The sequence below is a fragment of the Pinus tabuliformis genome, chromosome X, assembly GCF_031772625.1.
Source record: "Pinus tabuliformis cultivar Carrire ecotype Pingquan chromosome X, CPIR1, whole genome shotgun sequence".
In the NCBI taxonomy this organism is placed as follows: Eukaryota; Viridiplantae; Streptophyta; class Pinopsida; order Pinales; family Pinaceae; genus Pinus; species Pinus tabuliformis.
In genome coordinates this window covers 1,192,116,139-1,192,188,227 of record NC_142308.1, presented here as the reverse complement: position 1 = coordinate 1,192,188,227, position 72,089 = coordinate 1,192,116,139, and the positions used below count along the sequence as shown (strand labels likewise).

The following is a 72,089-nucleotide window of genomic DNA, read 5'->3' as shown; positions in this document are numbered from 1 at the left end:
CGTAAAGGCGTCTGATTACGAAACCGTGAACCAGATCGCGGGCCCAACGGTTCGATCCCGTGATCTCCAGAATCCGAAGGACGAAACACTGCGCAGGTCAACAGAAACGGGAACGAAAAAATTTAAAGAAAAGGAAGAAACAGAATTGATGCCTACGAAATAGACAGATTAAAATGTGTGTATGGCTTTGCACAGACAAGGGAGTGGGTCTGTGCAGGGGGATAGGGCCGCATTTAAACAGAGAAATTTGGGCAGCAGTGAGAGCAGCGAGCAGCGAACAGTGAGCAGTATGAGCAGTGAACAGTGAGCAGAGCAATTTGGGCAGTAGTAAGAGCAGCGAGCAGCAAACAGTGAGCAGTGTGAAAGCAGGGAGTTTTTACGCAGCGGAAGTATTGAGCTGCAAGCAAGCAACAACAAATGCATTCAAACATGACAAAGGAACTAGAAATTTCAGAACATGTGGAGACAAATGATTTAGGACAAGTGAAAATTGCATCATCCGCCAAAGCTGGGAAGTGGGTTTGGGTCAATGCCAAACAATATCGGGGCATTTTAAAACGAAGAATAGCTCGTCTAAAATGGGAGCAAACAAGGAAGAAACTCCCTCGCAAAAAGCACCCAAACAAGTCTCCTCCACAAGCACGTGGCAACAAAAAGCCCAAGGGAAAAACAATTGATGATTTTGTCTTATATAGTCCCACATCCACACCTCTCACCTGGTCATCTGATCTTTATGTGAAAGAATTGTTAAATGCAAAACAAAGGTTGGAGGTTTTAGAAGCTAAAGGGCAGGAAAGAGATAATAAAATTCATATAATAACGGCTGAGAACAAGGCGTTAGCAGAAAGCAATAAAATTTTAGAAGAACAAGTGGCATTGCTACAGGAAGCTCTCCTGATAGGGAAGACAGAATGGCAACGCATGAAGGCAGATGTGCAAAATGTAAAGAAATCTGTAGTGGAAAGTACAGAGGTGGTGAATGTGAAATCATCCCAGGATAAAGGGAAAATGATTGTCCAAATAAACAACCATGAAGAGAACGCAAGAGAAGAAATGAAAGAAGATTCCACCAAAGTTTCCAAAACTTGGGCTCAAGTTATTAGTAATTCTGCTAATAAGGTTGACAACATGCAAGATAGTGAAGGCAAGGAAAGACAAAATAGGGCAGCAAACATAATTATTAAAGGGGTGAAAGACTATGGAAAAAATGAATGTACTATTGACCTTGCAAGAGACTTCTTGAAAGACAAGTTGCTATGGCAAGGACAAATATACCAAGCATGGAGGGTGGGTAAGTTTAACAGGGAGAGAGCCAGGCCCATAAAAGTCATTATGCCTAGCTCACGTGATAAATATATTATTCTAAGCAAGAAGCATCTCTTGAGGGGTTCTCGTTTTTTCCTAGAAGAGGATTTAACTGTAAAACAACAGGAGGAAAGAAGAGAGGAAATTTTAAAGGTTAGGGCAACAAGAGATGAAGGAAAGAGAGCATGGATTTATAAAGGCAAAGCTGTGATAGCGCAATTTGGACCTCCTTCCAAAACAGAGAAGCAAGATGGTAATAAAGAAGAGGCAACAAACTCTTCAACAGGAAATCAGAAAGCAAGGCCAGTACGGGAAAACAGGGACAAAGACTCAAATGTGAGTCTTGCACATCAAAATAAATAGCAATCAAGTCATACCCAGGTTTCCTTGAGATTAGTTTGTTGAAACTGCAGAGGTTACCCATGGAGACGAGGACCTGGGTTAGGGCCTATTGCGGAAAATAGAGACATAATTTGCCTCATAGAAACACATGAGCATGAAGGGTGCAAGACACCTTTGTTTGAAGGATACTGGAAGATGGCAGTGTGGAACAAGGCAGTAGGGAATGGAAAAGGGCACGGGGGTATCATGGTTTTAGTAAGGGAGAAAGAAGGTCGTCTCATTCAGTTAGAAAAAGAAGACTCAAATAAGCAATTCATTTGGTTCAGAATATCAGAAAATGGAAACCACATCAGAATTGCAGCATGCTATTTTGCGCCACAGGTCTCAAAAATCTACAAAGGTAGAGGGCTTGACCACAAAGATCCATTTGCAGCTTTAAAAGCGGATATTGCAACATATTCTCAGCTAGGTGAAGTCCTTATAGTGGGTGATTTCAATGCTAGAACTGCAAGTGAGCAAGCTAGCATTCTTTGTTGTAAAGATGATTGTGACCCTATTTGGCTTACAGAAGAAAGCAATCATCAGTGGGAAAGAATTTCAGAGGACAAGGGCTGCAATCTCTTTGGTGAACAATTGCTTACTCTATGTGGGACCTTTGATTTAGTCATTTGTAATGGCTTGACTAGATGGGCAAAGTCCGGTAATTTCACTTGCAATACTTACAATGGAGCAAGTGTGGTAGATTATGTAATTTGCTCGCATGGTTTGTGTGAGAAAATGGACGAAGTTCTGGTTGGAGATCAGCTGTGGGATTTGAAATCAGATCACAAGCCAATTTATTTATGTTTCTCTTGGATTGGAAAGAAACAATTAGAGTAAAAAATTCAGCATGTCCAACAAAATCTCCCACAGGGCAGAATTATTTTGACCCCAGAAAATTGTAATACCTTCAAAATGACGTTAGAGAGGCTCTTTGAGAAGGAGAAAATTACAATTCACAGCCTTCATAGTCATGAATTAACACATTTAATTCAATGCGCACTTGCAAAGTGCAAAAGAACAAAAATTAAGAAGTCTGAAACAAATTGCTTTCCGGTTAATGCTTGGTTTGACGAGGAATGCAAAAAGGCAAGGAGAATCTGGAAAGAGTCAAACAAGGACAACATAAAGCTCAAATCTTACAAGCATTTATTAAGCAAGAAAAAGGCTGATTTCATGGTTTCAAGGAGGGAAGAACTAATCTTCCTTGGGAAAAATAATCCCAAATTATTTTGGAAGGAGCTCCAACCGAAAAAGATACAAATTGGAAATAATATTACAGCTTCTAAATGGTTTGACTATGCAAGACAACTCTATGAGCAGGTTCCCAAGGTTGACCCTCCCCCCTTGGTCAACACGGATACTAAACTCTTCACAGTACAAGAGGTAGAGATGGGTATCAAGAAGTTGGGTGTTGGAAAAGCAAAAGACTTAGCTGAACTCCAAGCAGAATATCTAAAGTGGGGCTCAAAGATCCTTGCACCTCACATTACAAAAATCTTCAACAACATCATACAACAAGGGCTCCCCACATATTGGACAACTAGTCTGGCAATACCTCTTTTCAAGAGCGGTGACATCAATAATCCCTCCAATTATAGGACCATCATGATAAACCCTTTGTTTGCAAAGCTATTTGGAAGCATGCTAGAAAACAAAATTAGCAAGTGGGCAGAAGAAAGAAATAAGCGTGCTAAAGGGAAAGCAGGTTTTAGACCTAAGCATTCAACAGTTGATCATTGCATAACTTTAAGGCACATCATTGAAAAAGTTTGGGAGAATAAGGAAGAAGTCTTTTGTTGCTTTTTTGATTTCAGAAAAGCGTTTGACTCGGTTCCTAGGGATAAACTTTGGCAAAGAATGGAGGAACTTGGGGTTCCTAAACATTTGAGAGCAGCTGTGCATAGGCTGTATGAAGAGGTGAAAGTCAAAATTAGAACTTCGGCAGGCATTTCTGAAAGTTTTAGAAGCGATATCGGGGTCAAGCAAGGTTGTCCACTGTCTCCTACCCTTTTTTGTTTATATATCGACAAGCTTGAGGAGTGGTTAAATTCGCAAGGAGGTGATGGTATCTATTTGTGCAAGTTTGTTATAAGGCTTCTTTTGTATGCAGATGACCTTATTCTGATTGCTAAATCGGCGCTTGGTTTGCAAGAGCACTTACTATCCCTTGAGCATTTTTGTAGAAGTGTGGGGATGCAAGTCAATATCAGCAAAACGAAAGTAGTGGTCTTCTCTAAGAAAAGAAAACATAACCAACATAAGTTCTACTTTGAAGGCAACATTCTGGAAGAAGTTGCGGAATACAAATACCTCAGAGTTGACTTCAACAAAAATCTAAGTTGGAATGGTTGTAGAAAGAAAAGAACTTTGGGGGGTTGGAAAGCATTTTATGCTTTTCAAAATAGGTGTAGAGAGGCAGATTTATGGGACTGGAAGACCACTCAAACTCTTTTTGGGCTTCTAGTGATTCCAGTGATTCTATATGGTTGTGAACTGTGGACTAGCAGTACTTCCGACATGCAGTGGAGACAAATTGAGAAAATTCAGAAGCGTTTGATTACAAACAAATTTAAGATTTAAAAGTGCAGTGCCTTATGATATCTTGTTAAGTGAAACAGGGGCTGCTCCTATTGAAGCAATTGCTATGGTGCGAGACATAAGTTATTTAAAAAAAATTGAGCAAATGGAAGAGGGTAGATGGCCTAAGGTTGTCTTTAATGATAGATTGTGCAAGAGCAAAAAAACTTGGATGCAACAAAATAACAAATGGTTTAGTAAATGGGATATTTGCTTGAACGCGTGCCCCATAAACAGCAAAGAGATAAAAGCTTTTGTTATGGAAAAGTTCCACAAACGTACTTGGGAGAAGGAGCTAGGAAGAAAGAAAAATTACTATATTGAAGTGTTTAATCCCACTCATAATCATCAACCAAAAGCATACATAGAGGCCAATATCTCTTGGAGAGCCAAAATTCTTATTGCTCAGTTAAGGACTAATTCTCATCAACTCCATTGTGAAACAGGGCACTGGAAAAGGCCAAAGGAAGTGTGGGAGGAAAGGGTATGCATTTTTTGTTCTTCCGGAAAAGTGGAAAGAGAAAAACATTTCATTTTAGAATGTGAGGCCTTCAAAGACAACAGGGAAAGTTATGCAGATACACTGGCAGCTAGCTCTTGGGATAATCTATTTAACGAGGGTTTGTCGAGAAGACGGGAGCATTTATTGTGAACCTTCACAAAAAAAGGGCCGAATACATCAAGCAGATGAAAAAGCAATCTGTCCCATAGGCTATCTTTAGCCTCGTGGACATTAAAATAATTTCTTTCTTATTTCTTTCTTTCTATGTTGAAGATAAGGAACTTGAATAGAATAAGACCCTTGGCCCAGTCGACTGCCATCTTGGAATCGCCCAACACCTGCAGTCGTTTGATATTCAGGGAACGGGCAAAAAAGAGAAGGGCGCAAAGAGCGGAGAGCTCCGCTCTGGTGTTGGTGTTGTGGCCCGGGGCAAACTAGATCTCATAACGATGGGAATCAGACAAATAAAGAACCGCGCTTGTCCCCTAAGAAAGGGTTGCCCTGGCTCGCTCCATCGAAGAACCCCCAAGGATAACTTATATATTATGTGGGCATGATTAGAATTCTAAGTTTCAACGGCATGGGGCCCCTTTTATACTCCTGCGCCCAAGTCAAAATCATAGCCACGGATATCTCTACAGGAATAAGCTTTTCATGGAAGATTGTCGCATTCCTTGTCCCCATATACCGTAGTAAATGAAAAGACAAGGAATGGTTGCATATGGAAGGACTATTTGATCTGACCACGAAGCTTTCAGATTCTGCTGAGGGCTTCCCCAATCTTGGCCAAAATGTAAACTATTCACAACTTCCTTCCAAGTTGCTCCTGCATAAAGACAATGGATAAACAAATGAGAGTTGTCTTTCTCTGCAACTTTAGACGGGGCATCTACTTGCGCCATGCCATCCTCTTTTCTTTAATTTTCCCAAGTCAGCGATTTGTTATGTAAAGCGAGCCAAAGAACTAGTTTAGCTTTCAAAGGACTTGTTTAAAATTCCTTTTGGGATATAAGATATCAAGGCCCTATTATACAGGAATACTCTGAATAATTGACTTCAAAAGGACTAGTCGGCCTCCCCTCGACATAAACTGATTTACCCATAAATCTACTCTCTTAAAGCCAATCCTTAAAGTCGTAAATAAATCTACTCTCTTAAAGCCAATCCTTAAAGTCGTAAGCATTTGGCTTGAACGAAAAACCCAGGTACTTCATGCCTTCTTCTATCGGCTGGCTTATGCAAGAAGATGATCGGAAAAAGCATTATAGTAAAAAACTGACCTTTTCTGCATTTATTTGCATACCTGTGGTAGTGTTATAGAGATACAAAATGTCCTTGTAGCCTTGAAAATTTTGCAATGTTCCTTCTCCCAGCAAGAGGACATCATCAACAAACATGGGACGAGAGATAGCCTCCTTTATCAGATACTTTTACTCCTTTAATCTTGCCCTCTTGGACAGCTTTGGCTACCAACCAACGCAGGGCCTCTGCAACCAACACGAAAAGAAAAGGTGACAGGGCAGCCTTGTCTTAGACCTCGGGGGAAGAAGGGAGACGGGGAACCATTTATAAGGACTGAAAAAGAAAAAGAGGTTGACTGGATGCAGCCCATTATCCAATTTACTGAATCTATTGAGTGATTGCCACCCAATATGAATTGGGAAAAGTCTGAGGAAAGTCCAATTTACCCTGTCATAGGCTTTGGATAGATAGGTCCAATTTGCTTTGGATAGATAGGTCCAATTTCAGGGCAAAGGTTTTGGCCCTTGCCCTAACCATAGAGTGCAAGGCTTCTTGAGCTAGGGAGACCGCGTCATGGATTTGACGGTTAAACAGAAACCCAAGTTGTTCTTCTGAAATTATGGATTTGACGATGGGATTGAGTCTGTGGGCTAGAACCTTGGAGATCAACTTTTGAGTCTGTGGGCTAGAACCTTGGAGATCAACTTGTATATCACATTACAACAGGAAATGAGCCTGAAATCTTCAAAAACCTCAGGCTTCTGCTTCTTGGGAATAAGAGCCAGAAAGGTGGCATTTAAGGAACCCAAGACTTTACCTGGCCTTTTTGCCTCTGCTACCACCTTTAACAGGTCCTCCTTTAGTAGGTCGTAGAAGCCCACGAAGAATTCTTCCGAAAAACCATCCAGGCCTACGCTTTTATCTTTTTGAAAGGAAAAGAGAATCGACCTTATTTCCTCCTCCGTCAGTTCTGCCAAAAGGGAGTCATGCATTTCCTCTGTTACCAACCTCGGGAAAAGCGTCAGAACCTCCCACATCTCCGAGATTGGGGACCCTATCGGAGCCGCAAACAACGAGCAGAAAAAGGAAGTGGTTGCCTGAGCTTTCTCTTTGAAGGATTTGACAAAAACTCCCTCCTAGTTCTTAATCTGAGGATTGTAGTTCACGTTTTTGCGGCGAGAGGCAAAATGACGAAAAAACTTGTTGTTGTTGTCCCCTTCCTTCACCCAAATGGCCCTGCTTTTCATCCTCCAGAGTTGTTCCTCATTTTCCATAATGTCCTAACGCTTTTTTTCCAGGATTTCCCTGGTCTCTGCACTGAAAATTCCAGGATTTCCCTGGTCTCTGCACTGAAAATACCTTGAGAGTTTTCCTCGTACAACTTTTTAATGTCCTCTTCTACCTCCCTTAGCGAGATCCTTTCCTTAACTTGTCGGGCTTTCGACCAGCGCTTAGATACTTCCTTGATTTTGGCCAGCTTCGAGGCAAATTGCTGCATGCAGGAAACTAAAGAGGGATCCCTTAAGGGGCGCCAAGTGGAGGTTATTAAGGCCCTGTACTCCTCAGATTTTAGCCACGCGAGGTTGAACCTAAAGGGAGCAGTTGGCTTGTCCTCCTTATCCATCACTTCGAGCACTACAGAGACATGATCTGATCAGCCCCCTTTTTCCACCCAGGATCTGATTGTTCTTTGCCCTCTGACTAAAGCCTTAGCTGCCAGAAAATGGTCCAACCTTTTTGCCACTTCATCTTCTCCCCCTTCTTATTACGCCATGTTGGCGTTAATTTCCTCGGCTGAACATCCACCAATCTATGGCGCTCAAACTTTGAGGAGAATAACTCTGCTAGCTGATCTACCGCAGCCTGTGATCCCCACACTTCTCTGACCGAAAGAGAAAGATTTAAGTCTCCACCTAGGATTATATTATCTGCTTCCATCCAACCAGAGTCAAAAAGGTTTTGCCAAAAGGTCTTTCTATTCTAAAAGGGACCGTAAACATTTATAACTGTGTAGACAGCTCCATCCTTCCTGTGCTCCAGGACCTTCTTGATGGCTGAAGGCTCGAACTCTGGCTAATGCTATGTAGAGAGGACTCCACGCTAATATTTTTTAAGTCTTGATGGCTGAAGCGTTGAACTTTGTGGCTAATATTTCCTAATCTAAACTTAGGGAATATGGTTAAATAATCATAATTATATAATCAGAACTAATTAATTCAATGTTAGAATTCTTTATAAATTTACATGGATCAATCCAGAGATGATATGAGTCATCGATTAAGATTTAATCTTGCTTGTTGGAATCCCAACAAAAAGACATAAGAAGGAATCGATGTGGTGATGGAGAATGCAATAGAGACACTTGAGTAGTTCGATTTCCTTTGCAAATCGATTTCCAGAGTAGCAGTAGTCAGTGGTCAGAGAGAGCCAGAGATCGAAGCGATGAGTGAGGGGCAGAGATAGTGAGGTTGGAGGAAGTTTTCTAGATCCAGTGAGTGCATTTGCAAAGAGGCAGAAGCACCACAGAGAAACTAACGCAAGCACTGCGCAGTAGCTTCTAGAGGCAATGTGATTTGCAAATTCAGGAAGTCGTTTCAGTGTTCCGATGGTAGAAGAATTTTGCAGAGGTTGGGGAAGTGTTTCCAGAGTCAGAGGCAAGCATAAGACGCAGATCGATTTGAGATCCAAGTTGTGCGGATTAGATCTTGCACAGTGCCCATGTAAAGGGTGACGCAATGCAATTCTTAGAGGGTTTCAGAGGAAAGTCTTTAGCGCTGGATTTGCTTGTGCGGTGAGGATAATTCCTCACTAAATTTTTGCTAGTATTTTTCTCTATAGGATTGCCAGATTTCAGCATCTAGTTGTACTGAGAATTTCTCACTGCTGCATAATAATAAAAACCCTTAGCATAAACAATTAGAAGAAACAATATCAATCGTTGCCATAGGATTCTAGTGTAGGAATTTTCACATGGTATCATAGCGCAGTTGATCCGCTGGAGATCTCATAAACGAAGTAAAGGAATTCCACTGCTTAGCAAGGGCAACAGGCTTAAATTCCCAGGAGCAGCGCAGTCTATTGCCAGGCAGGCCAAGTTGCTTGAGGAAGTTCGATTTTTCTTAGCAGAGTGACAGAAAAATCGATTTTCCAAATTGAGTGATTCCAGATGCAAAGGGAATCGTTCAAGCTTTTCGTTGCGTAGATTTCTAGCTGGACGCAGAGGGTTTCTCAGCAAATTGCTAGAGTGAAGCCAACATCGGGTGGAAGAGAGAAAAGCACACGCAGAGGGAAAATTTCTCTCAGGGGATCTAGAGTTTTAGAGATCTAACTTTTCCAGTTACAGATTGGCAGTAGTTGTAAGCAGATCTTCTCACTCCAGAAGGGAGTGTGAGTAGTAGATCCAACAACCAAGCAGCGGGAAATAGGGTGATTTTCGGGTTTATTTTTCTCCAGTTTTGAATTTCATATATTTTGCAGCTTTACAGGGATGATCAGATGAGATTGCCAGAGGAGACCGTGTGAGTTAGTCATAATGCAGAGCTGGGTAGAAAATCGACTTCCAGTGATCGAAGACATGTGTTGAAGGAAGTATGAGTTGCCTAGTATGAGTTGCAAAGTGAATAAAGGTCCTAGTAAGGGACAAGGATCAAAATGAGGTAGTGGGGCACCAAACCCAGGCAGAGGAGGAGTATGAGGCTCCAAGTGTGCTAGATGAGCAGGGTCCTTGAGGAGTCCACCTCATGGATCAGTACCTAGCTACAGAGGCCCACAATATTCAATAACAAGATGGATCAGTGGCAGTAGATGCATTTAGATGCCATAGTGAGTTGCAAAGGCTAGTAACAGTCATATGCTAGAGAGCGCAATGAAGAGTCAGCGATAACGCAGATTCTTTAGTGATAGTGCAGAGGCTAGTAGCAGTCAAAGACTTGGGAGACAGATGCATCATACTATTCATAGATGATTTGGTATTTTGGATGTTTTTCAGTTGCAAATGTTGCAATTGCAGCGTCAATAGAGTTGCAGTGTTGGTAGTAGTACAGCAGGGTCAGCTACAACACAAATGCAACGTATACCAGTGTTGCATAGAATTTGGTGGGCAACAACAACCAGACATCAATAGCGTGATAGGAGATAATGTAGAGACAGGGTGTTATGGCAGGGTTTGTAGCACTAGAACGCATTCCTCACTAAGAGGGAGTGTTAATTTTTGTAGCACCAGATGTGTTCTAGCCACAAAATTTGGTGGAGAGACTAAAATACATGGGATTTCCAAAACCCAGAAATGGTTTCTGGAAATTTCACCTAGAAATGACTTAATTAGATTATTAACCAATTTTTTTAATATTTCCTAAGTCTAAACTTAGGGAATATGGTTAATTAATCAGAATTAATTAAGTCAATGTGAGAATTCTCTAGAAACTCACACGAATCAATCGAGAGATGATCTGGGTCATTAATTAAGATTTAATCTTGGTCGTTGGAGTCCCAACAGAAAGACATAAGAAGGGATCGATGTGGTGATGGAGAATGCACCAGAGACACTTACGCAGTTCAATTTCTTTGGCAGATTGATTTCCAGAGTAGCAGTCGTCAGTGGTCGAAGAGAGCCAGAGATCGAAGCAGTGAGTGAGAGGAAGGGACAATGAGGCTGGAGGAAGTTTTCCAGATTTAGCGAGTGCATTTGTAGAGAGGCAGAAGAACCACAGAGAAGTTGACGCCTGTACTGCACAGTAGCTTCTAGAGGTAGTTCGATTTGCAGAATAATTTTTCAAAGGCCAGGAGAAGCATTTCCAGAGTTAGAAGCAAGCAAAAGAGGTAGATCAATTTGAGATCCAGGTTGTACATATTAGACCTTGCGTAGTGCCCACATAGAGGGTGATTCAAGGCAATTCGTAGAAGGTTACAGAGGTCAGTGTTCAAAGCCAGATTCCCCTGTTGGGTGAGGAAATCTCCTCACTAGATTTTTTCCAGTTTTTTTCTCTGTACGATTGCCAGATTTCAGCATCCAGTTGTACTCATAATTTCTCACTGGTGCATAATAAAAAAAACCCTCAACTACTGCACCAGTTTTTCTAAGTTTGGTTTTTTCAAGGACTTCTGTCCAAAAATAATTGTGTTACTTTTATGTGTGTGTGCTAACATTTCTCAGCTTCCAACGTTTTATTTTTCCTCAAAATTTTATTTGTGAATGTTATAGTGTGTTTATTTTGATATTTGTCATAACAGATAAATTGATAATTAATTTATAATTAAAATAAATAATACCAATTGTTGTAATAGGGTTCCAGTGTAAGAATTTTCACAACATCCACCCTAGAAGCTACAAAACCTTCGTAGTTGGTCAGCTTCTTCAACGTGCTAATTGGATGTTGTTCTTCACCACCTTTCGCCTCTGCCTTACCATTCTTCCAAGTGTGAAGGTCCCTCTACAGGAGTCGCACAAGTTTCCTCAATTGCTTTCTCACCTAGACCTTCTTCGTCCTCCTTTTCTATGTGACTTCTTGATTGGCCAGTGAGCACTCCTGAGCTAGATGGCCCACTTCTATGCATGTGAAACAATGGAAGGGAAACTTCCAATAATCTAGCTTTTCGAACCATTTACTCTCGTTCATCTCTATCGTGACTTCTTCAAACAATCCTTCTCTTAAATATAACTCCACCAGTGTTTTTGCACATCGTCTGTCCACTTTCTTATCCCAATTTTCCTCCAAGCCAATGAATCGGCCTAGCTTGTTTCATTAGGCTTCGAAGAAAGAGTGGTTCCATAAAAATATTGGAAGGCCTGGTAAAAGAACCCGCACTTGATGCAGATTGAGCGACTCTCTCCTAGCATCAAAATCAATTCTCCAACGCTTCAGGACTAAACCCGTTTTCCCCAGCGCCAATTAGAAGCCAACGGTTTGTCTCTATCCACATCCTGCCTCACTTCGAGGAACAACCAACCCCTCGATAAGATGTGAAAGCTAGGAATGTAGCCTAACACTGGTTCCTAGTTCTCCATGATCGACTTCTGCAACTCTGCTTCACTCACACGTCTATCGCTAAACCTTCCTATCAGACCAGTCTGGAGGAGCTCTGGTAACTCAGATAACTGAATACCTGTCCCGACGACTAACTCTACTTTGTCCTTGTTGTGGATATACTTCCTCGCCGAATCCTTAGAATTTCGAGCCTCTTCCCTTGGGAGAGGGGGGTGTTCCTGTAATGATGGACAATCCTTTGCTTCTGTAGAATGGATGGCAGAGAGTTCTGCGTTGTCCGACTGGGCATCATTACTTGGAGGGGGAGGAAGATTGTGATCATTCCCCAAACAAATCTACGTCATGCGAAAAAGCTCTCCTTTTGTACTCCATCGAGTAATTTACAACATCGTCCTCCATTCTAGCCACCTCCAGAGAATAGCATATATCTAGTTATGATTTCTTAAACAAATCATAACTTTTGTCCTTAATTATTTACAAAACAATGCCACGCCCAATAGTTGTGCGCACAAGTCAAAACAGTCCAACCGAGCCTAACCTTAATGTTGGCACACCACAAAGAAACCCCAAGACAACCTCGCCCAAATAAAAGCCAAGTCTTGGCCCCTTGTTGCAGAAGTTTTGCCCTCAACCCTTCTCTCCAAGCGAACTCTATATATATATATATATATATATATATATATATATATAATTTTCCAAATAAATTGTATATATTATATTTGCTTTTTATTATGCCAAATATATACTTGTGTGAGAACTTAAATTTATATAAAAATATACGTTTTTCTTATCTAATCACCATAAAAGTTTAAATCATAAATAAATAATATTTATCAATGATAGTTTCAATAGGTAAGATACTAGTTTTATTTCAAATTTTATACATTTATATGGTGAAATTGTTTTCCTCTCAACATTCCATAATCAAGTATTGATTAACTATATCTATTTATATAAAAGAAATCAAAAGACATTAATCATTAATGGATGTTGGATATAATTAACAAGAAAAATAAATAAATAAATAAATAAATAAGAACACATCAATCATTGATGATTTAGCAATAAATTAAAGACATCAATCATTGATTATTTCAACAGCATATTGTGATAAGGTTTTTTTTCTAATGTTTATTTTAGTAAAAAAAAAAAAGTTATATGTATACCATCCATCCCACATATATATATATATATATATAACTTATAAAATTTTAAAAATAAATATACATATTTTTAATCTAAAAGACTATTAAACAAAATTTAAATCATAAATAAATAATCTGGTGATAATTTAAATTGAAAGATAATACTCTCATCACCGATTTGTTTGTGAAACAAGAAATCAAAATATATACAAATATATAAAAGAAATCAAAACACATAAATCATTGATGGTTTAGTAATGAATTAAAAGATACTAGTCATTGATCATTCCACTACATGCTTTGCTAAGGTTTAAATACAAGTTAATCTTATATGCAATAAACCTTTTTTTAGTGACAAATTTTTAATAAGAATGCAATAGAATTTTTGGTTATGCTAATATTTTGCCCAAATTTTAAACCAACCCATATTGAATTGTCAACTAAAGTTTTAGTCCTTGATCATTCAATTACATGCTATGTTAATGTTTAAATACAAGTTAATCTCATAGGCAATAAATCTTTTTCTAGTGACAATTTTGTAATAAAAATGCAATAGAATTTTTAGTTATGTTAATATTTTGCCCAAATTCTAAACCAACATATTAGAGTTTTGGATTAATGGGAACTTCGACTTCTTATTTCACTGGATTAGGTCAATGGAAGATATGGTTGCTACAAAATTAAATGTAAGTGACCCAAACTATCACCAAGTAGGTTGGGACCACGAACCATGTATGGTTTCATCTTGCCTAGTGAATGTCAGGTAATGTGGATGGTGGTTTAGTTAAATCTTATTATGTAATGATTTGGTTTAGTTGAAGAACTGTACCCTCAAAAAAATAAATGACAACCACTTATCCAAAGCATTGAGTGGTCAAGATTTGTTAAACACTATTTATTTATTTTGTAATAGCTTGATCCAAAGAGTGAATTAAAACAATTTTGTTCTCAAGAAGAAAGATAAAGTATAATTATCCATTTTTTTAGTTGTAACTTTTATTAATATAAATTATTTGATAAAATGTTTATTTCTTTATTGTTTTTTACTTTAATTTAACTCTATTTAAACTAAGCCTCAAAATTAATTACTACGAGATCAGAGGAAGGTTTCATTCATGTTCAGAGACTCTCAGACCCTCGCAGACTTTTTCAGGTATCCCGATCAGAGATGTTTGGCCCTATATATGCAGGAGGCTCTTAGGTTCCGAGCACATATTCTTCAGCCTCCCATCAGACCAGACCCCACACAAAGGATCACGACATTTTTCAGGGTACTACCTTCAGACAAGGGCACAAAGAGAACAATTGATACCGTTTCATATCCAAACTGTAGACCAATGAGGATCCGTGGGACCTCACTCCGCCACACGAGACCCCAACAGCTAAATCATCTCAGATCCGTCCCTGGGAGACAGACTAGGTCCTTCAGACCTCAGCAGTGCACAAACTCCCCCAGACAACGAGTTAGTGGACAATGTGTACCTCCCATTGACCATTCATCAGGCCAACAAACTTTGTGGAAACTTTTTCAGTGCTCTTGAGTTAGTCTCGGATGTTAGGAGAGATGGGTATGATCCTCTTCATCAGGGCATTCCATACATTGTATCTCTTATGTTCATGCATTGTACCTTCTATATTCATGCATTGTATTTTTTATAGGAGACCGTTTAGTTCTCCTGCATTTTATAGACATCATCATACTCAACAATGCCTTTGACCTACTTTGCAGTCATTAATTGGACATAAATACAATTATCTTATTTTATTTTTTATAACACTTATATAATAACAACATTTGCTTATTGGCCACACATTGAGGCTGGGATAATTTCTGCATACAGGGAGCTGCCAGATCCCCTGCCTCCTAGAGAGCGTCAACCACATCCACCTCCGTGCATTGATAAAAACTCACCCTGGGCTTTCTTTGACGGGGCCGCAAACCAACATGGATGCGGTGGAGGATTCATTTTGCATATCAATGAACAACATCTCTATAAAGTCAAGATGGGTTTGGGTGTTGGAACAAATAATTATGCTGAGCTCATTACCTTGCGCCACCTACTGCATTTCACTTTGGGACACCAGTGCACCAATATAAACATTTTCAGGGACTCAAAGATTATTGTCAATTGGTTCAATGGCATTTTTGATTGTCACATTCACACACTCAGCAACATTTTAAACGAGGTAAATATTTTCAAGGCAGAATTTAACAATCTCTCTTGCTCTCATATCTACAGGGAGCATAACAGCAATGCTGACAAATTATCCAAGGAGGCCGCGTTAATGCCCAGAGGTGAATGGGTGATTACCGAGCAGCGAGGGACAAATGAATATCAGTATTACCATCGGCCATATATAGATCCAATCTATCAGAGGGACCCTGGTCATTGACCAAGCTATTTTTGGTTTTGTAAAATCTGAACAATATACAAATTTTTGATAATCACTAAACTAAGTAAAGGGCCCTGCGTGGCTCATGTACAGGCATAAATCAAGCATACTACAGTTGATATTTTCCACAGCTGAATATAGCAGATTGCCCTGCGAGGTGTATCTGGTAACAGTTTCCATAGCATTTTCTTATGATCATAGTCCATAGTGACATACAGCGTATGCGATAGCATCTACAATATGTAATTTTTCCTACTTAATGAAAAGTTACGAATTTTTCCAGGGGAAAAAAACAACATTTCCTTTGTAATCATACTATTCCACTAAATAATAAATTAAAACAATATAAAAAAATAATGTTTACAAAACATGAAATGCTTTGAAAAAAAAAATTACTAACAAAATTCTTTATGAAATGACCAGCTTTAATTGAAAAGACCAGCTTAATGGCAATAAAGTATTCCGGAAGAGGTTACATTGCTTTTTTAAATCGGCTTTTCGTCCAGGAGAAACTAACAACCCATGAAAACAATATTGTCAGCCAAAGAATCAAGTGAAATGCAACCCATATAGTTGATAACACCATGCTATCTGATTTGTAATGGACAAAAATTTTCCGAAAGTCCAGACATTCATACTGTAATGCATCCAATGTTACATCAGGAAACAGAGATTGAGCTGCTAACTTATGTAAGAAATATTTTATCGTCAGACATAACTAAATAGAGAGTTTTACCGCTCCTTAGCCATGGCAACAAGGAGGTCAACACTTAAAACATAGACTATAGGATGGCAGAGAGCCTTTTGGAGTTTCTGTATGCTGCATATTTTCATTCAAAATTCTGAAAGCTCACACATATTCTTGCTCGAGTTGAAGCACTTCCATTCAGATACAATAGCTTTTTCAGAAAGGTATCTGCTTCCTTCTTTACAGAAGAAGTTGTCCCAACAGCCGATTGCCTTTTGGATAAACATGGTAATTCCACTTCCATTATTTCAAGAGCAGAAGCGCTCTTAAGCAACTTATCCAATATGGTTATTTCCCCTTTATCAAATTGGTATATACGTACTTTCACTTTCCGAAGGTTACCCAGTAGAGAGATCTCACAGGGTAGTATTGGATCTCTTACTAACACCTGCATTTACATCCCATGTACAAGTTAAATTTGGTCTTCCCGTTAATAACTATCACATTATCAATATACAGGATTATGGTCAGGATATTATATCCATTATACAATAGCAACACATTAATCCATCACAATACAATAACTCATGGATACATATATTATACGATGGCAACATCGCAATACAATAATTTATGGACATAGGTTATAGGATGGAAATTCAGTCATCCAATCCAACACAATAATTTACTTTTGTTTATTCCTGTTTTTCTTTTGTTTAGATTTGAGTTCTAGCTATTTTTGTGAAAGAATTTGTTAAATCTAGTGAAATTGGTAAAAAAAAAAATGAAAATTTGGCAGAATTATGAGTAAATTTTGATGAGGGATCTCAAGAAAGATGAGGCCTATGCTGGAATGTTGTGTGGATGTTCTAGCTATTTTTGTGAAAGAATTTGTTAAATCTAGTGAAATTGGTAAAAAAAAAATGAAAATTTGGCAGAATTATGAGTAAATTTTGATGAGGGATCTCAAGAAAGATGAGGCCTATGCTGGAATGTTGTGTGGATTTGGTTTCTCGTTGTACTCACAAGATCATTTTGTGCTCTGTTACCATGGTAAATAGTAATTAGGCAAGTTGTTTTTGATACTTTTCAGATTCTTTGTTGTGATGATATAAACGCTGCTCCTGGGATAAATGCTATACTCCCTTTTCCAATTTATCCTCCTGATTTGAAAGGCAATACCCAACTCTTGAATCTGCTTACCCTAATTTTACACTTAGACAAGGCTCTTACCCTAATGAGTAATTAGAGAATAATATTTGTTCCTACCGAATGGGGAATAATGGTTGAAATAGGAGGGCCGAATCTGAGTCCAGCCTTACTAATTTGTCTGGCACTCAAATAGCTAAACTGAAGTAGGTGAAATAAGAGGGCCGAATCTGAGGCCAGCCTTACTAATCTGTCTGGCCATTCAAATAGCTAGATACGAAGTAGTGATAACATAGATCGGGAAGAACTTTACCTTGAGCTATGTTAAATGCCCTCTTCTCCTTTCTCTGTTCTGGTAAGGAATAGAGTGATGTCCTAATCGAAATTTTCTTCTTTACTGTTTCATTTTCCCACTCGGTTTTGGTTCTTCCTCACCCTCATATTTTGGGAAGCAATCCTTCCAGGATAGAAATTTTCTGATATCAATGGAACTTTCTGTTAAGTTCCAGAATAATGATGGAAGGTAGTTATCAATAGATATTAGTTTCTAGATTAAACCATTTTCAAATTTGTCAAAAATGATGATCAATATGGAACATGAAAGTTTAGTTTAAAAGAATTTATATTTCAAAAAATTTTAACAGGGATGAAAAAAGATTTTGAATCTAATTGTTGCATCAGTTCTATGTAACTGTGACTTTGTGTCAAGACTGCTTCTCGTTTAAATTAAACAAGCTATTTTATATTTTGAAGGTTTTGTCTAGAGTTTTATTTTGTACTAAAGTTTAAAGGGTTTGGTGACTGTTATTTTGTACACACCACAAGGGTTCCAGTCCTGTATAAATAGGGTTGGCTTCATGTAATTGGGGCCAATTACAAGTCATCCGGTATATTTGGCCTGAACATTATGCAACATGCAGAATTTTGCCTAGAATCATAAATTGGAATGTATTTGGCCAGAACATTATGCAACATGCAGAATTTTGCCTAGAATTATAAATTGGAGTGTTTTAAACTGGAATGTCTCGGCCATGATTGTGTGAACCGGCCTGAACATTATGCAACATGCAGAATCTTGCCTAGAATCATAAATTGGAATGTTTCACGATCCAGAATTCCATCTATGTTTAAACCATGCAAGAGAACCCACGAGAATATTTGAGAGAACAGTGCATGAAAATGGCGAGAAGGATCAGTTCAAATTAGGTTTCTGTGCTCTACATTTATTAGTTACTATTGCTGTTTTCGTAATCAGTCCATGCAATCTTTTTCGGAGAGTTCTTGTAAATTAACTATATTTGGACAGTGAAAGGATCGTAAATTTAACGATAGCCTAACTAATACACAATAGCCTTTTTCCCTGGTCAATTTATATATACAGAGCTACCCGGAGCCCGCCTTTCCTCCTTGAAATTTCTACCTCAACACCTTGCCTAACCAAAAAGATATCGACAATATTCAGCAGGCATTATTTTTAATTATTATTTTTTAATTTGATGATAACGTGCCAGCATCTCTCATGCTTAGCTACAGGGCGTCTCACTGAATTCATGAGCTTTATGCCAAATACTGAGCCTTCCATGTTATGTATGGATTTAAGAGAGGTCTGTTATAGCCATAACCATAGTTTACATACATAAATGCATGACTTGTTTGAGAGAGAGAGACAGACCATGATAATGGTGTACAACACAGGATTAAGCTATACTATGTAAATTGAATGTGCTTATGCCATGATCAGATCATGAACTCTTATGGAATTATGTATATGCTATGTCAATTGAATGTGCTTATGTCATGATCAGATCATGGACTCTTATGGAATTAATACATATAGCTCTTGCTCCCAGACAAATAAAAGATATTCATGTCTATTCCTCTCAACAGCTGAAACCAAGTACACAGAATAAAGCAAATTATTAAGGAATGGTAAGCAGCATAATCCTTTGAAACTTTTAATCAATGTTGCTTGAATAATTCCAAGATATCAAAGCTAGAGCCAAATTAAATAGCTCCTGTATACATTCAATCAATGGCATTATGGCATTAGAGATGATAAACCGTTTGTACATAAACATGTATAGATATTCTCCTTAAGCTGTAGCTGAAGGGACTAAATGCAGTATTTCTATCACAAGTAAATCAGGATATTATTTACAAACAAAAAAAGGAGAGGAAGCTACTAACAGTAACGATTTCATGTGCTTGGAGACCTAATGCTACCACAAAATGCATTTCCAGGCAACTTGGCTTGCAGATTTCTCTACAAGTCCTCTTTGTTGTTAATACCCACTAGCTATTAGGCCTGAGAAACTTTAACATTCCAAACCAGGCCTAATGTATTAGCCCTAAAGACAGACCTTAAATTAAATTATAATGAAAATATATATAATTATAACCTGCTCACAGAACTTTAGCCCTGTGAATCACCAAAAACTGAGAAAATTGGGCCATGAGCTAAGTCACAGGACACGTCCCCTAGGGTCCCGTGTCCCGTATTTTACGTATTGGACACGAAACGGCCCTAATACGTGTCCAGTACGATTTTTAACGTGTCATAAAAATCGAATACGTATTCGACATTTTCCATTCGTGTCATAAATTTTGAATACGCGTATTTTGTACATAGAATACGTTGCCCTAACGTATTTCGATGTTTTGAATACGTATTGAAAAAAAGACATGGTTTATAGCCCCTTCTTAAATCAAGAGAAAATCTATTTGAAGGCTTAAGGTTAACTCTTCTAGGTATGCACTCAAAATGATTATTTTTTTTGTGATCAACATCTAAAATCTCTTTCGGCCCTATGGAAGATTGTCCTATCAGTCGAAGTGACTTGATTTGGTTATCATCTATTTTTGCTAGGATCAAATCTCTCTCGTTGGAGGAGTCTTACTTCAGAGTTTTGTTTGGTGTTTGGGATTCGTTTGGGCAATGGTTTGTTGCAGGAGGAGACCAAATACTATTCATTAAACTCTTCTATGATCTCAGTCCTTATCAAGACATGCTACACGTACAATCTATATGTCTTGTTACGCAATTCTTGGCACTTAATTGAACAGACCTGTGGCAATCTTTGCCTAAGGTTTCCTCAGGGGGGTTTGGTCCAATCTCATGAACAACAGTGACCTCCTCAATTCAAATACATGTTTGTATGGCTATTGAAAGGAGGTGAAGACTAAAGGTTTTTGACCGGTCTTTTATTGCTTCAACACTATTAAAATCTAAGCAGACACTTATCATTTCAGGCATCAAGTTAAGGTCTAGTGCAGCTTATTTTGTAGCATATATCTGAAAGTAATTGTGACATATAGCCATGCGATCACAAGCCTTGAAGCAATTTTTTGCAACCTCATTCTGAACCATTAATTTCTTTCAGACTTGCAATTAGGATCAATTTGGCAACTCCTCTTGGGAATATCGAGCTATGATATTCCTACTTATTTTGTATCTAGTATCTACTCTTTTGTATTTTCCATTGGCATTCTCTCAGGAGTCAGTATCTACTATAGTCTATGATCTATCTATGTACATTGTAAACACTGAACAGTGATACATTTTGATTTTGATGACTTAATGGAAAATCTGCATTTTATGGTTTTAATATCTAAGTTCTAAATTTATAATTAGTAGTAAGTACTTACTACTTAGTTTCTTATGTGCTTGTAAGTTGTAAATTTTGATTCTATTTTTTTTTTTTAAGTGAACTATGAACTTTGAGAAGTAATTATATTTTAATTTGATTAGATAAGCTGCAACCTGCAATTTAATATGGATAAAAAACTATATTTCAGTATATATATAAAACGTGTCCCCCGTGTCCTGTTTCCAGGTCGCTGCGTTTCGTATTGAATACCTCGTATTTACGTGTCCTCCGTGTCTCGTGTCCTCGTGTCATGTGACTTAGGCCATGAGCTACTTTGAGATTAGACCTTGCTTCCATCCCATTGTTATATGCCATATTATCACAGGCAGCTTTGGCAAGACCTGGAGATTGCTACTGCTGTTCCTGCTGGGATAAGTAGTGTAAGTTAATCCTTGCAAACTACTCTGGAGGCATTAGCATGTTTTCCATAAGTCAAGGATTTTGGAGCAGCGGATCCTTCAGAATTTTCACCGAAGATGACTGCACTATAATCAGATCGATTGGCCCCCATTAGACCATTGATGGCTAGAGCATTGGAGATATTGGTGTAAATCCCTGGAGTGGAGCTGCTAGCATTATTACTATTATTATTGACAGCAGATCCCAAGCTGATGAGGTTGTGTAGCTCATGAGTACTACCTCTGCAGATTAACATTGTGCAATTGCATTTGGAGATCCTGATTGTATGATGGCATTTTTGCAGCTGATGATGTACCTGCGATGGGTTTCATTTCTGCTGGAGTGATATAAGAGGCAGCCACTCAGTTCTAGCTGCATTGCCAATATAATTAGTTGTCTGTGTCTGTGAACTCAATGTACACTCCTCGTCAGCACTGAGACCATTATTCACTGGTCCATCCACAGCTGACTCAGCTTCAGATTTGAGACGCTTTGCAGCTCCTATGGGCAATGTGCAGCTTTCAATAGTTTTCAAATCATATTTACTCATGTCAAAGTTTGTCACAGCCAGAAGATTTTGATCTTGGGCCTCGCTCAGAGTACTCCAATGTGTCACTGATTCACCATGGCTCAGATTACTCCAATGCAGTGTTGTGAACATCGCGATTTAATCGTGATGTTTTCAAAGAATCACGATTTTTTTGGCTTGCCGATAAAATCGGGCGATTTTTAAGGCATTTTTTTTTCAAAAAAATCGTGAAAACATCGTGATTTTTTCCAAAAAATCTAGATTCGATGGGAAAAATCACCTTGGTCGGAAACAGCGTGTTTTAAGTGCGATTTCTTGGTTTTTATTTCTCATTTTTTGCAGACAGCGGCCTTGTTTGAGAGTTGAGGAGGAGAGGAAGGTGACTACTAGGGCAGAGGAGGAGAAAAACGGAAGATTTTGGCATCCCAAGCAAGACAAAATCGTGTTTGGACCAAATTTCTTCGGCAAACTGTGGTTTCCAGATATGGGCACCAAATTTGGCCTTTTTTTTGTTTTTTTCTTGTTTTTTATTGGGTTTCTATAACCCATTGATTATCAATGATTTTTAGTGGATTTGATTATATTTTCTTTTTCATTTTTGTTGCATAGAGTGGAGAGGGTTCATTTTGATAAAAAATGCAAAAACTTGATTGTTAGATTTATTAGTTTAATTTCTTCTTGTGCTTTATTTTTTTGCATCATTTTTGTTTGGGTTTGAATGTGCATTTTTTCTATTATTGTTGGATTGAGTTGAAGTTTTTTTTTTGTCAAAAATTCAATGTGTTGTGTGATGTATGTAATTTTTTATTTTTATTTTTATTTTTTTAATTTGCAATTCTTCTTGTGCCATAGGTTCAAGTTTCAACTTCAAACTTCATCTTACATTAAAACTCAAGAATTCAACCAAGTTACAAACATGCTAAGGAAATTGGACACTCTGTGGGAATTTGGTGAACATGATGGAGGGTTTGATAGATCAAACTTGTCTTGCAAGTTGTGTGGGCATCATATGACAGGGGGGGTTTATAGATTGAAGTATCACCTTGCAAAAATCCCTGGACATGAGATAGGGCCTTGCAAAAATACAACTCCAGAAATCATCCAAAAAGCTCTCAGATCATTGGAATAATTAGAGCAAGCCAAACTGTCCAATTCAGATTTAAGAAAGCAACTAGCAGGGAGAGTGTTAAGAGGTGAATATGAAAGTGGCATTGGTTCTACTTCAGCATCAATATCTACAACCAAACCTATAGCTACCTCATCATATTTTGTTCCTAGAACCACCGCTGGTTCACAACCATCTATCTTTTCAATGCTTAAAAAAAAGGAAAAAAAAGAAGCTGACAAGTTGGGCAAGTTTCTCCTTTGGAGTGATATTCCTTTCAGCATTGCAAGGAATAATCCATTTTTCCAGCCTGTTGTTGATGCTATTGCAATTGTTGGCCCAGGGTACAAAGTCCCTTCTTATGATGACTTTAGAGGCCGCATTCTTCAAGATGAAAAGGTTTACTGCACCAAAATATTGGAGGAGTTTAGGGCATCATGGGCATACACAGGATGCACTGTGATGTCAGATGGTTGGACCGATCAAAAAGGGAGAAGCCTTATAAATTTCTTGGTTAATTGTCCCAAGGGGACAATGTTTATGAAATCTGTTGATGCGTCTGCACATATCAAAGATGCAAAATTATTATGTGATTTGTTGGATGTGTTTATTTTGAAGGTGGGTGCAAAACATGTTGTCCAAGTCATAACGGACAATGCTGCAAATTATATTGTTGCTAGAAAGATGCTTATGGAGAGACATCCTATTTTATTTTGGACACCTTGTGCTGCACATTGCATTGATTTGATATTGGAGGACATATGAAAGATTTCTTTTGTCAAAGATCTTGTTGACTCATCTAAAAGCATTACAAAATTTATATATAATCATGCATATGTGCTTTATTTGATGAAAAATTCACCAACAACAAGGAGTTGGTGCGCCCCGCCATTACACGATTTGCCACTAGTTTCATATCTCTTCAATCCCTTTTGAATTCTATGTGGGATGTGAAGAGAATGTTTCTTTCAGATGAGTGTACTGCTTTGACATTTAGCTACAAACCATAGGGAGAGGCCATATGCAGATTAGTTTCATACCAAGAAAACTTCTAGGCGGGAATGCAGGAGGTGTGCAACATCACTGAACCTTTGGTAAAGGTTCTTCAATTAGTTGCCGCAAACCAGAGGGAGAGGCCATATGCAGATTAGTTTCATACCAGGAAAACTTTTGGGCAGGAGTGCAGGAGGTGTGCAACATTACTGAACCATTGGTAAAGGTTCTTCGATTAGTTGATGGTGACAAGCCCACAATGGGCTACTTGTATGAGGCCATGGACAGGGCCAAAGAATCCATTTGTGCCTACTATGATGATAAGGGTTATGAGGGGTTTCAGAAACAACTCCTCCTATGGGAAGTGATTGATGAACGATGGAACAACACACTCCATCGTCCCATTCATGCTGCAGGGATCTACCTGAACCCCACATTTTCTTACCCCTATGGGTTTTTATTTGATGCTGAGATCATGGATGGATTCTTCACCTATGTTCAGAGGATGGTGCCATCTCCAGCAGAACGTGTAGAAATTTCCAAAGAAACGGAGATATACAAGATGGCAGGTGGCACATTTAACTTTGAGATCACTGTGGTTGATAGGAATACTAAAATGCCAGGTATTTTTTAGTTTGCTTCAAATTTCATTGTTTCTTCAAGTTCATAACTTCATACTTTGCTTCAACTTTCAAATTTAATTTTTTTTCTTATGTTTATCTTATTTGTAATTTTGTTGTAGATGCATGGTGGAGAAGCTATGGTGCCAAAGTACCTCATCTGTGAAACCTTGCCATTCGAATCCTCAGCCAAACATGTAACTCCTCAGGATGTGAGCGCAACTAGAGTGTATTTGAAAAAATACACAACAAGAAGCACAACAAGTTAAACTTAAAAGTTAAAATATTCCAAATTTCCAATTAATTTTTTGAATTCATTAAATAATATTTTTTTTATAATTATTATTTTATGATCTTTGTACAGGTTGGAGCCCCAACGACTTAATGATATGGTCTACGTCTACTACAATCTTCGATTGTGGGTGAGGCAACTTGGGAGGACACATGATATGGAGGCCATCTCATTGGATGGGATTGACACCACTGCTACATGAAGGGTTGAGGCCGAGAGGTCTCTCATGGAGTCTACCGATGATTGGTTAGGGCAAGAGGTAGTGGAAGGCGTAGAGGGGGTGAAGGAGGAGGAGGTGACACCACCTACGCAAGCTACCCCTGCCACCAGTAGAGGACGTGGTCTACCTCCTGTAGCTCCTAGTTCTTCAGCTTCTAAAGCACAGCAGAGTCCACTGCCAACTCCACCGAGATCTACATGTAGAGGGAAAGGGAAAGCTATTGCATTTTCTCGCAAGAGGGGCAGAGGAAATCAATAGTATTAGTTATTTGGTTCATTTCATTGTATATGACATTATGACTCATGATATGAGATACATTATTATATTTTTTGTTGATATTTTGAGGCTGAGTTGGGACTCAGGAGACAGGGCTTACTATTCAAGACATTATTCACTGTTATGTGTGATGTAGCACTAGAAATGATATTACACATCTTATATATTAGTTCTTTTATCATATTTATGTGTCAATGTATTTATTTTATGTTATAGATGCTTTAGATATTAAAAAAAATGAATATTTTTGTATTTTTTTTTTGACTTTTTCCCGATTTTTACGATTTTTTCCAATTTTTCCCCTCGCTGATTTAATCCCGATCGCGATGTTCACAACACTGCTCTAGTGTCACTGATTCACCACGACTAAAAAAAAATATTGGTGCACTCCACTGACTTGGTCAGGATGGTGGGTTTCCAATTGCAATTGCTCTATTAGAATTTTCTTGTGCCTTTCCAGCAGCTCACAGACATCCTTCCTCAAAGCTTGTGGAATCAGACTGGTCTGTTGGCTGCTTGTTAAGCTTTCCATTCATGTCACCAAGCTTCTGCTCAATCCCATATTAATCCCATATAAATACTGAATTTTGTGGGGGTAGATGTGGGGTAAATCTTGGTGTATAAATAAAGAGTGCAGGAAACAACTGATGGAATGTTGGGGCCATGTTTTCATTCTCCTATTCTGCTTCTAGTCCAAGTTGGCACAGTCAATGATACAGGTTGGCATAGTCAGTGATACAGGTGGTCTAGTTAATGCTCAATATCCTCATATTTGGGCCAACCCTTGTGCCGCCTTAATTATTGCACTTGTGTTTCATTTAAAAGGTGGTACTCTTTCAAGGGGGACAAGATAATATTTCATAAGCCAAGGTGATGCTAAGGTTATCAAAGCTAGTCAAACCAGAGGCAATTCCTTCTTATTTGATATGTGTTTTATTCGCATATGATTTGATTCAGATTCTCTCCTAAGATCTACAAAATTCCCTCCCAGCTTTGTTCTTTGTTCATCTCTGAATTTTTAAATACTCTTAGATCTCTATCTTCTAGCTTGAGTGCCTGATTTGCCACCCAATCTGTTATTCATATGGTAGTGCTTCTATTAGTTGTTTTAAAAGCTTCCAATTTTAGGGATAGCCTTGCCTTTCTGGTGTTTATGATTATCTTAGAGTCCCCTTCTACTCCAATATCTTGGAAACCAAGCTTTTGCAAACTCTTATCTCTACAATCAAGGAATTGACTTTGGCTTGCTTGTTTGTATAACCCCTAATCCTTTCATTGAGATTGTTTTGAGCTGACCCTCATGATCCAGTAGGAGATCTCTTCCACAACATGCTTTCTGGGGTTCTCTTTTGTTATCCGATTCAAATTGATCTTTATCTTCCCTTCCCTTGGAGGTTTCCAAGACTCCTTGGGAGTAGACAACTCTCCTTCATCAAGAACGTACAAGCATAACATGCCTTTTTTGAGCATCCAGGTTTGAAGTTTGAACCTTGTCATTGGCTAAGGCAAGGTGTATTTGTTAGTAAGTTGTTTTTTTCTTTTTATTTTTTAATTTTGGGTGGGTTCCCTCTTCCTTTCACTCTAATTCGTCAAGAGGGAAGTGCATTTGTATTGCACCTCTGCATTGCATGAAACTGATTGGGTTCTGTTTGCAGTTGCTTGCCATTGTTAAGCAGAGCTCCTCAAAAGGTATGGCAGATGCAAAGGGCAAGTCTCATGTGGATAGGGGAGATGTGAAGATGAAGGGAAAGTCTATTGTAGGGGAACTTCCTGCAAGTTCCTGCAGGAGACAAAATGGACAGTTCTCATCAGAACTGCCTTGCGAGACTAGACATCCTTGCTGGATGTGGAGGTTTGTCACATGGATTGGAACAATCAGGTACCTATGGTTTACCCGTTATTTATGTAGGCTTTGAGCATGCATAATATGCAACAATAAATTCAAATCAGTCTACATAACGACAATAAAGACTGTAGATGATTGTTGTTGCCAATGGTTTAAGATGCTTAGGCATGTTTGGCTGTAAAAATTATACAAGTGAAAAGGACATGGTGATATAAGTTATCCTTTGATGTCAAAAAGCATAGTCATGTGTGGCAGTATGTTATGAACTATTTGAATAATTTTACTATATTTCATGATCTGTCTTTTCATCACTATTACAATTCTCAAAAACTGTTCTGGACTTAATAAAATGTATATTGTAGATGGGGTCAGTAGATATCATCTTTTAGAAAAAGTCATTCATAAACAGTTCTAGACGTATTATTGACTTGCTTTTGCTTCAATACTACACAACTGAATTTTTTATGGGATTTTGTATGGGTGAGCTTCACTAAGTGGACCATTGAGTATGAAGAGCCTACTGCGGAGGCTTTCAAGTTAAACCATCCAGAAGCAGAGGTTTTCTGTGATAATTTCAATGTTATCACATTGTTATACTGAGGTAAATTATTATTGGAAGTGTTAGTCTCATGCATAACAGTGACTTTAGACTTGCAAACTACATATAAATATAGTTTATAACTTGATTATTCAAACTAAAGAGCATGTTCATGATTCTTTTTTCCTACATTCATCTGACAAGAACTTAAACATGGTCATCGTGTCTCTTTCATATTAAATTCTTTACCTTGTTTGTTCTCATGGCCCAAGCTCTTTTAGTGTTTAATAGTTTGTGGATGATGTATTGGTAGGTCCATCATGGAAAAGAGAGGGAATGAAGAGGATTGCATTTCTACAACAGAGGCCGCTAAACTAGCTGCAAAGCTAACTGATGAGCAAAGGTGAAACCTGCCTATGCCAGCAGCCAAGGAAAGTGGATTTTATCGATGGTGGACGATTTTATCAATTGTGGACCACCTTATCAGGTAATCAGTTTGCCACTTCACTTTTGATTGAATTTTAGTGTGAATTTGAGTGCAGTAATGTTGATGTTTAAATTTCCTATAAGCTTCTTCAATGTCAGAATGGTCCCTCAAATACGATGTTGCACCAGAGCAGTGACATGCTCTATAGCCTAGTATGGAGGAGAAGTTGTCACAAGTAAACGAATGAATGAACATAATGTTATATTAAAAAATTAGATCAAGTTGGTCGCCCTAACGACAATGTATGCACTGGACAAAAGAGGCTTTGGATACTGATGACTGGTAAAACAATCTCTCAGGAAAGAAAACCTGATCTTATCACCAATTTTGGACTGGTAAGGGACATGATGTGCATCATTTGTTTGCTTATGTCTGGTAAAGATGTGTTTGATGTTGATTTGGGGTAGCATCGGATGTGCTCTGAGTCTCAAATTTTGCAGGGAGGCTTGGGCACATGTATTCCAAAGAACCCAGAAAGTGTTTTTGGAAATTCCACCCATAAGTGATTTTATTAAAATAACTAATATTTTTAATAGGGTTCCTAAGTCTAAACTTAGGAAAATTAAAATATTAATGGGTATTAATCTAATCATGGGTGAAACTTCTAAAAAAAAGACACGGATCAAGCCAAAACGATTTGAGCCTTTGATTAAAATTTAATCTAGGTTGTTGGTTGTCCAACAAAAAGATATAAGAAGGGGCTTGAGATCATTTGGAAAACACACTGAGAGATCAAGGAAATCGATTTTCTAAAGTGAGGAGTTCTCAAGAGGAAAAATCGATTGAGGAGATTTCTTGCAGTAGAGGGGCAGTGAGAATCCAGAAAAAGGAATTTTCAGAGAGTACAAGGCATAGGGAGGACAGAAAGACGTCCAGAAGATGGCTGATGTTGGGCCACGCAGTGTTGATGCAGAGGTAGCGTAGTCCTTGAGGGGAAGTTGAGTTTCCTGCTAAGGGAAGTCGAGTTTCAGTTGTCGAGAGTCGGGGTGTGAGTCTGGGAGGCAAGAGATCGATTTTCTCAACCAACAGAGGATCCAGAAGAGAGGCAACATAATACCCAACAGGGGTGACACGGAAACTACTGAGAGTGACACAATTCTGCGCAGAGGCCACGTAGAGGGTGACCCAAAGCCTCCAGTTCAGCAGGATCAGTCACTGATTCTCCTAGTGATTGGGTGAGATCATTTCACCATTCTTTTTGTCCAGTATTCTCTCTGTATCGGATTGCTAGTTGAGCATCCTAGAATTGTACTCGGATTTTCTCCTGCATAATAATAAAAACCTCAAAGCTGCTGCACTGGTTTTCCCACATTGGGCTTTTCTGGGGACTATTGTCCAATAATAACGGTGTCCTATGTGTTTCTATTTTCCTTGCTCAGTTTCTATGTTTTAGAATCATATTTAATTTGGTGTAGGTTGCTTCAATAATTTACTTCAATGTTTCAAGATGAAATCTGAAATAAGTTTGTAATGTAATTTACGATCTAGGTGAAGTAGATTTAGCTGGTTGCAGTAGGATTCCAGAGATTGTTAGATCTAGGAATTTTCACATTTGACACTATGGTGTTGTTAATTTGAGTCATTATTGTAGATGGGAAAATTTTGAGTATTACTACTCCAGATACTCTTGTTTAGGCATTAACAGGTCGGATTGGAATTGGCCTGATTCTAATCAACCACGACACTTAAATATTAATATTAATGAATTGATGCACAACAGATATATAATACACGGCATAGTCCAACCATTTGATAACTACAATGAGCCTTGTTTGACTAATGGACCATAGATCTCAGGATCCTAGTGCCATAAAAGTCAACAACACTAACCTAACTTGTAGTCATGCTCCAAAATTATGACTTAAGATTTAGTTGAGAGTTCAACATGTAACTATCAAGGTAATGCACTCTGGTTTGGTTCCAAGTTGAGTTGGATCCAGACTATCTAGATCCAAAGATGGATTCGAAAGAGTGTTAGCATGGAGGTGCTTATGCTCTGTTGTTTAATTCAGGTTGCAGAGATTCTCGCACATCTTAGCTTCGGGATTGCCGAAGTGTGGATGTTATTACTACTTTCTCAAATGGAAATGGAGGAACAATTGATCTTTTATATATGCAGGTGAAATGAATTGTAAGCTGAGAGTTTTTTAGCCATATAAAATTTGTCAAGTTTTCATGACTGTCTAATTTGAATGCTACTATTAATTGCAGATGTATGCACCAACTAAACTACTTTAGCTTCTGCTCGAGATTTCTGGATGGGACAATCCCATGGATCCATATTGGTAAGAGACAAGTCCATATACATCTCAGTTCTTTGCCAGAATAGAAAAATGGTTGGTAGATGTGTTCTTAGCATAGTGCACTTACTCTACTTATGGAATCATTAAAGGATGATAACATAGGTTTGAATTTCTAGGCACTTCAACTTTCATGAAATGAACAATGGAGATTGACTCCAAATATTAAGAGGCCCTCCATGATGTTTATAATTACCCTGGGCTTTAATCTCCCATTCAAAATGACCACAAATGAACAAGCCCTGCATGATGCTTAGAAGCACCTAGAATCTCCCTTTAAAATGTATTATATTGGGCATCCCAGTTCTTTTCCAGAATAGAAAATTGATTGGTAGACATGTTCTTAGCATAGTGCATTTACTCTACTTATGGAATCATTGAATGATGATAACATAGGTTTGAATTTGTAGGCACTTCAACTTTCATGAAATAAACAATGGAGATTGACTGGAAACATTAAGAGGCCCTCCATGATGTTTAGAAGTACCCTGGGCTTGAATCTCCCATTCAAAATGACCACAAATGAGCAAGCCTTGCATGATGCTTAGAAACACCTTGAATCTCCCTTTCAAAATGTATTATATTGGGCAGTTACAAAATAGATATGTGCAGCCCATGTTTCCTTTTCCATACAAAGCCAAATCCCAGGAACGCTTTCCCTAAAAAAAATTGAAGAGTCAATAACTGCTACAAGTTTGGAATGTTTTTCTAAATGAAAAATTGTAGCCTGTGTCATTTCTCCAATCAAATTATGAATAGTTACTTCATTTTTTTCTTTTTGGGGAAAGCAATGTACAATAACTTACAGCTATTCCTTTGGCTCAAGGTACAATGTTATGATGGGGAGTTTCTTGTAACCTTTTTTGCAAAATAATGTTTACTTTTACAATAGTCTACTGCTTCTTGTGCCTCAATCTTAAACCATTGTTGGATTTGCTAAGAGGATCAATGAAAGCTCTCCCCTCTTTCCTTTAGCTGGCCTCTTGCCTTTTACTAAGAGAACTGAAGCATATTCTGTTGCTTGAAAGAGCTTTACGATGGAGCTCTAACTTACGAAGTTGTCTCCATCACTTATAACCTTCAGAGTCTTCTTTACTGGTGAGTTTTTTATTCTTCTGACATAAACAGCCTGTGACCTCCAGGAAACGTTTCAGCTTTCTCTTGTTGGAAAAGTAACTACAAAGAAGGGTATTCCATTTCTTGAAGAAAACCCCGCAAAGTCTGTGAGCTTGAAAATTTTCATGTTAGTGAACATATTGGCTTTAAACCTAGCTGTTCTTTTGGCTTGATAAGTCATGTAGATGATTTATCCAATTAATGCATGGAATAGTGTCAAATGTTCTTTGTATTTCCACAATCATTATTGTAAGGCCTCCGGGCGATTGTGCAACGGGCGCCGGGCGAAGTCGCCGTGCACGAGGGCGTGGGCAGGCGCACGGGCGCGCGACAAACGGGTGTGCGACAATGTGCGGAAGAAATGCGATGATAAGTGCGACGAAACCGTGAGCGACTTACGACACTTGGGAAATGCGTGGAACAAGTGGAGCGTTTATACTACGATTTGGAGAGGACTTGCGTGAGGGCAAGGCCGACACATGGAGGGCGTTTTAGGGGTGCGTTATGATTGTTTTGGGGGTCGGCCAAGGGGCTACCACCCACATGTAACCCACACTAAAATGCATATAAGTATATGAGCGTTGGAGCTCATAAGGCATCAACGCATTCACTCACACATCTTCGCAAGGGACAAGAACAAGTGCGCAGTTTTGGTTGGAGAATGCGCATAGCTTGGAGATTGCGTAGGTTTACTTCTTGGTTGATGGTTGGCAAGGTGTGCCGTATGTTGGGTGATGAACGTGCAGATTTGTGCAGGGCTTGAGGAGGAGTTCTAGGTGTCTCGGGTGAGCACCCTCCTACCGTGCAAGATTGGCACAAGTGTTGTAAAGGCAGTTCTATGCCTCGGTTGTAAATTTGACTAAGTATAGACTTGGAGTTTTGCCAAGTATACTTGATGATTGTATTATTGGAAAACTGATATAATATATTGTCGGGCAGACTCACATTACGGGGAGTTGCCCCTCCCCTTTATACTTGTTGCAATTGTTGATGTTCTTGTTATAATTGCATGATGATAATGAATGAGTATGGGCTTCATTAAGTATAAAGGATAATTGCATGTTTACTTGGTTGCGAAACACAAGCTAAGTAATGTTAATGTGGAAGTAGGCGTAGTCCACGAATGTTAGTATTGGTGAAAAGAAAGTGTTCGGTGGTGCCGCACCTTGCTACAAGCGGTTGGAAGACTACCGCAGGTGTAGGGGCGTGACAAGTGGTATCAGAGCAAGGTTTGCTCGTGAAGGTTTGATGAGATGGTTGGGTGACCGAGTTCACTAGACCGAAGATTGCAGCTTGGATGAGGATGACCGAATGTTGTGATGAGTCTACTTGGTTGGACTACATGGGCAACATAGTCATGGACATCAGGTTGGAGATATGGAGCATTCCTACTACATGGAGAGCTGAGGCATCTTGCAAAGACCTTTGGGCCGAGGCTTGTATGCTTGTTGGATGTTGGTTGGGGATGGTTTATGGAGCTCATGATGACATGATGTTGTTGTGACTTTTGGGGACTTCATACATGGTGGACTTAGAGGATTTGATGCAAATGGAGGATAAGGAGAAGGTGAACAAGCGGTTGTCTACTATTGAGACAAAGCTTGTGGAGCAGTCATTGGTCATCAAGACACTTTCAGATAGCATCTTGGATTTGACAAGAAGGCTAGAGTTGGTGGATGATGATGATGATGATGATGATGAGGTATATGTGAGGCCGGATGTCCAGAGGGAAGACCGGGTTGCTTATCTACAAAGGATGGAGATTGAGGATCCTGATAAATGGATTGAGTTGATTAGTGAGGGAGAGCCTTCAGGCTCTACTCCCTCTACATCTTCTTAGATGGGTGAAGAAGATGCGGCTCATTGTTAGCTGCTCATGGCAGTGAGTCCTTAAAACATGTTTGAGCAGGTATGATTGATGGTGCAGGGATGGCTTGGCATCAAGCATCATGACATGTTGCAGATGAGATGGATGGAGTTTCCATGGACCTGAGCATGGAGTATGGAGGTAGATTCTTGATGAGTCAAGGATGTGGCAGATGTTGAGGAACAGCTGGTGATGGCATGAGGATGTTCACTCTCATGGATTGAGCGTGATGGTTGGATTAGCTACCCAACTAGTTCAGACATGGGGTCCGGAAGTGTACAAAGATGTGTTGGCATCGTGCTGGAGTATCATGGCAGAGGTTCACATGGGGACACATGATGAGGTCGACACAAGATGTTGCGGTGGAGATTGTGGCAAAGGGGTCGATGATCATGGATCAAGATGATATCTGATGGAGAGCATACCGTTGAGGTACATACCTTGGTATGATGAGCTTGGTGGCAGTTGGTCACTAAGTCAAGGCATGATGAAGATGAGGTTCTACATATGTTGCAGGGATGTTTGCCTTATGTGGAGAGGTCGACATCATGGATGAGTGATGATCTTGGTGGATGGCTACTGGGATGGTATGTTGTCGAGGACGACAAATATTTTAGGTGGAGGAGGATGTAAGGCCTCCGGGCGATTGTGCGACGGGCGAAGTCGTCGTGCACGAGGGTGCGGGCGGGCGCACGGGCGCGCGGGCACACGACGGGCGTGCGACAATGTGCGGAAGAAATGCGACGAAACCATGAGCGACTTATGACACTTGGGAAATGCGTGGAACAAGTGGAGCGTTTATACTACGATTTGGAGAGGACTTGCGTGAGGGCAAGGCCGACACATGGAGGGCGTTTTAGGGGTGCGTTATGATTGTTTTGGGGGTCGGCCAAGGGGCTACCACCCACATGTAACCCACACTAAAATGCATATAAGTATATGAGCGTTGGAGCTCATAAGGCATCAACGCATTCACTCACACATCTTCGCAAGGGACAAGAACAAGTGCACAGTTTTGGTTGGAGAATGCGCATAGCTCATGCACATAGCTTGGAGATTGCGCAGGTTTACTTCTTGGTTGATGGTTGGCAAGGTGTGCCGTATGTTGGGTGATGAACGTGCAGATTTGTGCAGGGCTTGAGGAGGAGTTCTAGGTGTCTCGGGTGAGCACCCTCCTACCGTGCAAGATTGGCACAAGTGTTGTAAAGGCAGTTCTATGCCTCGGTTGTAAATTTGACTAAGTATAGACTTGGAGTTTTGCCAAGTATACTTGATGATTGTATTATTGGAAAACTGATATAATATATTGTCGGGCAGACTCACATTACGGGGAGTTGCCCCTCCCCTTTATACTTGTTGCAATTGTTGATGTTCTTGTTATAATTGCATGATGATAATGAATGAGTATGGGCTTCATTAAGTATAAAGGATAATTGCATGTTTACTTGGTTGCGAAACACAAGCTAAGTAATGTTAATGTGGAAGTAGGCGTAGTCCACGAATGTTAGTATTGGTGAAAAGAAAGCGTTCGGTGGTGCCGCACCTTGCTACAAGCGGTTGGAAGACTACTGCAGGTGTAGGGGCGTGGCAATTACTGTTGAAAGCTTGATGGTTCATCTGCGTGTGTGATATGAATTGTGTGCTCTACTACATCATGGCAATGATGACTGTGCTGTAAAATGTTAAAACTTCCAAAAATAGAGAAAGGATAACAAGAAAGACACTTTGGGAGAAATAATAATAAGATTATTATAGAACAATGCCAAAGCAATAAAAGAAGATATGACAAAATGACAGGTATAGGAAGCACTTGCATTCCTAAATCATGAAGACATCCCTTGAAGAAATCCCTTTTGTTGGAGAGACCAAATAATAAAAGCCCAAATCACAAGTATACTGAATAAATTAGCCTCACATGTCATCCCTCGAAACCTTCCGACAATTAGAGAAAGCCCTACTATCTATAAGGCATAGCAATAGTAAGCCCCAGAGGATACCCCTGCTTGCCAACTTGCCCCTTATAATAGGTAAATAATAAGGGAAGTGAGAATCAAAAGTGCCAGGCCCTTGCTTTCTGAATGTCACCTCTTCCCTTCCCATCCCATTGGTCCCATTCAAGGCACGCCTAGAGCAGGGAGGTCACACCTAGGAACAGAATTCGTCCTGCCAAGCAAGCAGGAACACTCCAAACAAAGTAATGCTAGCATTAATTTGTTAACATTAAATATTTAGTATTTACCAGTTTATCCTGTCCATGTATATTACATTTGTTAAAATTAGCAACTAGGGCTAAACTCCATGTGGGTCATCTTAGTTATGGCAGCTGATATTTTTCTTGGATTCCTCTCATCGAGAGGCGTAGGATTGATCTAAAGATCATCCGATTCCGACATGTATTCATGGAGATATGAATTTATTTGTGTTATGTGACAATTCATCAAGGTCGGCCAACACCCAAAGTACCCCAACTTATCCTCAACGTTTTATTATAAATAGAGGTGACTTGCAAGTCATTTTACACACAATCTCTTGTGGTCCCTCTCTCTCCACTTGTTTGGGTTTTGGTGGAAGGAGAAGTCTCTAAGAGAGTACACTGTCCTAGAGGAGATCTATCCCTAGCAGCAGTCTGGCCGCAGTCAAGGGAGGATCATCTAAACGCAGTTGAAGGGGATCTTCCATGCCCTAATCCGCAGTCACAATCTGCCCTAATCAACAATTTTGAAAGAGACTAGGACGCAGTCAAAGGAGGACTTGTATGCTGCCTATAGAAGCCCTAAATGCTTCATAAAGAAGCCCTACTTACAGTTAAGAAAGCACAATATCCGCAACATTTCAGGGTGTCCTAGCCGCAGTTAAGGAGGGTTTTATATGTAGCAAGAAGAGGTTCAATTCGTTGTCTTAATGTGCCCTAACCACAGTCAGTGGAAGCCCTAGTCGGAGTCATAGGGTTGGCTCCCATACGCAGTCTAGAAGAGAATCAATTCCGCAGAGAAAGGAGGTGTCAAACGCAGCTATTACACAGTCCTTGAAGGCCCTTAATATGTTTTTCAAAGGGAGCCATAATATGCTATTAAGAGAAGCTACCATATGCTGTAAAGTATAGCCCTTATCCGCAGCAAAAGCAAGGTCACCTAGCTGCAGACAAGAGGATTTTAGACATTGTCCAAAAGTGATCTATCCACAGCCAAGGAGGGTCTGATCCGTAGCTTGAAGGAGGCATGAATTGCTGTAGGTGAAAAAGGTTATGATTAGGCATGAGTTAAGGATTCATTTAGAATCTGAAGCTACAACTAGCTACTTTGCTAGGCTCCAAGCCATAGCAAGCAGCTAAGGTTGTCCCAAGGCAGCATTGCAGTATACATTGATCACAGGAAGCAGCGCGGATTAGGAGAGACTCTCCTAGGTGGATTGTAGCCCTTGAAGGGCTTAGTTGACAGACAACTTGAAAAGTTAAAGGGGTTTCTTCTTCTGCCCTAACCAGACTTGCAAAAGCAGCAAGAAAACAATGGTGGACAGCGGCACTTTGTGAAGGAGTGTTGGGTCAATGTGTTGACCAGATTGAATAATAATGCAGCGGTCTGTTGCTGCCATCTTCCAAACAGCAAGGAAAATACATTAAGCTTTTTGTTGAAGGTCTTATCTACTGCTGTCATTAATTTTCAGTCTTGTATATTTGTACTATCTCTCTCTTTGTTGAACTATTGAAAAATATAAGAAGAATTGATCAAGGGTTTCCCCACATTAGGGTTTGTCCCTCGCTGGTGCCACATCTTGTGTCCTCTTGTCTTGGCTTGTCTTCTGTTGTTTATGTTTATGTTCTATCTGCACTTTACTATCATGCTGATGTGATTGCTAATCTGAGTATTGTTATTGAGCTAATATGAAAAATTGAAGTAAATTGCTCTAAGCATAGAACATACCAAAAATTAACATGGTATCAGAGCTGAGGTGAAGACAAAGCCCAAGAAAGAGTGAAAGAGCAATCACCGAAGACAGTTGGACAAGGTCAAAGGCTCAATGGGTTCCTCATCCCACTTCCCAGCTGAAGATAAGCTCCGTGAAAAGTCTGACTATCACGGATGGAAGATGTCTCTGGATCTAACATTGGAAGAGCAAGAAGTGTTGGATTATGTGAAGGGTAAAATACCTAAGCCTCCATCAAATGCACTAGCTGCTACAAAGAACAAGTACACTAAGGGTGAGGTCAAAGCCAAGAAGATTATCAGAGATTGCATTGACAAGCATCTGGTGGCCTACATCTCTGATCTAAACACCTCCAAGGAGATCTACGACAGATTGGTAAGCATGTTCAAGGTTAGTGACGCAAATCAAATTTTATTTCTCAAAATAAGCTGAAAGGATATTAAGAAGGGCAAGGCCGAGGATATTCAATCCTACTTTTTAAGGATCACTGAGATCAAGAATGATCTCCTATCGATTGGAGAAATCATATCTAATAGGGAACTTACTATCACTATTCTTGGAGAACTCCCACCCCGAGTGGTATATATTTAGAACCACTATTCTCAATGATGATCAAATTCCACGGTTTGAAGAATTGATGTCAAGATGCATTCAAGAAGAAACCAGGATGGTGGAGCAAGAAATGCCTTCTAATAGAGGCAATCCTACTGCTTTCTCCACTCACGCCAAAAGGAGAAATAATGCAGGGCCTAAAGGTCATTTCAATGGAAAGCCTGAATCTAAGGGTGGAAGGGAAGGCAGATGCTTTGCTTGCAATAAGTTTGGCCACTATGCAAGGGAGTGTCCAAATAGAAAGGACACGTCACATGATGATGATCACAATCATTCCAGGGGCAACATCAATAATCGAAGGAATGATAGATACAATGGCAAAGGAAAAAGGAATGCGGGACATCAAGGAAATGGTCAACCCTCCAAGAAAGCAAGGAACTCCAAGTATGAAGAATCAAATGTTGTTTCTGATAAGCAAAAGGAGTATTATCTTATATCGGCTCTCTCCACTACCTCTCCTCCGGACACTTTAGGAAATTGGCTTATTGATAGTGGTGCTTCAAGGCACTTCACAAGTTCACCGGATACAAGGAGGCTCTCTCTAATTTGATAGAGAAGGAGACAAACTTGGAGATTATTCTTGGAGACGATGCCACCTATCCCGTAAAAGGTGTAGGGAATGTTACTCTTCAATTAGATCAGGGTAACTCGATTCATTTTCAAGAAGTTCTATATGTACCTAATATCAAGAAGAACCTGGTGTCCATTTCGGCAATGGAAGTCAAAGGTTACAAGGTGGCATTCATTGATGGAAAGGTAAGTGTTTGGAAAAAGAAATTTAAAGATGATTTTACTCTTGGGTTCAAGATTGGAAATTTGTATCAAGTTGCAGGAAGTCCATTGGGGACCATGTCGTGTGACACATCTCTTCTATGGCACCGAAGGTTTGCCCATCTTCAATATAAGGCCCTACCCGATGTAAGACAAATGGTGATAGGGATGCCTAAATTCAAAGAAGAGCATGAAGGTACATGTCCGAGATGTACCGAAGGAAACTTACAAGGGGACCATTCCCCTCATGTAATAGCAAGACCACGGAGGTGGAACAACCCTAGGGGTTTGAGATTCATGATCGACAATCTCATGTATGCAGGTGGAAGAAAGCCCTCTATGGCTTGAAGCAAGCACCCCGGGCTTGGTATGAGAGGATTGATAGCTATCTGATGAAGCTGAGATTCACTAGGAGTGAAGCCGATCCATTTGAAGGTTGTGGATGATAGACCTCTCAGACTGGTACTTTATATGGATGACCTCTTTCTGACAGGTACAGGCCCTCTCATTTGCAAAAGTAAGAGGGAGTTGGATTCCAAATTTGGAATGGTGGACTGCAAGCCCGTGACTACTCCGATGGAGCTTAACTTTAAGAAGTTATGCGGTAGTGTTGTCGGACCTGATTTGGGAAATGCCTCTGAGTTTCATAAACTCATAATAGCATTGATGTTCTTGGTGAACTCCCATTCGGATATATGCTTTGCAGTTAGCATGTTGAGCCAACATATGGTTGAGCCTCATCACTCGCATTGGATTGGTGCCAAGAATCTTCTGAGATATCTTTGGGGCACAATCACTCATGGATTGAGATACATTGTCGGAGCTGTGAGGCTGCATTGTTATTCTGATACTGATTGGGCAGGAAGAGTGATGGATCACAAGAGCACTTCTGAGTGCTACTTCTCTTTGGGTTTTGCTTCAATGAGCAGAAAGCAAAAGTCGGTTGCTTTGAGCACCACTGAGGCCGAATTCATAGCTGCCAGTATGGTCTCCTGCAAAGTTGTCTAGTTGAGGAAGATCTTCAGTGAGTTGTTTGGACATGTGATCCTCTGTGAAATCCAGAGTGGGATTCGATTGTCAGAGAATCTCGTATTTTATGATCACTCCAAGCACATAGACATCAGGTACCACTTTATCTGGGATATGTTACATCGAGGATCAATAAGACTCCTTTGCATTGGGACTGATGTGCAGGTCACCGATATTCAAATGAAACCCCTGGGAAAGATCAAATTCTTGACTTTCTGAGAACGACTAGGAGTCGTGGAGAGACCGTCTCCTGAGGGTCATGTATGATATCACAAACTCTGGGAGCTCTAGGCGGCATGGGTACTTCTTGGAGCGATGAGCAACCATAGGGTGAGTGGTTCAGCCTTCCCCTAGTGGTTTGCTATGTAGGCAGGATGAGTGGTTCATCCTTCTCCTGCTAAGACACAATCATATGGTGAGTTGTTCAGCCTTCCCCTAGTGATTTGTTGTGTACATGGTGATTGGTTCAGCCTTCCCTTGGGATACCCCATGGTGACATGTAGGCAAGATGAGTGTCCATCCTTCTCCTGCTGAGACATCCTACCCATGCAGTCTGGGATTCATGGGAAGTACCTCACATCTGGCCAATGAGTAGGGAAATGAGGATAGGGACCATAGCACTACCGATGGACGCATCATGTACTATGATACTCCCTATGGTAGGATGATATTGATCTCGGATCAATTGGAATTGATTTCAGATCAGTAATAGTGGTATGAGATACTCTCTTTATTTGGAATTGATTTTGGATCAGTAAGAGTGGTATGAAACACTCTCTTTATATGGGATTGACTTCAGGTCAGTAGAGAATGGTATGATACATTCTCGATCACTTCTTCTTCTTCATGGTTCAGTAGAGCAGAGCAAAGCAGGGCAGTGCAGGTCACTGCATTGATGACAGAGATAGTACAGACTGGCAAATGGATTAGCAAATGGAGTTCTCCCTAGTTGAGGAGTGTTAAAATTGGCAACTAGGGCCAAACTCCATGTGGGTCATCTTATTTATGGCAGCTGATATTTTTCTTGGATTCCTCTCATCGAGAGGTGTAGGATTGATCTAAAGATCATCCGATTCCGACATGTATTCATAGAGATATGAATTTATTTGTGTTATGTGACAATTCGTCAAGGTCGGCCAGCAACCAAATTACCCCAAATTATCCGCAACGTTTTATTATAATAAAGGTGGCTTGCAAGTCATTTTACACACACATCTCTTGTAGTCTCTCTCTCTCTCTCCACTTGTTTGGGTTTTGGTGGAAGGAGAAGTCTCTAAGAGAGTACGCTGTCCTAGAGATCTATCCCTAGCCGCAGTTCGAAAAGGTAGAAGCCCTAGCAGCAGTCTGGCCGCAGTCAAGGGAGGATCATCTAGACACAGTTGAAGGGGATCTGCCATGCCCTAATCCGCAGTCACAATTTGCCCTAATACGTAATTCTGAAAGAGACTAGGATGCAGTCAAAGGAGGACTTATATGCTGCCGACAGAAGCCCTAAACGTTGTCATAAAGAAGCCCTACTTACAGTTAAGAAAGCACCATATCCGCAGCATTTAAGGGTGTCCTAGCTGTAGTTTAAGGAGGGTTTTATATGCAGAAAGAAGAGGTTCAATTTGCTGTCTTAATGTGCCCTAACCGCAGTCAGTGGAAGCCATAGCCACAGTCATAGGGTTCGCTCCCATGTGCAGTCTAGAAGAGACCCAATTCCACAGAGAAGGGAGGTTTCAAACGCAGCTATTACACAGTCCTTGAAGACCCTTAATACGCTGTTCAAAGGGAGCCATAATATGCTGTTAAGAGAAGCTCCCATACACTGTAAAGTATAGCCTTTATCCGCAGCAAAAGCAAGGTCACCTAGCCGCAGACAAGAGGATTTTAGACGCTGTCCAAAAGTGGTCTATCCGCAGCCAAGGAGGGTCTGATCCGTAGCTTGAACGAGACATGAATTGATGTAGGTGACAATGGTTATGACTAGGCATGAGTTAAGGATTCATTTAGAATCTGAAGCTACAGCTAGCTGTTTTGCTAGGCTGCAAGCCATAGCAAGCAGCTAAGGTTGTCCCAAGGCAACATTGCAGTATACATCGATCACAGGAAGCAGCGTGGATTAGGAGAGACTCTCCTAGGTGGACTGCAGCCCTTGAAGGGCTTAGTTGACAGACAGCGTGAAAAGTTAAAGGGGTTTCTTCTTCTGCCCTAACCAGACTTGCAGAAGCAGCAAGCAAACAATGGTGGACAGCAGCACTTTGTGAAGGAGTGTTGGGTCAATGTGTTGACTAGATTGAATCATGATTGCAGCAGTCTGTTGCTGCCATCTTCCAAACAGCAAGGAAAATACATTGAGCTTTCTGTTGAAGGTCTTATCTGCTGCTGGCATTAATTATCAGTTTTGTATATTTGTACTATCTCTCTCTCTGCTGAATTATTGAAGAATATAAGAAGAATTGATCAAGGGTTTCCCCGCATTGGGGTTTGTCCCTGGCTGGTGCCACATCTTGTGTCCTCTTGTCTTGGCTTGTCTTCTGCTGTTTATGTTTATGTTCTATCTGCACTTTACTATCATGCTGATGTGATTGCTAATCTGAATATTGTTATTGAGCTAATATGAAAAATTGAAGTAAATTGCTCTAAGCATAGAACATACCAAAAATTAACAACATTGCATAGCATACTTGCTCCTACTTGCTCTGGAACCTACACTATTCTTTTGCATACCTCACCCTGTCAGAGGTTAGTTTGTCATAGGTTACTTTCTCTCTAGGCAAAATAATGTGCAGCCTGCAGGTTAGTTACTCTCCAGGCAAAATACTGTGCAGGACTATATAGAGTTTAACGCATGTGGAGATCATATCAAGGCTAGAGCTAATCCTAGTTTAGATGATAAAACAGGGATAATATAATGATATACAACAACTTTCAGCAAAGGGTAAGCATATATGTAGTGATTCTCGAGCTTTGTGTTTTCCATGCACACTGGCTGGTTTCAAAGGCTTAAAATGAAAAGAATGAGAGATATTCCTAGGAGGATGCCACTAGAAACAGGGTAAATAAACTAAAATCGGGACAAGTCATGGACTCCAATGAGAATATGGTGCAAGAACAAGTCAAATCGACAAAGAATGTCACATTTAGACTAATAGACGGCAGGACTACAGTTTCATGCTTTCCTTCACCAGCATACCATTGAAATCAAAATCTCATCTATTAAGAATGAGAATTTGGAACAGATTCAACCTGCACCTTATGAAAGATATTCATCTCCCAACGTGCAAATCAACCCATCCTTTATGGATTGGGGGCCTCAGTCTTAATTTTCCCCTTCAGTTTCATTCTTGACAGTGATGAATAACTGCATGATACTGTTTTTCATGTCTTCAAGCCATTTAGTGCAAATTCACAATTTTATGCCTACAGTTTTGAAGAGATGGTAGTAGCCCTCAGAAGATGGTTTCAATTACATTTGTTTCCTTACCAAGGATGTTGGATTTGGCTACAGGGCATCTCGTTTTGCAAACCAGCATGGGTGGATTTTTGTTTAAAGTCCAAGGTGAAGGTGTAGAGTCTCCTTACAGAGTTCATCCTTTTACAGGTACAAATGCCTTCTCTGGGACTAGACTACGTAAAAATATGACATTGTAAAATCCTTTTGATGGATTACTCTTTGTTGAGGAAATATCTCTGTGGATAGCAAATTCAGAAGATACTTCAACATAATCAACAGGTGATGTCTGTAAGACAGGTTGCATAGCTGAACCTGGAATATTTCACTATTTGAGTAGATTAAGGCTAAATATCTCAAGTATTTTAATATTTGATATGTTTTCATGTAATCTCCAAACACACTTTGTATAACTATGTAAGCTGGAGGAGATTCATCTTATACCTGGGTTTTTCCAGTGCCCATTATGCAGAATGTACTGTTTAGATTCAACATACAATTCTGTACACAGACATGTAAACACTAAAAATTGACGAACCATTCTAGTGCCTACCCTTTCTAAGGTGCAATTGCTCTTTCTTTTTTGTGATCATTAGCTGAGCTAACATGAAAAATGCTGCAGCATTGATAGTGATGATGATATCAGGAGTGTCCCTGAAATGGGAGGAATGCAAGCAGGTCCATCTACTTGTGTGTCTATGATGTCAGACAATCCCCAACCCACCACAGGCTTTGTTGCCCACAGGCATAGAGGGAGAGCCCCTGCACACAAGGAACACAGGTGTCTCAAAAGTTACTACCTCAAAACCTTGGTCTGGTTTATTGACTAAGGATCTATATCTAGGTAAAAGAGGTCTCAAGTTCCATAACCCCTAGGGTATTCTTATGCCACTGAATAAGGTATCAAAGTCACAGAATTAGTAATAGTGGATTCTTTGTTGGATACCCCAGTTTGGTCTTTGGTTAACATGCCTTTAGCCTTGTATACACTAGTAAGACCACATGTTAATCATGGCTCTTCTTCTAGTCATCCAGGTCTCTCTTCTTCTTCTGTTCAGCCTACTCAGCCTTCAGGTACATACACTTTACTACCATCATTTCACCTTACTTGCACAGAAGCGCTTTCTCTCATTTTCATTTTAGGTAGAGATTACAGGATCCTTCTGTTCATGAAGGACAGGAATCTGAATATATGTTAGTTGCAGAGCCTTTTACAAGATCTGTTTCAAAGTGGATAGTGAGCCCAGAGTTCCTTCTCGCATGGAACCATAGATTGTATTTCTTATTCGCATAAACCACATATGCTGGCCCGGTACAAGATTGGATATGGACTAAATTCCCAATTCTAACAAATTCAGGTGGAATGCAGAAAATTCTTCTACTGTTATGCCTGATCATTTGCTCTTTGTGTGTAGACTGTTTATCAATAGCTTGCCACCTTTCTCGATTCAATTTCATACATCAGTGCCAATTCTTCAAGTCTAAGAATTGAAGACCATCACAAATTATCTCTTCATCTAAACAACTTGATGGGCTATCCTTACACACCCTAAATGTAATTCTACATGGGGATTTTCAACAGTTTCAGCTAAAATCTTCTTAAGAAAACAAAAAAAACATCATTAGTGTCATTTTCCATCTCTAAAAGGCTTATCCCACCACTTTTTGGCATTGTAAGTAGAAACTCAAGAGTGTGGGACCCAAAATTCTTATTGGTATGACAGACCTCTTAATGTACTGTCAATATATCCCATTGAATGCCAGTTAGAGAGTTGTGAGAAAGTGAATAGACTACTCAATCTACCATCCATTCCCTCATCAAAGCATGCCATCAGGCCTCATCAAAGGATGTCATCAGATGGCTACTAGCTTCTCTACTTGCATCTTGGATGCAAACCTCTCTCTCCCGCAGGGTAGTAATCAGTGAAATGTTACTATTAGTTTTTGCACAGCACTCTTTATGTGAATTTGAAAAAGACTCATATAGGACACCAACATTCATATGTGGCTTTGACTGCATTTGTGATGTGCCAGAGCAGGAAAAAGAATGGCTTTGAGATGCATTACTTGACCAATGCCCCAATGGTAACATTTGGCTAGATAAAGAAGATAAATTTTGGACATAATGAGCCTAAATCAAAGTTGTGTTCTGCCCACTTTCACTTGACAGTTCTGTGTTTGCACAATAGAATAGGGATTTCCATTATATAGGTTCACCAAGTCCTCCATTGAGAACTATGTAAACAGGAAGTTTTTTTTGGAAGGAAACAATTTCTAAGGACTTCAGAGAGCTCTTCCTGAGTATAAAGCTCGCACATTAGTCCACGATCATTAACATACATCCATCCTCTTGAAAGTGTTGGTTGTTCATATTTCTAGAAGTGTTCTTTTGGTTTTGATTATTGGTAGTTGCGCAAATTTTTGAAACCATGCTAGCAGCCCTAGAATGGATATTCTATGTATCCCGCAAAAGGTTTGAACTTATCTTAGCCATCATAAATTTTGTTGCAGGTACATACATCCTTCCTTTTGAAGCCATTGACTGGTTATATTTTCTAGAACCCTTTTCTTGGTATTCATTATTTCTGGTGCCATGAATTTCTGACACCATACTACCAGCATTAGCATGTTTTTTTGTTTGTATCCTGAAAAAAACCTCGATTTTCTACAGTAGGCATCATCTATTCACACAAGTAACTACTAGTAATTGCTGAGTACTGCTTGGTAATCTTGCTTTCATTATAATTTGTTCCACATACAACAGCACCTCCCATGTTAGATGTGTTAGTAAATGCTTGGATGGAAGACCGGGCCTAACCATTTGACATTTTATGCTTCTTTCTTGCCCTTTAAAAAAACCCACAATGTTTCATACCAAAAACTTTGTTGTTTCCTGGAGCATTTGGCTAAATAGTAAATACTACTGCGAGGACAAGTTGATTCAATTCTTTTTGGTATGCATCTGCTCATATGTTCTTTTGGTTTTGATTTTTGGTAGTTGCGCAAATTTTTGAAGCCATGCTAGCAGCCCTAGAATGGTTATTTTCTGTATCCTGCAAAAAGTTTGAACTTTCTATCTTACCATCATAAATTTAGAGAATAAACTTGTTGAGCACTTCTTGTGAAACTTGTTCTCATCATAATTTGTTGTAGGTACATACATCCTTCCTTTTAAAGCCATTGACTGGTTATATTTTCTAGAACCATTTTCTTGGTATTCATTATTTGCGGTTCCATGGATTTCTGACACCATACTACCAGCATTAGCATGTTATTTATTGTATCCTGAAAAAAGCCTTGATTTTCTACAGTAGGCATCATATATTCACACAAGTAACTACTAGTAGTTGCTGAGTACTGCCGGGGAATCTTGCTTTCATTATAATTTGTTGCACATACAACAACACCTCCCATGTTAGATGTGTTAGTAAATGCTTGGATGGTAGACCAGGCCTAACCATTTGACATTTTATGCTTCTTTCTCGGCTTTAAAAAAATCCCACAATGTTTCATACCAAAAACTTTGTTGTTTTGTTTGGAGCATTTGGCTGAATACTACCACGAGGACAAGTTGATTCAATTCTTTTTGGTATGCGTCTGCTCATAGTCTGATAGGTGCGGCTCATAGTCTAATAGATGCGCACGAGGACAAGTTGATTCAATTCTTTTTGGTATGCGTTGCTCATAGTCTGATAATAGGTGCGGCTCATAGTCTAATAGATGCGCACTCTCTATAGGCTACTTGTTTAGCCCCTTGATATTGTTAACCATAATTTTTTAAAGGGTTACTTTAATGGAAAAGTATCTATCTTATAACTGCTTTATAAGCAAGAAGTCGGTGATTTAATTCTATTGTATCCTAAGATGAATTAATCAATGATATTGTTTTAAAGAATGTTAGCTCAATGGAAAAGCACTTGTCTAATATTTGCCTGCTTTATAAGCAAGCGGTTGGTGATTTGATTCCACTGTGTCTTAGGATGAATTAATCAATGATATTGTTTATTCTTTTTATGGAATACTTTTTATATTTATTTATTTTATTTATTTCAATAGTGATATTTATTTGTCTCCAGAAACAAAATGATATTGTACTGTCTTTAGCTACAATTATGATATTGTACTGTCTTTAGCTATAATTTTTTATTGTCTAGAGAAAATAGTTCTCTATAAATATATTTGATTATTGCCTAGAGAGAATAGTTAGGATTAAAACATTCTTTATGAATATGTCTTTAATCCCAATTATTGTGTCTAAGAATGTCTTTATCCCAACTATTGTCTCTAAAAATATGTCGTTAATCTCAACTATTGTGAGAAAAGCAAACGACAATAATATTTGTGTTATATATTCTTTATTAGATTATATATTATCTTTACAAAAACAATAATTAAAACCATTTTTAAAAATAATAATTTAAGACAATACACCATTCATTTTTGTCTTTTTTCCCTATTGCCTGAAACATTTATTAAATATTACCATATAATAGCAGATTACCATGCATCGCAAGCTATATAAATACACCCATATAAAGCAATTCTCAGATTTTCCCACAATTATATTTGTCCGTAAACACAGCACAAGCCACGACGTTGCGGTTAGGCCAGTCAAATAGTAGCAGAAGCGAAAAAGCATAACCATTGAAACATCCATCGCAAATAGTCAGGAGCGTAAAACTGCAAGTGCAATAACATTTGTTTTGGCCTTACCAGATAAAACATGCTGCTCACTCGTAGTCGCTCAAGTCCGGGAAGCCTTTCGAGCATATTATCAACGAGAACAACCATCTGGTTTTGGCGTCCCCACCTGTCATTGATGTCGACCTTCTTCAATGTTTTGAAATCGCCCATTATCTCAAGAACTCTCTCTACTGAAACTTGACCAAAATCAAAATCCAACCACAATTCAGCAACGTTGCTCCCACACTGCATTTTAATTTCAGAGACTATATACGAAACTTCGTGAAACAACACACCATTTAATCTCAGACAACGTATGCCACCTAACTTCATCTCCAGTGTTCTAAGTTTCGGACAGTTCACTGTTAAAACCTCCAACACGCTATCTATAGATAAATGTGTAAGGTTGGGAGCAGAGATAACAGGCTTCCTTAGGCCATCGTCTTCGAATATGCTAAGATGCTCAAGGAACGGGGTATGAGAGATAAAGTGGGCTAGAGACTCATCTGTGAACTTCATGCCTTCGAAGGAGCAAGTAATGAGACGGTTGAATCCAGAGAAATGGGACGGAAGTCGCTCAAGATAGTAGTTGAAGAGCCTGAGTGTAATGAGACGAGTGCATGAAAAAAGGGCAGGCGGGATTGAATCATAGGAAACGTAAGGGTCACCACAGAGAGTCAAGTGTTGGACATTCCTAGAGGCTGCGTATCTCACCCATTGCCATACGCTTTCACGAGTAAACTGCAGATAGTAACGAGGGGTAATGTCGTTGAACAAATGAAAACCCTCAATATCTAGCGAATGCAACAGCAGAAGGTTGGAGATTATTTTCTCCACCCTTGCAGCAGAGAGTGGGTCTGGATCTGGAAATGGATCTGAATTTGGGTTAATATTGGGCAGAAGAAGAATGGGAGAGAGAGTGAGTTGGGGAATTTGGGTGTAGAGGAATCTCCATCTCTTCGACAGAACGGAGCATCTGACGGCTTCCCTGATTGGGATTTTAGAAAGTATGAGGCCAAGCAATGGGTCTGGAAGAGTAGAAAGTATATCTGCAGTAGGCGACATGATTGCAATTGACAAGCCCTAAGAGGAAGTAGAAATGAAGGGGACTTGAACAGGTTAGAGAAAGTAGAAATGAAGTTGCAGTTGCAGCAGGACAGAAGGAAACATCAGAGTCGTTTACTGATAATACATGCATTCGATTTTCTCAAAAAGAAGATGGATTACCAAATTAATTTCCAAATACTCACACAGGATGAAGATATCAACTCCCACATGTTGCAAGCCAGCGCTATCAAGCTGGATGTTCATTTCAACTCAACTTCTGAATTTTTCGGTAAAACCCTCTAGTTCATGTTTTGTTTCGGAGAACCTCGTAGTCATTAAAATAATTTCTTTCTTTCAGATAACATTTGAATTTTGGTAAAATCGCCTAGTTCATGTTTTGTTTTCACAACCTAAGTTACATTTCCGGTGGACTTAGGGAATGTAATTTGAGCTTTTGTTGTGTCTATGTTTTATTCTTATTTTTATGTTTTTTTGTTTATTAAAAAATAGATTTCTTTTTTAGTTGGTTGGAAGAGAGGTTATTTATGGAGACAAGCCCTGGGTTAGGGCCTATTGCGGAAGATAGAGACATAATTTGTCTCATAGAAACACATGAGCATGAAGGGTGCAAAACACCTTTGTTTGAAGGCTACTTGAAGATGACGATGTGGAGTAAGGCAGCAACGAATGGTAAAGGACACAGGGTATCATAGTATTCGTGAAGGAAAAAGAAGGTCATTTCATTCAAGTGGAAAAAGAAGACTCAAATAAACAATTCATTTGGTTTAAAATATCAAAAAAGGGAAATCACGTTAAAATTGCAGCTTGTTATTTTGTGCCACAAGTTTCGAAAATCTACAAAACTATAGGGTTTGACACAAAGATCCATTTGCAACGCTAAACGCAGATATTGCAACATATTCTTAGCTAGGTGAAGTCCTTATAGTGGGTGATCTCAATGCTAGGACTGCCAGTGCGCAAACTAGCATTCTTTGTTGTAAAGAAGATTGTGACCCTATTTGGCTTATAGGAGAGAGTAATCATCAGTGGGAAAGAATTTCATAGGACAAGGGTTGCAATCTCTTTGGTGAACAATCGCTTACTCTATGTGGGGCTTTCGATTTAGTCATTTGTAATGGTTTGACTAGATAGGAAAAGTCTGTTAATTTCACTTGCAATACTTACAATGAAGCAAGTGTAGTAGATTATGTAATTTTTTTGCATGGTTTGTGTGAGAAAATGGAGAAAGTTTAGATCGGAGATCAACTTTGGGACTTAAAATGATATCACAAACCAGTTTATTTAAGTTTCTCTTGGACTAGAAAGAAGCAGTTAGGGTAAAAAATTCAGTGTTCAAGAAAATCTCCCAAAGGGCAAAATTCTTTTAACTCCAGAAAATTGTACTACCTTCAAAATAACGCTAGAGAGGCTCTTCGAGAAGGAGAAATCCTAGTCCATGCCCTTCATAGTTGTGAATTAACACATTTAATTCAAAGCGCACTTGCAAAGTGCAAAAAAGCAAAAAATAGGAAGTCTAAAACAAATTGCTTTATGGGCAATGCTTGGTTTGACGAGGAATGCAAAAATGCAAGGAGAATGTGGAAAGAGTCAAGCAAAGATGACATAAAGCTCAAAGCTTACAAGCATATATTAAGAAAGAAAAAGGTTGATTTCATTGTTTCAAGGAGGGAAGAACTAATCTTCCTTGGGAAAAATAACCCCAAATTGTTTTGGAAGGAGCTCCAACTGATAAAGATGCAAACTAAAAATAGTATTACAGCTTCTAAGCGGTTTGACTATGCAATACAACTTTATGAGCATGATCCCAAGGTTGACCCTCCCCCCTTGGTCAACACTGATATTGAACTCTTTATAGTGCAGGAGTTAGAGATGGGTATCAAGAAGTTGGGTATTGAAAAAGCAAAAGACTTAGTTAAATTCCAAGTAGAGTATCTAAAGTGGGGCTTAAAAATTATTGCACCTCACATTACAAAAAATTCTACAACGTCATACAAGAGGGGTTCCCCACATATTGGACAACTTTTCTGGCAATACCTTTTTTCAAGAGTGGTGTCATCAATAATCCCTCCAATTATAGGACCATAATGATAAACCCCTTGTTTGCAAAGTTATTTGGAAGCATGCTAGAAAATAAAATCAACAAGTGGGCAAAAGAAAGAGATAAACGTGCTAAAGGGAAAGCATTTTTTAGACCTAAGCATTCCACAATTGATTATGGTATAACTTTAAGGCATGTCATTGAAAAAGTTTGGGAGAAAAATGAAGAATTATTTTGTTACTTTGTTGATTGTAGAAAAGCCTTTGACACAGTTCCTAGGCATAAGCTTTGGCACATAATGGAGTAACTTGGGGTTCATAGGCATCTGAGAGCAATGGTGCATAAGCTGTATGAAGAGGTGAAAGTCAAAATTAGAACTTTAACACGCATTTCTGAAAGTTTTAGAAGCAATATCGGGGTCAAGCAAGGTTGCCCATTGTCTCCTACCCATTTTGGTTTATATATCGACAAGTTTGAAGAGTGGTTGAATTTGCAAGGGGGTGATGGTATCCGTTTGGGGAAGTTTGTTATAAGGTTTCTTTTGTATGCAGATGACCTTATTCTGGTTGCTAAATTTTTTGTTGGTTTGCAAGAGAACTTACTTTCCCTTGAGCATTTTTGTAGAAGGGTGGGGATGCAATTCAATATTAGCAAAACGAAAGTAGTGGTTTTTTCTAACAAAAGAAAACATAACCAACATAAGTCCTACTTTGAAGACAAAATTCTAGAAGAAGTTGCGGATTACAAATACCTCAGAATTGAATTCAACAGATATCTAAGTTGGGATGGTTGTAGAAAGAAAAGAACTTTGGGGGGTTGGAAAGCATTTTATGCTTTTCAAAATAGGTGTAGAGAGACAGAGTTATGGGACTGGAAAACCATTCTAACTCTTTTTAGGCTTTTAGTGATTCTGGTGATTCTCTACAGTTGTGAACTGTGTGCCAGCATTACATCTGACATGTAGTGAAAACAAATTGAAAAAATTTATAAACATTTGATTACAAACAAATTCAAAATTAAAAGTGCAGTTCCTTATGCTATCTTGTTAAGTGAAACACGAGTTGCTCATATTGAAGTGATTGTGATAGTGCGAGTCATAAGGTATTTAAAAAGAATTGAGAAAATGGAAGAGGGCAAATGGCCTAAGGTTGTCTTTAATGACATATTGTGCAAAAGAACGAAGACTTGGATGTGGCAAAATAACAAATAGCTTAGTGATTGGCGCATTTGCTTGAACATGTGTCCCATAAACAGTAAATAGATAAAAGCTTTTGTTATGGATAAGTTCCACAAGCATATTTGAGATAAGGAGCTAGGGAGTAAGAAAAGGTATTATATTGAAGAGTTTAATCTCACTCATAATCATTAGAAAAAAGCATACATAGGGGCCAATATTTCTTCGAGAGCCAAAATTCTTATTGTTCAATTAAGGACTAATTCTCATCAGCTCCGTTGTGAAACATGACGCTGGAAAAGGCCAAAAGAAGTGTGGGAGGAAGGACTATGTATTTTTTGCTCTTCCATAAAAGTGGAAACAAAAAAGCATTTCATTCTAGATTGTGAGGCCTTCGAAGACAATAGGGAAAGTTATGCAGGTATTCTAGCAACTAGCTCTTGGGATAATCTATTCAGCGAGGGGTTTGTCGAGAAGTTAGGAGCGTTTATTGTGAGGCTTCGCAGGAAAAGGGCCGCATACAAGAAACAAATGGGGAAGCAATTTGCCCCATAATCTATCTTTAATTCAAGGATATATATGCTTTTTAGGTAGATTTGTCTTTTCATGCTTAATTCAAGGAAGAGGTACATATTATATCATATTTTAGGATAACCTTATACAGTCATGTTAATGAGACTTGAACCTAGGTGGAGAGTGTTGAAAATGTAATTAAGTTCAGTTTTCATAATTATCTTTGTACTTGTATCAATATGTATTTCATGTAAAAACAAAAGAAGAAAAAAAAAATATTGTTATTATTAGTCGAAGAAGGTTATTCATGCATTTAGGGTTATTTGAGTCAAACAAAAAAGTTGTCATGAGTGAAGGAAATGTATGTGAGTCAAAGTCTCATTTGGACTACTTGTATGAAAAATAAAAATATTTATTTTTGAGTTAAAAATGTCATCACTAGGCTAATTCAACCCTCCTTGGGAAACGAATCGGCTTGGGCTCCAAGAGCCACCTATTCAACCTTTTTGATTTGTATATATAGAGGGAAACTAGACCATTTTTGAGACAATTCATTCACTCACTCATTTACATTGATTTATGTGCCGAGAGAAGAGGGAAAACTAGCGAAGTCAAAGGAGAAAGAAGAGGGTCAAAGGAGAAAGAATATGAAGAATTTTTCTAAAGTATTGTAGGCCTAAAATTTCAAGAGGCTGAAAAAGCAAGAGCCGAAATTTCATGAATTGACCAAATTTCAGATGTTTGACTAGCATTGACTTTGTTGACTTTGACTTGATGAAGAAGACTTGGAGGAGGGCTGACTTGGGTTCTTTGTGGTAGTCTCGGTCTTGGTCTTGGGTCTTGGATATCTCGCTTTGATCTGATTCTATAAGAAGAAGATTGTTTGGCTTTTCCCCTTGTGGGGTTTTTCCCTGGCTTGGAGCCTACATCTTTGAGTTCTTTCTCTCTTGTGATCTTCATGTTTTTTACTTTTGGTAATTTCTTGATGAAGAAGAAGAACATAAAAATTTAATAAAGCCAACAAAAATTCACAAGTAATTATCCTGACAAAGAAATTAATCCTAATCTACCAACATTTTCATTTCTCAACATGGTATTAGAGCTAAGGCGAAAGAAAGGTAGTTTGGAGATCACGATTGTTGGCAACTTAAAGGTACTATGCAAAGTTTATGTCACATACTTTCTTTGTGAGGCAAAAGTACAAATCAGTATGTGGCATAAATACAAGCAACAACCATTACTCTCTTGAAAAACGTCATTGAAGGCTCTTGAAATCATCTCATTCAGGTCACTTCATCCAAGCTACTTTAGGAAGATCTGAAGCCTACAACATCTAATCAATGTGGTCTGAATTATTATCATCTATTCTCTGTGTGAAATTTGAGCTCAAGAAAAAGAGTGCAACATGTCTTTTATAGCTTTGTGGTACACCAGAAATGATGGGCTCTGCTAGGGTTCCTTAAACTTGCCATAACACAGACACCATCCTGATCACCTGCCATTGATATGACAGATCTTGAATCCAACGGGGCGATGAGAGCCCCGAGCGGGGGGGAGAGATCCCCTCCTACAATAGTGTAGCCATTGGAGAGTCAAGCGGTAAACCACACTAGAAGCCTAGTTCCCTTGAGAGCATTGGCCCTGTTCTTGGAGCCCAATGGCAGCCATGAATCTAAGGGAAATGCCTTACCACACAACTGAGAAGTCTTGATTTGTGATACCAACTAATAAAATAGAGAAGTATCGTAGCTATATGAAAGACCATGCAATGATATGCAATTTTATTGGCATTTGGCCAACGGAAAAAGACCTGATCAAATGGATCCAACAACAAATGGCAGCCAAAAGGCCATATAGAACTCAAGCAAGGAGCGAGAGGTGTTTTTACTATAATTTTCTCGAATCTACAAGATAAGGAAAGGGTTTTAGAAAATGGTCCTTATTTCTACCATAACGCAGGTCTCTTCATGAGATACTGGGAGGAATGCTACAACTTGTACAAAGAGAAATTCCTTGCGGCTCCTGTCTGGGTTCGCTTCTTTGCCCTACCAATCAATTTTTGGGATCTGGAAATTTTGGAAGGTATAGGTAACTCAATCCGTAGATTTGTGAAAATAACAAATTCTACTCGAAGGGGAAGATATACCTCCTATGTTTGCATCTGTGTTTCTATGAATATCTTGAAACCCCTCCTAGAGTCAGTGAAGTTGGAATATCAGGAAGAGGTTTGGCAACAACCCCTGGACTACGAGCACATACCATTTTGTTGCCGCTGTTGCCATGAGTATGATCATCCATACAAAGCATGCTCACTGAACCAACCTAGCATGGAAGAGTTAAAGTTGTCGCAGGAACAAATCACACCACAAGATAAGAATGAGGGGTTTAAGGAGGTTCCATACAAAAAGAAGAACGCAAAGGGGTAGTAGAATCAAGGATCCAACCATCAAAAGAAAAGGTTAATCCAGAACAGGTTTGAAGTGTTGCAAGAGGAAGGGGAAACCTGAAGAGAGGCAGAACTATGAGAGGACCAGGATCATGGCTGAGAGCCCACCAAATCAACAACTGCACCAAAGAGGAAAACCCAAATGGAACTGACAAACAAAGAGGAACCACAACAATCAATTGATATCACCGCAATGGAGGTCAATACATCCAAGGAGGAGTTGAGTATGGAGGAAGCATTTCTGAAAAGGATTCTAAATAAGTGGCAGCACCTAGATGATAGATTTATTGCAGAAGACCAAAAGAAACTGTATAGAGAAATGTTCCAGCAATACATGGCTAATCAAGGCCAAAGACAAGCAGATCCAGTGGAGCAACCTAGGAAGCAATTGGGAAGTTTGCAGGAGCGGCAAAGCCAAATAAAAGGAGGGAAGAAAAGGGGAAGGAAAAACCTTCAAGAATCAATCCAAATGGTGGGCGAGATGATAGTTAAATCTGGAAGGGTAATACGCTATCATCTGTATTCCACCAACTACACAAAGTTTCTTAATGATAGTAATCTCCTGGAATGTGAGAGCCCTCAATAACAAAGGTAAGAAGAGATACTTACAAGATTGTTTGAAAAAGGAGAAGTCTCAGATAGTGCTCATCTAGGAAACAAAGGTATCAGGAGAAAAAATAGAAGAAATACTTAGACGATTCCGACCTAAGTATGAAGTAATAGCAATAGATGCAAAAGGGAGTACGGGAGGTATTGCCATAATCTAGAACCCTACAAAGGTAATGGTGGATTATTAGATGGGCATGCCACGTATCTTGTTAGGGCAATTTCAGCACACTGGAACCAGGGAATGGGTTTTAATCTCGGCGATCTATGGGCCTCACACTCCAGGAGAGAAGGAAGTTTTCCTCCAGAGTATAGGGAAGCTAAGTCAACTACATAATGAAAAACTTTGGCTGATAGGGGGAGACTTCAACCTGATAACCTCGCTAGCTGAGAAAAATGGGGGAATAAGAAGACATGAACCAGAAATGGAACGGTTCAAGACTATGCAAGCGAACCTGCATTTGGTAGACATTCCAACTATTAATGGAATACACGCTTGGAATAATAGGAGGGGAGGGGTTCACCAGGTGGCCTCTCAACTGGATCGGTTCTTGGCATCTGAATATCTGATCAGTAGAGACATTTACTATGAAGCTTCGATTCTACCATGTATGGGCTCTGACCTCTAGCCCATTCGCCTACAAGTAGACTTGAAGCATGGGCATCACAACCGTCCTTTCAGTTTTGGATCCTTTTGGTTGTGTGACCCATCCTTCCTTGATAAAGTAAAGGATTGGTGGAACTCGAGTTCGGAACAGGGAAGAAATGTCATGCACAAATTCCAGCTTCGCTTGAAAGAGATAAAGCAGAAGACTAAGAGATGGAACAAACAAGAATTTGGCCATATCCAACAAGACTAGGAACGACTCCAAACCCACATGCAACAAGTACAACAACAAATGATAACGAATGGACGCTTGGCCTCCTTAGTTATGGAAGAAGGTATGCTCCTAACCAAGCTTGAGGAAAGGAGGAAGCAGGAAGATATTTTGTGGAAGCAAAAATCGTGAGTACAATGGCTCTAGGAAGGAGAAAGGAACACACGCTTCTTTCATAATGCTATGATACAACATAGACATCATAATTGAATATTCTCGTTGTTAGACCGAGGAGGGAACAGATTGGTACAACACGAAGAAATGGAAAACTTGTTGGTCATCCATTTCCAAAACCTCCTGTCAGAGTCGATCCCTGACAGATTAGAAGTTATTGACAGGATAACCAAGCATATACCCCAGTTGGTCATCAGAGATTAGAACTTAGCACTCATGCGAGTTGTTACGTTGGAAGAAGTGGAGGAGGTGGTAAAAGGTCTGGCTAAAAACAACGCGTCGGGGCTTGACGGATTCACAATAGAATTTTTCCAGGTAACCTAGCCAGTCCTGGGTAAAGACATCCTGGAGGTGGTAGAAGAATCTAGGTGGTCAAGGAAGGTACATCTTGCTCTCAACTCTACTTTTATAGCTCTAATCCATAAATCTCAGCATTCTGAATAGCCTCATGGCTTCATGCCTATATCCTTGTGTAATGTCATCTATAAAATACTCTCTACTATCATGGTAAATCGGCTTAACCATATTCTTCCGGCTTTACTATCCCCAGAGCAAACCGACTTTGTCTAGGGTCGCCAAATACTAGACGGTATAGTCACGGCTCAAGAAGCTATTCATTCCCTTAAAAGTCTCTGATCAAAGGGCATGATGATCAAGCTGGACCTATCTAAATCCTATGACCGTCTAAGTTGGACTTACCTTCTATGGATATACAAGCCTTTGGCTTTGTTCCTAGATGGATTTAGTGTATATCCTACCTAATATCCTCCCCAGTGTTCTCAATCCTCCTTAATGGTTCCCCCACCCAATCCTTCAATGCATCCCGGGGTTGAGATAGAGAGACCTGATCTCCCCTTTCCTGTTTATCCTCGCAACAGAAGGTCTAGGGAGATATATAAAAGCGAAGTTACAAGAAGGCCAATTCAAAGGGTTGCGCATGTGGGGGAATGACATCCCTTTAACACATCAATAGTTTGTTGATGACATAATGATGTTCTACCAAGCCACCCTCAAGGAGGCAGGAACCCTCTTGCTTATCCTTCAAGACTTCATGCAAGCCTCCGAAACAAAAATTAACAAAGAAAAGTCAAATATTTTTTTCTTTAACACCACGGTTTAGTCTCAATCCTTTCTAGCCAGAATACTGGGTTTTCGTATTGTCTCCCTTCCCTCAAAGTACTTGGGTATTCTTCTTAGCTTCAACTCCCTTAGAGTTTCAAGATGGAATGCCCTTCTTGACTATCTACAAAGTTGCCTTCAAATTGGTCCTTTCGGGCCCTCAACATGGTTAGTGGTGTAATTCTATTGAAGGTGGTCCTACAATTGATCCCCGTCTATCAACTCTCAAGCCTTGTTGCACCCAAAACAACTTGTACTAAAATGACAAACATTTAAAAGAAATTCCTTTGGCAAGGGGCACAAAAAGAAAAGAAATGGGCCCTCCTATCTTGGAATGGTTTAACCAAGCCTAGACTGGCAGGGGGTTTGGGTCTCAAAGATCCCCACACTCTTAATCAGATCATTGGAACAAAGCTCTGGTGGAGATGGATTAAGGGAGGAAACAACCTATGGAAGCAGATGTGGGAAAGGAAATACAGAATGCCATCATCCACAGAAGGGAGACTGAGAATTCAGGGGACACAAAGAGGATCTACAATTTGGAACCTAGCAGCAGAAAATAGGATTTGATAAGAAATCACAACTTATGGGAGATTGGGGGGGAGACGAAGCACTATTTTGGCAGGACGCGTGGCAACAGAGGGAAAATTTATTTAGTCGATAAGACCTTGCCGAAATATTCCTATTCACAAACCAGTCTGCAAACTTGACAGTGAATAAGTTTTGGGATTAAGATGCCACATCTACCTAGCATGAGTGGAGAAGGAAATAACATTGGCCCAATGCTCCAGATTCTCCCCAATGGAGAACATATGATAAAGAGGTCAACTCCAGAAGAATAACGATTTCGGAAGGAACAGATATCCTTTGAGGGGGATATAAAAATAAGGAAATGTTTACAATACAGGAAGGATATCAACTGAAAGTAGAACACCAAAACCAGCATTCTCCACCCATATGGGGTACAATATGATTAGGGAAATTATGGACAAAGGTAGCATTCTTCCTCTAGCTGGTTAGTCATGGATGAGCCCTCACTTGGGGCCAACTACAAAAATGAGGTGTTCAGGGCCCTTCTACATGTGGCACATGTGGGTCATGGGTGGAAACAATGGAGCACCTCTTAAATTCATGTCCCTTCATCAATAAGATCTAGCTTAATCATGAAAACCCCTTCTACCATTCAGACCATGACTGCGAAGCATTAAGGCTTCAATCAAAAAATGGAGGAAAAGAGAATACAAAAGCCATATTCTCAATAGAGCCTAGGGCATCTCTATTGGATTTATCCTTTGGGCGGTGCCGAAAGATAGGAATCAGAGAGTATTCAAAGACCAAAAACAATCAAAGAGGGATGTTTGGCAGGTAATCATCAAAAACATCTGAGAAACCATACTAGCAGAGAAATGGTACCCAAACGATTGGAAAGTACCTCCTCAGGAAGGCCATATCCTAGCAATGCTTAACTTGTCCTTACATATGCTAATGCCTTTTCATGGAACTTAAAACTCCCCCCATCCAATCTCCCTCCAGATATATATGTCCCCTAGAGGAGTTCATAAAAATGAACTTCAATGGCGCCTCTAAAGGCAACCCTGTGAGGCGGGATTTGGAGGCATTTTTAGAGACCACCACGGGTAGGTAGTTTGATTGTTTGCATCAGAATGTGGCATCGCGAGTAAAAATGAGGTAGAATTCAATGCTGTTAAACATGGATTGTTAATCACAAGGAGGGAATGAATACAAAAAATGGTTGTTGAAGGAGACTCCACCTTGGTGATAGAAACCATAAAAAAGCTACATCAAGCCACACATTGGAAAAAGATAAGTAAGAGTTGGAGGATAGCAAGGTTAGTCCAGGAAATAGGAGACCTTATCCCAGACATTGCATACCTTATTCTGGTTCATGTACGTCGTTCAGGTAATGTTGCTACAAATTTCCTGGCTAATTGGGGGTGCAATAACCCTGGAAAGGACTTGGACGTCTTCAGGGATAGGGTGATTCAAGATGAAGGGGTGGCAGCCCTAGGGGAGATTTTGAAAAGAGATATGAGTGATAACTTGGGCCCTCGATCGGGATGTGACGAGACGTGAGACCCCCACATGGATCGTCGTAATGCTTAAGAAAGTATGGAGCAGGGCAAGTGGGCAACCCACCCAATGCGACCACATGCTCCAGGCAATTAGGGGTCTGACGACTAGTAAACCAGGATTTACAAGTGGTAAGTATGGTGGTTAACTTGGTATTTTGCATGAAAATGTTGTGGTTTCACCCCAGGGTGTTGACACCTAATCCGAAACGGATGGGCGAACTGGATAGTCATCTAGAAGATGAACTGATCCGTTTTTATTCTTGTATATAAACATGAGTTACCTAATGAATAACATCACTCAGTTTTCTCTCTTGTTCAATGTGGAGTTACCCTGGCCTGACATGGTATCAGAGCACAGGTCCCAAAATAGTGTAACTCCTGCTGAGAGTTGCTCATACCTGAGCGTTTCTGCCTCTGTCCTTAGACTGCGCATTGTCCTGAGACTGCGCTCCTCTGCCCTGAGCACTGCCAACACGTCTGTTCATATTACATAATTAAACTGGTGCCTAAACGTTGGTCCTGCACTGCTCTGTCTGGCATTCTCTGCGCCTCATAATGTCATCTAATACCTCTGCCCATTGCTTGTCCAGCTTGTAACCCTCGCACTCCAATCTCTCATATTATGCTTCTTCAAATATTTCTTTGTCAGTACTTCAAATATCTTTTAGAGAAGGCGCTCTCAGAGGTGACATAAATCTTTACGATTTCTTCTAAACCTCCTAGCCGCTTGAAATACCTTCAAACCTGAGAAAGCTTCTCTTTCTCGTGTTCTGCTCCATGAAGTCAAATGTTTTTGTCATAGCTCTTGGCGTCGAAGTTATTTCCGGCCGGATCCACAGCTGCCATTTCCTAGTTTTATCTTTTCGCTGAAAAACCCTGGAACGCTGCGTTGAAGCTCCGTTACCTTGATGCGTTGATGCGTTGAAGCTATCGTAACCTTGTACATGCTAACCTGCTGTCTGCCCGTTTTTGGAAATACATTCTTCCTGCTGCATGTTTTCATCAGTCAAAAAAAAAAAATCTGTCCAGAAGTACGCCAGAGATTATGCGCCTCCTCGAATGGTAAGACTGCAGTGTGCATTCTGTGTCGACTGTGTTCAAATACCGATGGCATTTTGTAAGTCTTTTTAAAGTCCGAGATCCATTAACAAACTCATATATTGAAGAACATTTATGGTGAATAGCATATATGGTGAATGCATAACGTTTTTTTGGTATTCAATTGAATGGTGATTCGGTTCTGTGGAGAAGTCCTTTCGGACTTGAAAAAAAAAAAAAGTGCGTTTTGCAGTGACCTATGTACGCTATGGGGAGATCCGCATAAGATTGTATGTGGTTCTGTAATTGAAGCGAAAATAATCAAAACGTTTTTTTTTACCATGCATTCGTTTGGACACAAAGCTGCGGGGATTGTTGGCTTCGAATTACAGTGATAGATATTTTTTTCAAATGTTTTGTGCTTTATTTTGTGATCTGTGCGTGACCTGGATGCAAGTGGCCTTTGAGATTGCGGGAATTGGAATATTAATACAGTGAAGTGAAGTGATATAGTGAAGTGATCCTTGCGCATCTTTTCAATTGCATTATATATTGATATATATTGAAGTGATATATGTTGAAGAGATCCCTTAGCGCCTTTTTTTTCTTTCTCAAAACACAGTAGTGTGGCAGTGATATAAGAAATGGTGATGCTGATGCAAATGTTAGAAGAAAAATAAAATGCATAAGGCTATGATATAAGGATTTTTTTTTTTCAACAGAAGTTTTTTGGCAGAGATATTTTTTTTACAGAATGCATTCAATCATTTCTATGGTAGGAATAGTTCTCACTGGCAAAGAGAACTATTCAGAATGGTCTCGAATGGTAAAACACACCCTCATCTACAATGAGCTGTGGAAAGGAGTGTGTGTTGGAGAAGAAGACAAAGACCCTGTGCAGCCTACATCAGACAAAAAACTCGCCATTTGGGAAAACAAGAACAGCAAAGCCTATGCATTGATCGCAGCATCTGTAAACGAAGAAGTAAGTCGTCATATTTCATCCTATTCCACTGCCTTTGAAGCTCTACAAAAGCTGAAAGAACTCTATGATACACATTCTGCACTGGAAGTTGTTCAGCTCATGATTAAACTCTTCACTCTTGAACTGAAAAATAATGATCCTCTTGCTCTTGCATCTGAAATAAAGTCTATAATGCATGATATTAAATCCACTAAGGTTGAGCTAGATATCTCTCTTATTGCCTTTCTCAAAGCACTCTATCCTACCTACTCCAATTATCTTGAGTCTTTACAAGCAAATGGAAATCTTAAAGATATAACCTTTGACTCTCTTGTGAAAAGGTTTGCTGAAAGAGAGAAAGCCTTTGGAAAGAAAACAGTCCCTGAATCTTCTGAAGAGACTGTTTGCCTTGCTCATAAAGAAAAGCATCCTGCTCAAGATTCTACAAGAGGAAGAGGTGGACGAAGAGGAAGAGGAAGATACTTCAGAGGCAGGGGGGGGCAGACATCCTCAAGCAGAAAAGGCAGATCTGCATTGCATTCGCTGCAAACGAAATGGATCACATGATGCTTCTACATGCAAGCTACCATGGGACAAGATTGAGCAGAGAAGAAATCAGCAGAAAGGTAAAACTGATGACACAGAAAAAGGTAAAGCACCTGAATCCGCTCACTATATTGAGGCACAATGTAACATTGGAGTAAATGAAGATTTGTTTAATGCTTCACTTGCTTCTTCGAAAAATGACTGGTTGCTTGATTCAGGAGCAACCTGTCATATGACTCATAGGAAAGATTTCTTTGAAGATTTCACTGACAATGTTGATGGAGCAGTATACTTTGCAGATCAGTCAAAAATCAAGCCATCAGGGCTTGGCACAATCAGGCTTAAACTGCCTGGTCTTCCAGACTTTCTTCTGGATCATGTTCTATATCTCCCACAGCTCAAGAGAAACTTGCTGTCCCTGGTCCACATCCGCCAGCAAGGTCACTCCATTCACATGTTTGATGGAAAGCTTGAGGTAAGAAAGGCATCTGACCACTCACTTGTCATGAGGGGTATAGAAGAAGAAAGACTTCTTAAACTGCAAGGAACCTCTGCTCATGCACAACCTTTCTCATATATTTCTCATCATGAAGAAGGTGCACTTCCATCAAGTTTATTATGGCATGCTAGATTTGGACATTTAAACTATGATAGTCTCCGCTTGTTGAAGAAAAATGGTGTTGTTGGTTTGCCTACAATTCCTAGAAAACATAAGCAATGTGATGCTTGCATTCTAGGAAAGCATAGCAAACAGTCTTTTCATGATTCACATTCAAGAGCACATAGGAAGCTTGAACTCATTCATTCAGATTTATGTGGTCCAATGCCTGTTTCTTCTGCAAATGGAAATAAATATATCATGACATTTATTGATGATTACACTAGAATGTGTTGGGTTTATTTTTTGAAGAACAAATTTGATGCTTTTCAAACATTCAAGAATTTTCATAAATGGATTGAAAATGATGCACAATCTCATATTGGGTCTATTCGTACTGATAATGGAAAAGAATATACATCAAATGAATTTGAACACTATCTTCGCCAACATGGGATTAAACATCAAACAACTGTGCCTTATAATCCTCAACAGAATGGTGTAGCTGAAAGAATGAACAGAACAATTTTGAATATGGTACGATCCATGCTTTTCTTAAAAAATGTAAAGACAATTTTTTGGGCTGATGCTGTTCTATGTGCTGCATATATAAAGAATAGATGTCCATCTAGTGCTATAAGAAACAAGACTCCTTATGAATTGTGGTATGGACATGTTCCTTCGGTAAAACATCTCAGGATTTTTGGTTCCACCTGTTATGCTTTAATACCAAAGGTACATAGAAACAAACTTGGTGCTAGAAGTCGTAAGTGTATCTTCCTGGGGTATTCAAACACATCTAAAGCATACCGCCTCTATGATGAAGTAAATAAAAAGTTTGTTTTATCTAGAGATGTCATTTTTCTTGAATCATCCAAATCTGACAGTGTTGTTGAGCGGCAACTTGATCGCTTGGATAGATTCACAAAACCGAAATCATTCCAAGAGTTTGATAATCAAATTCCACATCTTGAAGGGGGGATTCCTATACTAGATCAACATGTGGAATCTCCTTCTGAAGAACAATCTCCCCTGCATGACACTCCAACAACGGAGGATGCTTTAAGTGATGTAATTGATAGAATTGGGAGACTTAATCTTGATTCAGTCCCAACTCAATCAACAGAACAGCCTGGACCATCTCAGAAAGGTCCCCCAAAGTGGCTGACAAAGACACTTGAAAGTGTTCATCCTGATGAAATTGGAAAAACAGGAACCAGAAATACAAACCGACAAGATGGAGGTGATGTAGATAACTCTAATTCACCTGTTGATATGGATGTTACTTATGATTGTGAATTGAACTTGTCTACAGATTTTGAACCAACTTCCTTCAAAGAAGCTACTTCTCATGATGAATGGAAAGAAGCGATGCAGAAGGAGTATGATGCCCTCATAAAGAATGGCACTTGGAAGCTGGTTGATCCTCCATTTGGAACCAAACCAATTGGCTGCAAGTGGGTCTACAAGAACAAGTACAAAGCTGATGGCTCACTTGACAAGCACAAAGCTAGGCTTGTGGCAAAAGGTTTTGCACAGAAGGAAGGGGTCGATTATGAGGAAACTTTTGCTCCCACAGCAAAATGGGCCACCATCCGGACACTCTTTGCACTAGCTGCTCAGAACGGTTGGAAAGTCCATCAAATGGATGTAAAAACTGCATTCTTGAATGGAGACCTAAAAGAGAATGTTTTTATGTCCCAGCCTGAAGGATTTGCTGTGAAAGGACATGAACACAAAGTATGCAAACTTGTGAAGTCCTTGTACGGCCTCAAACAAGCACCACGAGCCTGGTATGAAAAACAAACTAAGCATCTTCTTAACTCAACTTCAAACATTTTGATCTTGATGATGCAACTTTATTTGTCAAGAAAATTGGCAAAACAGTTGTATATCTTGTGGTATATGTAGATGATCTTTTAATGACAGGGAACAATGAAAGCTATATTGCATCCATAAAGAAAGAATTAGGAAATTTTTTTGAAATGACCGATTTGGGCTATGTTCATTACTATCTTGGCATTGAAGTAACCCAACATCCAAAGTCCATATTTCTTTCTCAAAAGAAATACATTGGAGATTTGTTAAACAGATTTGGCATGACAGAGTGCAATCCCCTTTCTACTCCAATGGAACAAAACTTGAAGCTCACATCTATTGAAGGAAAGGAGTTTGAGGATGCAACAAAGTATAGACAACTTGTAGGAAGTCTCATCTACCTCACTACTACCAGACCAGACATTTCATTTTCTGTTGGAATCCTCTCCAGGTTTATGCAAAAGCCTTATGAGGGACATTGGTCTGCTGCAAAAAGAGTTCTAAGGTACTTGAAGGGAACTCAAGACCTTGGAATCAAGTATACACAGGTGGACGACTTCAACTTGATTGGATACTCTGATTCAGACTTCGATGGAGACAAAGAAACTGGGGTATCTACTTCAGGATATGCTATGAGTCTTGGATCAGGAGCTGTCTCTTGGAGATCACGCAAACAATCAGTACCAGCAGATTCCACAACAAAAGCAGAATACGTGGCAGCAGCTGAAGCAACGAAAGAAATTGTGTGGCTCAGGAAAATTCTTGAAGATTTGCAAGTAAAACAAATACAATCTACTCCACTCATGATTGATAACACATCTGCAATAAAGTTGGCCAAGAATCCAAAGTTCCATGATCGTACTAAGCACATCAATACTAAATATCATCTGATCCGACATCATGTTGAGGCCAAAACAATCCATCTCCGTCATTGTTCCACAAACGAGCAAATTGCAGACATCTTCACCAAAGTGCTTGGAAGAGAAAAGCTTGAAAGATTCAGAACGATGCTTGGACTCACCAACATCCCTTCAGATTAAGGGGGGGAATGTTGACACCTAATCCGAAACGGATGGGTGAATTGGACAGTCATCTAGAAGATGAACTGATCCGTTTTTATTCTTGTATATAAACATGAGTTACCTAATGAATAACATCACTCAGTTTTCTCTCTTGTTCAATGTGGAGTTACCCTGGTCTGACATAGGGATTGTGGTAAGGTGGTGAAGGCAGCTCGAGTGACTGGAGACCTGCACCACTGGCAGAGAATCTATGACGATATCATAGGTGCGACGACACGACTGGGTAACTTGTATGTCTCTCTGGCCTTCCTAGTTCATGAAATGGTGATATTGCAGCAAGGATCGAAGCTAGAATGGCAGGGTCTGGTAGGGATTGTGCATGGATTAATTGGGATTGGGTTAAGTCTGTCTCTATTAGCGTTTGGAATGTCGATTTCAGTTTTTTATGGAAATCTTCTGGCCCAGATGGGAATGTATGGGAAGTCAGGGTCTGCATCTAGGAAATTGTTTGTAAATTTTGTCAAGGAATCCTGTAGTTCTAGGCATCTGAGGCCCAGATGGGCTTGGGGTTGGTTAGGGAGCCGAACATCTTATGAAAGTCTCTCGGACTGAAGGGGCATGTATGGGGAATTGCAGTCATTATTGAGCGTATGGTCTGTAAGTTTTGAGAAAGCCTCGTTTAATTCATGGATTCAATTGGGGTCATCATCGAGTGTCTGGTCTTTAAGTTTCGAGAAGGAGTCATTTAATTCATGGAGTCAGAGGCATGGTCAGGCTTGGAGTCAGTTAGAAAGTTTGAGAGGAGAAGGCATCCATGTCATTTGAAAGAAATGGAGATGGTCAGGTGTTTTGTTTGCCCAAAGGCAAAGGTCAAGGGAGTCGGGGTTCTTTGTGTTCTCTTTCTCTAGAATGGGAAATTGGGAACCATAATGGTCTCCCACAGGAAAGGGATGAAAGACAAAACATGTATATGGCATTTGGAAGGCAAATAGTTTAATGAACCCTCTGTGTACACTACCATTTCAGGTTTGCCTAAATTGCATAGTCCTCCGGCTCTAGCACAACTAGTTCTCGCTTTGATGAGGAATCAGGTGGTACCGCCGTCGCTAGGCGACCCAGTCTACGACAAAATGGTGAAGGCGGAGGATAACACGGCGAAGTGAGGTCGTCATTGCGGCGGTAGCCAAAACAGGGGGAAAGGGAAAACACTAATGGCTTCATCCAGCAAGCCCCAATGTAAAAAAGGAATGAAAACAGAGGAGGAAAACATGCAAAATCTCATGCATTCTTACAGTGTTGGATCCCCGGCCAAGTGAAGTATGTCATCTCGGCATGGAAGGCAGAATTGAACCCCAAGGCGGCTACAGAACCAATTCCAGCAAAGGACTGGGAACCTTTGGTAATGGACCCTGGACATACCCGCGGAAGGCTGCCTCTGTTCAAACAATCATTCCATTTTTATTGGGTAATGAAGAGTCTACTAACAAGAGCTATGTCGGAAAACCAAAACACACATGACCCCCAACAAACCCAACAATTTGAATTGAGCCTCAAGGAAATTCAACAGGAAATATAGGTTGTACAAGTGCAATAGTACCATCAGAATGTTCACCTTGGGCGCATGGAAAAAAAGCTACAAAGTCTGTAGCAAAACGAAATGCCAAGGTCAAGTGCAAAGGACCCAACCCCAGTAGAATCGTTTGATGATTGACCGAGAAGTCATGAAATTTCTAAAAGTTTATGATATTTTTGTTGTTTTTAATGATCTGGTCGGATAGCATTTACATTGTCAATAATACATATAGACAGGTGATAGATATGGAAGCCTATAAAGCTTGGATATACATGCTCAAACTGTTTATGTTTTGGACGGCTTATGATGTTGATCAGTGGCCAACAAACCTGGTTTCCTTTGGGCAGGTTGAGGCCACCAGACATATTTTTTATAACCTGCCTTAAATATGATTAATAGAAAGTTACTGCCAAGCTTACACACACAAACAAAAAAAACTTTATGGTAGACTAGATCTCGGGAACAATTTTCTATGGTATGCAAGGTTCTGTGATTTGTAAAGTCTCTATAGTATTATATCAAGAGAAGACACTATAATAACCCTAGATAGAGGACACGATTTGAGACTTGAAAAAGTGAAAGTTCTTATGAGAAATGTTTATGAGAAATGATTTATGGTTTGTAAGAATGTTTACTAGGCCAAGCTGAAAAAGAGTTTAGACCAAGACCTAGAAAATAAAAACCTATGGTAAACCAATCCTACTCATCTAAATCATTTATTACCAAAGTATAATCTAGAAGAAGTACATGAGAAGTCTAAATATCCTCAAAATAAGAAGCTCATTACATTTATATCTCTAAAACAGTTCGAGGAAATCAATGATTCATTAATATACATCTCTGAAGCATGACAAGGACAATACAAAATTTTAATAAGTTTAGAGACCATTCAAGGAGGATTATTGTGATGCAAGCCACATAAGAGACATTATCTCTATTAATGCAAATTACAAGCTATAGGAACCAACATTCTAGATGATACCTAAACATCAAAACTTACTACACATGACATCTTAGCATACTATAGCACTATAGTTTACAATTATATACAAGGACCTAAGGGATAGTAAAGTTCATCACCATGTGACCCAAGCTTATGAGGTTTGATCCAAGGTTTAGATATTCAACTGTGTTAAAAGATTTCTCGTGGATTAAAGTGAGTTCGGCTAAAAAAACTTGAAGAATATCACTATATAATAAATGTGGAGGACAAATATATGGCCTTTTTTCTTTGGATTGGAAGACCACTTTGTATATGGTATAGTTGAAGGACAGAAACCATACGAAGATAATTTCAGTGATACTAGTATGAGAGATTTTTTTTTTTTTTTTTTTTTCCACTAGAAAAATCCGTAATTTTTCATTAATCATAGAAAAATTACATATTATAGATGCGATTGCATATGCTGTATCATTCTAGTTGCCAAGGACTTGAATCAAAATATTAACAAAAAACTATGTACTGTTCAGATTCACCACACAGGGTGATCTACCATAATATCAGTGAAAGCAGTCTGTTATAAGCCTATACATATGCCACGTAGTGCATTTAAAATAACTAGCATATATGTCTTGTTTTTATAAAACTATGTACAATGTCAAAATTTATAATTTTCAGTAGTAGTCATAAAAAACAACAAGTGATCAAGGGCTCTCTACCCTGTGATAGTGATGATCTATATATGGACGATGGAAGTAGCGGTATTCATTTGTCCCCCGCTACTCCTGAATCATCCACTCTCCTCTGGGTAGTGCCGAGGCCTCCTTGGATAGCTGGTCAGCACTGCTGTTATGCTCCCTGTAGATATGATTGCAAGTGATGTTATTAAATTGAGCCTTGAATATGTCAACTTCATCCAATATATTACTGAGTGTGTGAATGTGACAAGCAATAATATTATTGAACCAATTTATGATGATCTTTAAGTCTCCAAATATGTTTAAGTTTATGCAATGATGTCCTAAGGAGAAATGCAGGAGGTGTCGAAGGGTAATGAGTTCAGCGAAATTATTAGTTCCAGCTCCTAAACCCATCTTCACTTTATAGAAATGTTGTTCACTAATAAATAGGATAAAACCGCCACCACATCCCTGCTGATTAGAAACGCCATCAAAATACGCCCAAGGTGTGTTTTTATCAATGAGAGGAGGTCCATGAGGTTTGTGAGCTCTAGAAAACTGTGGATCGGGCATCTTGTTATATGCAGATACAATACCCGCCACAATGTGTGGCCAACACACCGGCCTATCTTCAAAGATGGAGTGATTTCGAGCCAACCAAACATACCAGTTCGTGATCAAGGGGAGACTCTGTAGTTTGGATCCCTTGTGTCGATTAGACCAGTCATCCCACGCACTGCCAATATCATCACCAGCCCATTGCCCCAAAAAATGTATGGAAGAAGATAAGTTTTGCTAAAGAGTGTTCAAGGCAGAGCAATTCAAAAAGAGATGTGTAGTCGATTCGGATGTGCATTTGCATAAGATGCTCCAATTTGGCCCATGAAAGGATCTGTGAGTGAGGTGTTCTCCCATAGGCACTTTATCTCTAAAAATACACCAGAAAAACAATCTGGTCTAGGGAGGTGCTACAAGTTTCCAAATATACTTCCACCAAGATGTAATCTGATCCAGTTTTTTGTGTAGGATCAAGGATAGATACCCTGACTTTGGAGAGTAGATACCATTCTCCGTATGACACCAGATAAGTTCATCAGGACCCTCCGTTATCCTGATGTGTGATTCGGATAGAGTAGAGATGTATTCATGCCATTCCTGGTGCCAACATGGAGATAATTCAAGCTGCCATGCAGATTTCCATGCTTGAGAAAATATACAGGTGTTTTGATGATCTGCAATATTTGCAATCACCTTGATCTCATGAGAGTGTAAATGATGAATGAGATCTCTAGAAAGTTGATGTCTTCCTCCTCCTCCAATCCATGGATCAATACCTATGCGGGCCTTGGAACCATCATTGATTCGCCAAACAAGATTTTCCCTGATATGAGGAAGAGAGTGTAGAAGTGCCTTCCATACTAATGAGATGCTTGATTTTGGCCAACTTGGTAAGCGGACCCAGTCCATGATGTGTTGTGGCCAGATGTACTTATAATAAGAAATAGAGGTCCAAAGGTTCTGTCTAGTCAACAGAGTCCAGCCCATTTTTGTAGCAAGTGCTTGTGCAAAAAGAGGGAGATCTTTTAAACCCAAACTGCCCCATTTCTTAGGCAGTGCAATCTTCTTCCAGCTAATCCATGCAAATATTCTTTTGTCCTGATTCCTGTTCCAAAGATATCTATTGCAAATTTGTTGCATACGAGCTAAGATATTCCTGGGAATCCATGCAAGTGCCATCCAGAAGACTAGCGTAGCCTCCAGGATAGATTTGATAAGGACGAGCCTACTAGCCCTGGATAAATATCTGTGACTCCAGATGGACAGCCTTTTTTCCAATTTAGTAACAAGCCAGACCTAATCTGCAATCTTCTGACTAGTAGGTTTTATCCAAAATCCCAAGTATTTGAGACCCCTATCTAGTGGATGGATACGGTAAGGAAAGAGCTGGTGAGCAAGGTGGGACTCATGTATGGAGGTTCGGGCAAAGGTGATGGTAGATTTTAATTGATTGGCTAACATCCCAGTAGTAGACGAGAAAAGAAGGAGGATTTTGGAGAAAGTATGAGAGTCCCGAATACTACCATCAAGGAAGATAAGAACATCATCTACAAAAAGGAGGTGAGTAAGGAAGAAATCATTAGAAATCTTGAGACCACAGAGATATCCATCTCTCTTAGCCATGAAATCAAGCGACTAAGTCCCTCCATGACAATCAGGAAAAGGAGGGGAGAGAGCGGGAAACCTTGTCTAAGTCCCCTTTTAGAATGGAAGAAATGAGAAGCAAGGCCATTAATGAGGACACTGAAGGTGGGGGAAGTAATGCAGGCCATAATCCAAGTGATGAAGTGTAGAGGGAAGCCCAAATAGATAAGGAGCATCTTAATGTAAAGCCATATTACACGATCAAATGCTTTTGCTAGATCTATCTTGAGAATGATGCCCTTATGATGCCTGGTCCAGATAGAATGAATAGCTTCCTGTGCCGATCCAATGGCTTCATGAATTTGTCTGTGTTCAAGAAAAGCAAATTTCTGAGGGGCTATATGACAGGAGAGAATAGGCCTGAGTCTGTTGGCTATGATCTTAGATATAATTTTGTACAAGCAGTTTCACAAAGATATAGGCCTATAATCATCGAAAGAGGATGGAGTGTCAGACTTTGGAATGACGGCAATGAAGGTCGAATTGATGGCATTGTACAAAGATCCGGTTAATCTGCACTCTTCCACAACTTTCAATAG

General features: G+C 39.5%; 1 protein-coding gene across 3 annotated transcripts; it reads right to left on the bottom strand.

Annotated features, from left to right (window-relative positions):
• Positions 1–15,958: 15,958 nt before the first annotated feature.
• LOC149144211 (F-box protein At1g60400-like) lies at positions 15,959–49,471 on the bottom strand. 3 transcript variants are annotated; one of them, XM_089449160.1, is made up of 3 exons: positions 49,311–49,467; positions 48,091–48,257; positions 15,959–16,669 (listed from the first exon to the last, which is right to left on the bottom strand). In XM_089449160.1, exons 1-3 carry the CDS (start codon positions 49,369–49,371, stop codon positions 16,364–16,366), a joined length of 534 nt encoding a protein of 177 aa, XP_089305286.1. In that variant the 5' UTR covers positions 49,372–49,467; the 3' UTR covers positions 15,959–16,363. The 3 variants fall into 3 exon arrangements, with proteins under 3 accessions (XP_089305286.1, XP_089305287.1, XP_089305285.1); XM_089449161.1 differs by having other exon boundaries at positions 48,091–48,251; positions 49,311–49,466; XM_089449159.1 differs by having other exon boundaries at positions 48,091–49,471.
• Between the last annotated feature and the right edge of the window lie 22,618 nt (positions 49,472–72,089).

What these genes read in the sequence shown, in the direction of transcription:
- LOC149144211 (XM_089449159.1), bottom strand. Translation starts at nt 49,125, where the DNA reads ATGTCGCCTACTGCAGATATACTTTCTACTCTTCCAGACCCATTGCTT. An exon ending in TGAGCAGCATGTTTTATCTG is followed by an intron (nt 16,670 to 48,090) that starts GTAAGGCCAAAA and finishes ATGTAAATGCAG; the next exon opens with GTGTTAGTAAGAGATCCAAT.